Raw genomic sequence first — 72,089 nt, forward strand, 5'->3', positions numbered from 1 at the left:
ATAGTGAACAGCGATGAAAAATAATCCTTTAAAACCTCACCGATGTCCTCAGGCACCTCACACAGATTGCCACTTTGATCCCGAATGGGCCCTACTCTTTCCATGGTTATCCTCTTGCCCTTAATATACTTACAAAACGCCTTAGGAATTTCCTTTATCTTGCCCGCCAATGTTTTTTTCATGTCCCTTCTTCGCTCTCCTAATTATATTTTAAGTACCCCCTCCACTACACTTTCTATACTCCTCCAATGCCTCCGCTGTTTTCAGCGCACCGAATCTACCATAAGCTTCCTTTTTTTCCTGATCCAATAGTCTATATCCCTTGACATCCAGGGTTCCCTGCACTTGATGGTCCTACCCTTCACCTTAACGGGTGCATATTGGATCTGAATCCTCACTATTTCCTCTTTGAATAATTCCTACTGATCTGATGTAGACTTACCGACAAGTAGCTGCTCCCAGTCCGCTTTGGCCAGATCTTGTTTTATCAGATTTAAATCAGCTTTCTCTCAATTCAGTACATTTATTTATGGCCCGTCGTTGTCCTTTTGCATAACTACCTTAAATCTTACAGAGTTATGATCATTATTCCCGAAATGTTCCGCCACTGACACTTCTACCACTTGTCCGGCTTCATTACCGAGGATTAGGTTTAGTACTGCCCCTTCTCTTGTAGAACTTTCTAAGTACTGGCTCAAAAAGATCTCCTGTATGCAGTTGAAGAACTCTGCCCCCTTTAAGCCTTTTGCACAAAGCCTATCGCAGTTGATATTAGGGAAGTTGAAATCCCCTACTACTATTGCCGTATTATTTTTACACATCTCTGAGATTTGCCTACATATCTGCTCCTCTATCTCTCCCTGACCTGTATTACACTCCCAGCCAAGTGATTGCCCCCTTTTTGTTTTTAATTCTTCCCATATGGCCTCTTCCGACGAACCTTCTAGGATATCATCCCTCCTTACTGCAGTATTTGACTCATTGATCAACAGTGCAACACCACCTCTTCGTTTTACCCTTCCCTGTCACGCCTGAAAATTCTATACCCTGGAATATTGAGTTGCCAGTCCTTCCCCTCCCTCAACCATGTCTCCGTGAAAGCAATAATATCAAAATCCCATGTGCTAATCAAAGCCCTTAATACATCTGCCTTATTCGTAAGACTCCTTGCATTGGAATAAATGTCATCCAGCCTTGCTTTTTGTACTTGTGCCTTAACAGGACTGTATTTTCTCTGCCTTCCAGAATGACTCAGTTCGTCTGCTATATTTGACTGCACATCATCCCCAACTATCCGCAGTCACCACTTCAATATCCAAAGAAGATTGGAGGATTATGGTCATTGCCTCTGCTATTCCCATCACTCTTTTCACCAGAAACCCTCATGCATCCTATTTGGATCAGGTGAATGTTCTAAGTTATTCTGGTTCAAAAAGTGTTGGATTGAAAGTGGTTAACTGAACCTGTTTGTTCAGTGACTGTAATTAATGTCAATCTCCATGGGCCGTGATTGTGTCACTGGAGAGTTCCCTTTTTCTATTAATAAGAGACTCCTTTCAATGTGTTATCCTATAATGTCCGAAAGAGCATCACGCCCAGTACTAACAGGGATCTGCGGCTCCAGAGAGAGGTAGAGGACAGATCAGAATCTGTTACAACAATGAGTCAGAATCTGAAAACGATAGAATGGAATGTTACAACAATGAACAAGGGTTTCTCCTATTGGTTTAACCATCTTACCGCAGATGATGATTGGATGCGATTAGAATGGCGGATCGAATACGCATTGAAGATGATTCAAAGCATTTACTATCCAATTCTGGCTATTGTTGGTGTCCCTGGTAAGTTTCTCTGTCCAGGTATTAATTTTAGAAATCATGTTTACCTGTATTGGTGATTTTGTCTTTCACTCAGCCCTCATTGCTAATGTTGTTATTCCTGGTAAATTTCTCTGTCCAGTTATTAGCTCCATAAACTATTGCTAACTGTATTTCTGTTCCTTTAATTTACTGTCTCATCTTTGATTGTGCTGGTAAGTCTATCTCTACAGCCATTACATGCGTAAACTATGATTCAATGCATTACGGCCTTGTTACTTAAGTATTAGAAACATAGAAAATAGGCGCAGGAATTGGTCATTCAGCCCTTCAAGCCTGCTCCACAATTCATTATGATCATGGCTGATCATCCAACTCAGTAACCTGTTCCCAATTTTCCCCAAATCCTTTGATCTCTTTCGACCCAAGAGCCATATATATATATATATATATATTTTTAGAGATACAGCACTGAACACGGCTGATGTCCCTGACTCCTTCACGTGCATGAAGTGTGTCCAGCTGCAGCTCTTGTTAGACTGCATGACGGCTCTGGAGCAGCAGATGGACCCACGTTGGAGCATCCGCGATGCTGAGGAGGTCGTGGAGAGCACGTTTAGTGAATTGGTCACACCGCAGATTAGGATTGCTGAGGGAGAAAGGGAATGGGTGACCAAAAGGCAGAGAAAGAGCAGGAAGTCAGTGCAGGTGTCCCCTGCGGTCATCTCCCTCCAAAACAGGTATACCGTTTTGGATAATGTTGAGGGAGATGGCTCACCAGGGGAATGCAGCAGTAGCCAGTTCATGGCACAGTGGCTGGCTCTGCTGTTCGGAAGGGCGGTAAAAAGAGTGGAAGGGCTATAGTCATAGGGGATTCAATTGTAAGGGGAGTAGATAGGCGGTTCTGTGGACGAAAACGAGACTCCCGAATGGTATGTTGCCTCCCAGGTGCACGGGTCAGGGATGTCTCAGATCGGCTGCAGAACATTCTGAAGGGGGAGGGTGAACAGCCAGTTGTCGTTGTGCACATAGGCACCAATGATATAGGTAAAAACCGGGATGAGGTCCAACAAGCAGAATTTAGGGATTTAGGAGCCAGGTTTAAAAAGTAGGACCTCAGAGGTAGTAATCTCAGGATTGCTACCAGTGCCACGTGATAGTCAGAGTAGGAATGAAAGAATAGTCAGGATGAATGCGTAGCTTGAGAAATGGTGCAGGAGTGAGGGGTTCAGATTTTTGGGAGATTGGGACCGGTACTGGGGGAGGTGGGACGATGACAAATTGAATGGTCTACACCTTGGCCGGACTGGAACCAATGACCATGGGGGTGCTTTTGCTAATGCTGTTGGGGAGGGTTTAAACCAAAGTGGCAGGGGGATGGGAACCAAATGAGGAGGTCAGTGGACAGTAAGGAGGTAGTAAATAAAGCCGGTAAGGAACTAGATAATGAAGTCAGCGTGACTAAGGGGAAGAGTAGGCAGGGAGCAGATGATGTAGGCAAAGGGACTGGTGGTCTGAGGTGCATTTCTTTAATGCAAGGAGTGTAGTAGGTAAGGCAGATGAACTTAGGGCTTGGATTAATACCTGGGAGTATGATGTTATTGCTATTACTAAGACTTGGTTGAGGGAAGGGCATGATTGGCAACTAAATAGCCCAGGATATCGATGCTTCAGGCGGGATAGAGAGGGAGGTAAAAGGGGTGGAGGAGTTGCATTACTGGTCAAAGAGGATATCACAGCTGTGCTGAAGGAGGGCACTATGGCGAACTCGAGCATTGAGGCAATATGGACAGAACTCAGAAATAGGAAGGGTGCGGTAACAATGTTGGGGCTGTACTACAGGCTTCCCAACAGCGAGCGTGAGATTGAGGTTCTTCTTTGGCCTCCTTATCTCGATAGACAATGGATACGCGCCTGGAGCTGGTCAGTGGTTTGTGAAGCAGCGCCTGGCTTGGCTATAAAGACCAATTCTAGAGTGACAGGCTCTTCCACAGGTGCTGCAGAGAAATTTGTTTGTCGGGGCTGTTGCACAGTTGTCTCTCCCCTTGCGCCTCTGTCTTTTTTCCTGCCAACTACTAAGTCTCTTCGACTCGCCACATTTTAGCCCCGTCATTATGGCTGCCCGCCAGCTCTGGCGAACGCTGGCAACTGACTCCCACGACTTGTGATCAATGTCACAGGATTTCATGTCGCGTTTGCAGACGTCTTTCAAGCGGAGACATGGACGGCCGGTGGGTCTGATACCAGTGGCGAGCTCGCTGCACAATGTGTCTTTGGGGATCCTGCCATCTTCCATTCGGCTCACATGGCCAAGCCATCTCAAGCGCCACTGAATCAGTAGTGTACACAAGCTGGGGATGTTGTCCCCCCCCCCCCCCGCCCCCGAGGACTTCTGTGTTGGAGATACGGTCCTGCCACCTGATACCAAGTATTCTCTGGAGGCAGCGAAGATGGAATGAATTGAGACATCGCTCTTGGCTGACATACGTTGTCCAGGCAACGCTGCCATAGAGCAAGGTACTGAGGACACAGGCCTGATACACTCGGACTTTTGTGTTCCGTGTCAGTGCGCCATTTTCCCACACTCTCTTGGCCAGTCTGGACATAGCAGTAGAAGCCTTTCCCATGCACTTGTCGATTTCTGCATCTAGAGACAGGTTACTGGTGAAAGTTGAGCCAAGGTAGGTGAACACTTGAACCACTTCCAGAGCGCGGTCGCCAATATTGATGGATGGAACATTTCTGACGTCCTGCCCCATGATGTTCGTTTTCTTGAGGCTGATGGTTAGGCCAAATTCATTGCAGGCAGCCGCAAACCTGTCGATGAGACTCTGCAGGCACTCTTCAGTGTGAAATGTTAAAGCAGCATCGACAGCAAAGAGCAGTTCCCTGATGAGGGCTTTCCGTACTTTGGACTTCACTCTTAGACGGACAAGGTTGAACAACCTGCCCCCTGATCTTGTGTGGAGGAAAATTCCTTCTTCCGAGGACTTGAACGCATGTGAAAGAAGCAGGGAGAAGAAAATCCCAAAAAGAGTGGGTGCGACAACACAGCCCTGTTTCACGCCACTCAGGATAGGAAAGGGCTCTGATGAGGAGCCACCATGTTGAATTGTGCCTTTCATATTGTCATGGAACGAGGTGATGATACTTAGGAGCTTTGGTGGGCATGTAATCTTTTCTAGTAGTCTGAAGAGACCATGTCTGCTGACGAGGTCAAAGGCTTTAGTGAGATCAATGAAAGCAATGTAGAGGGACATCTGTTGTTCACGGCATTTCTCCTGTGTCTGACGAAGGGAGAACAGCATGTCAACGGTCGATCTCTCTGCACGAAAGCCACACTGTGCCTCGGCCTGCTTCTGGAGCCTGATCTGAGCGACTCGAGCAAAGACTTTCCCCACGATGCTGAGCAGGGAGATTCCACGGTAGATGTTGCAGTCACCGCGGTCACCTTTGTTTTTATAGAGGGTGATGATATTGGCATCGCGCATGTCCTAAAGTACTGCTCCCTCGTCCCAGCACAGGCATAGCAGTTCATGTCGTGCTGAGAGTATAGCAGGCTTGGCACTCTTGATTATTTCATGGGTAATGCTGTCCTTCCCAGGGGCTTCTCCGCAGGCTAGAGAATCTATGGCATCACTGAGTTCCGATTTGGTTGGCTGCATTTCCAGTTCATCCATGACTGGTAGAGGCTGGGCTGCATTGAGGGCAGTCTCAGTGACAACATTCTCCCTGACGTACAGTTCTAAGTAGTGCTCAACCCAGCGGTCCATTTGTTTGTGTTGGTCAATGATTATGTCCCGTTATTTAGATTTGAGGGGGGCGATCTTCTTGATGGTTGGCCCAAGAGCTCTCCTAATGCCATCATACATTCCCCTGATGTTTCCGGTGTCTGAGGCCAGCTGAATATGACTGCATAGGTGTTGCCAGTAGTCGTTTGCGCAGCGCCTGGCTACTCTTTGTGCATTGCTTATGGCTGCTATAAGTGCTGCGGATGTTAAATCGCTGGGGGCTTTTTTGTACTTCAACAGTGCAATGCGATTAGCGGCTATGACAGGTTCCAGCTCTTCATTATGAGATTGAAACCAGTCTGTATTTCTCTTCACACTTTTGCCATAGGTGGTCAAGGCTAACTCATAGATGGCGTCTCTGATGTGGGTCCACTTGGTCTCAGCATCCCCGGTGGGAGTGTTTTGTGGTACAAATATATAAACAGATTATGGAAAGATGTAGGAGCAACAGGGTGGTGGAGATAGGAGATTTTAATTTTCCCAACATTGACTGGGATTCACTTAGTGTTAGAGGTCTAGATGGAGCAGAATTTGTTAAGAGCATCCAGGAGGGTCTTCTAGAGCAGTTTGTAAATAGTCCAACTCGGGAAGGGGCCATACTAGACCTGGTGTTGGGGAATGAGCACGGCCAGGTGGCTGAAGTTTCAGTAGGGGACTACTTTGGGAATAGTGATCACAATTCCGTAAGTTTTAGAATACTCATGGACAAAGATGAGAGTGGCCCTAAAGGAAGAGTGCTAAATTGGGGGAAGGCCAACTATGCCAAAATTCGGCAGGATATGGGGAATGCAGATTGGGAGCAGCTGTTTGAAGGTAGATCCACATTTGATATGTGGGAGGCTTTTAAAGAGAGGTTGATTAGCGTGCAGGAGAGACATGTTCCTGTAAAAATGAGGGGTAGAAATGGCAAGATTAGGGAACCATGGATGACAGGTGAAATTGTGAGATTAGCTAAGAGGAAAAAAGCAGCATACATAAGGTCTAAGCAGCTGAAGAAAGATGAAGCTTTGAAAGAATATCGGGATTGTAGGCGCAATCTGAATCGAGGAATTAAGAGGGCTAAAACGGGTCATGAAATATCTTTAGCAAAAAGGTTAAGGAAAATCCCAAAGCATTTATTCATATATAAGGAGCAAGAGGGGAACTAGAGAAAGGATTGGCCCACTCAAGGACAAAGGAGGAAAGTTATGCGTGGAGTCAGAGAAAATGGGTGAGATTCTAAACGAGTACTTTGCATCGGTATTCACCGAGGAGAGTGACATGACGGATGTTGAGGTTAGGGACAGATGTTTGATTACTCTAGGTCAAGTCGGTATAAGGAGATAGGAAGTGTTGGGTATTCTAAAAGGCATTAAGGTGGACAAGTACCCAGGTCCGGATGGGACCTATCCCAGGTTACTGAGGGAAGCGAGAGAGGAAATAGCTGGGGCTTTAATAGATATCTTTGCAGCATCCTTAAACACGGGTGAGGTCCCGCAGGACTGGGGAATTGCTAATTTTGTCCCCTTGTTTAAGAAGGGTAGCAGGGAAAAACCAGGTAATTGCAGACCGGTGAGCCTGAATTCAGTGATAGGGAAGCTGCTGATGAAGATACTGAGGGATAGGATCTTTTCCCATTTGGAAGAAAATGTGCTTATCAGTGATAGGCAACATGGTTTTGTGCAGGGAAAGTCATGTCTTACCAACTTAATACAATTCTTTGAGGAAGTGACAAAGTTGATTGATGAGGGAAGGGCTGTAGATGTGATATAGATGGACTTCAGAAAAGCTTTTGATAAGGTTCCCCATGGTAGGCTCATGGAGAAAGCGAAGTCGCATGGGGTCCAGGGTGTACTAGCTAGATGGATAAAGAACTGGCTGGGCAACAGGAGACAGAGAGTAGTAGTGGAAGGGAGTTTCTCAAAATGGAGACGTGTGACCAGTGGTGTTCCACAGGGATCCGTGCTGCGACCACTGTTGTTTGTGATATACATAAATGATTTGGAGGAAAGTATAGGTGGTTTGATTAGCAAGTTTGCAGACAACAGTAAGATTGGTGGAGTCGCAGATAGTGACGGGGACTGTCAGAGTATACAGCAGAATATAGATAGATTAGAGAGTTGGGCAGAGAAATGGCAGATGGAGTTCAATCAGGGTAAATGCGAGGTGATCCATTTTGGAAGATCCAATTCAAGAGTGAACTATACAGTAAATGGAAAAGTCCTGGGGAAAATTGATGTTCGAGAGATTTGGGTGTTCAGGTCCATTGTTCCCTGAAGATGGCTACGCAGGTCAGTAGAGTGGTCAAGAAGGCATACGGCATTCTTTCCTTCATCGGACGTGCTATTGAGTACAAGAGTTGGCAGGTCATGTTACAGTTGTATAAGACTTTGGTTCGGCCACATTTGGAATACTGCGTGCAGTTCTGGTCGCCACATTACCAAAATGATGTAGATGCTTTGGAGAGGGTGCAGAGGAGGTTCATCAGGATGTTGTTTGGTATGGAGGGCGCTAGCTATGAAGAGAGGTTGAGTAGATTACGATTATTTTCATCGAACATAGAACATTACAGCGCAGTGCAGGCCCTTCGGCCCTCGATGTTCCGCCGACCTGTGAAACCATCTGACCTACACTATTCCATTTTCATCCATATGTCTATCCAATGACCACTTAAATGCCCTTAAATTTGGCGACTCCACTGCTGTTAATTTTCATTAGAAAGACGGAGATTGAGGGGGGACCTGATTGAGGTGTATCAAATCATGAGAGGTATAGACAGGGTGGATAGCAAGAAGCTTTTTCCCAAAGTGGGGGATTCAATTACTCGGGTCACGAGTTCAAAGTGAGAGGGGAAAAGTTTAGGGGGGATATGCGTGGAAAGTTCTTTACGCAGAGGGTGGTGGGTGCCTGGAATGCGTTGCCAGCGGAGGTGGTAGATGCGGGCACGGTAGCGTCTTTTAAGATGTATCTAGACAGATACATGAATGGGCAGGAAGCAAAGAGATACAGACCCTTAGAAAATAGGCGACATGTTTAGATAGAGGATCTGGATCGGCGCAGGCGTGGAGGGCTGAAGGGCCTGTTCCTGTGCTGTAATTTGTTTTGTTCTTTTGTTCTTTGAAACAGGCCCTTTCGCCCACCGAGTCTGTGCCGACCATCAAACACCCATTTATACTAATCCTACATTAATCCCATATTCCTACCACATCCCCACCTGTCCCTATATTTCCCGACTACCTACCTATATCTAGCTCCTTCTTGAAAACATAAAAAGTTTTGGCCGCAACTGCTTTCTGTGGTATCGAATTCCACAGTGCCACCACTCTCTGGGGAGATTAAAACCATTGTTTTCCAACCACAACATAAATTCTGTTTTCTATCCAACGAATCGTCCAATATATGAGGCTCAAACAGACTGCTCACTTCCTCGCTGATCTTTTTGACTCTGAGCTGAATTCCAATACCATACCACGTCCATCACCAATCCTGTCTACTACTATCCCCTTCTGTCTAAGGCCATCTGCTCCGTAAACTACCGTCTATCTATTTGTTAAATCCAGTGTCAACTATCCTAATGCTTCTCTTTGAAGGGTTTTATTTTGTATCAAAAACTTGGAATTTTGTGTGTTTAAAAAATAAAAATAAAAAGGATTTTTCAGTAGTTATTGACAACTGCAAACAGCTAATTTTGTGGACGTCTTGTAAAGGAAGCTGCAATTGCACAAGAACAAGGTTACAAGCAATTGCAAGGTAAGCAGCCATGGGTTTGACCTCCTCGGAGCAACTTTTTCAATGACAAGGGGGATTCGATGTCTGGACATGCGACCTGTCCAGAAAGGTTTTTGCTTTCATTTTGGACCTTTTAAACAACAGCGACGTGGACAAAGAACAGATATTTGACATTTGGTTTTTGACCTGCCTACATCTCTTGAGATGAAACCCTGCATTTGAAACATGGCCATTTTATATTTTCCCTGACTGTGAATAATCCCTGCATCCAGGGTGGTTCATGTTACCTCCTGTGTTTTAAAAATTTCTGCAATGTGAATAAATCTTCTACTGCTATACTTCTATAGTAAGACGTATGCAGACCTGTTGCTGCACCCCTCCTGAAAGACCAATGTGACACTTGCTGCTGTTGGAGTGCTTTAAATGCTTACCCATCACAGACTGTTCATCAACCTCGCCTGTGGATACTTCGAGTGACGTCCGATTGTTCAACTCTGGGACACCTCACCAAACTGAAGAACCTCCTACATGACTATGACATACTAAGTTATTTTATTCCTTGTATTCCTATTTAAACGAAAATCCTACCCACCACCACCCCCCACTCCCCCACTTCCCCGGCTAACCGTTTTTTCATGTATTTGAGTCTGCATGAGGGCACGGGAAATAAGGTGTTTAGATTGATCTATCTCATTATTGGTTAAGCCTGTTTTTATCATAAATATTCAGTGTTGATGTTGATTAAAGGAACCTAGACAGTGTGCTTTATTCCGGGGGACAACGAGAGTATCTAATTGTCTGTACATCGGTCGGGAGGAACATTCATTGATATGCTGTGGCCCATGGAGAAGTCGGACTCAATTAACAGTGCATTCCTCCACCTTGGTCGTAACACTCAGTTACAAACCTACATAATGCACAGCCCATTGAAATTTCGGCTGCCCGTATCCTAACTCACACCAAATCCCGAATACCCTTCACTGTTGTGCTCACTGACCTACAATGGTGCCTGGTTTAGTAAAACCCCAATTGCATTATTCTTATTCTTGTGTTCAGGTCAACTACGACCCCACTCATCCAATTAGTCCCATTCTCCTATCAGTTTTTCCATATTCATGCAAATTGTTTCCGATTGGGTATTTATCCATTTCACTTTGAAAAGTGTTTTTGTTTTCTCCCTCTGTATAACCGTGGCAGCAGGTCCGACTCTGTCCAGCCACTGGTTCCGAGGCTATGAAACCAAGAAGCTTTAAAATAGTAGGGGATGCACCACCGGCTACTTGTGGCTTCTTTACAGTGGTGTTTCATGATGAGCAGTGTCTTTCAAACTTGGACTCTGCATTTCCATGTCCACTGACGGCCTGTGTTAGTCACTGTCACTGAACATACATTCAGCAGCATGAGGAACCCCCTCTAGTGTTACTTCAAAGGAACAGGCATCTAACTTCCAGGTGAGTCGCTTTTGACTTACTTCTGCGATTGTAAAGTTAGTGGAAGTGCTGTGGATGGTTTTCTGGAGGTTGTGTTGTGAGCTGCTGCAGATATTCAGGGAGGACAGAGGATTTGGTGTCTCAGCTCTGGAAGATGTGCTGGCACCGTAGTTACTGTGTCTCTGAGTCTGTAAAATGACCAAACAATTGAGCACAGGCTGCAGATAGGAAGCTCTGCAAAGAGAAAGGAGGAGGGGGATCTTCCCTCCCAACGCTGGGTTCTCCAAGAGCACTTCTCCTACCTACACCTAACCCAGGAGCAGTGTGTGAGGAGACACTGATTCAATGAAGAGGTGGTCACAGAACAGTGTCATCTCTTGCAACACGACCTGGAGCCTCACACCAGCGTGAGGACAAAGCTGTCAATGGCTTTAATGTCACAGTTTCATTGAATGTCCATGCACCTCGATCTTTCCAGGCAGTAGCGGGTGACACATCCATTATCTCTCTCGATGCTGTCCATTGATGCATCTGCTTGGTGACAGAGGCCTTCTATACCAACTGAGGTGAACACATAATTTTCTCCCCAGCAGGGAGAAGCAGGATTTCAGGTCCGGTGTCTTTGCCAGGTGAGCTGCATTCTTGAATTTGTCGGTGTGTTAGCGGGGCTCCCATGACAAGGTGCAGGAACTGAAAGAACTCTCACTCCATTAATGCACAGTTGGTGTGTGAGCATGCCCAGTATATCATGCTGGTGAATGTCCACTATCCTGGGTGCAACGACGATACCTTCATTCTGAAGCAGTCAGCAGTTCCCAACATCTTCAGGCCGACACGGAGAACCAGAATGTGGCTCCTCAAAAATAAAGGCTACCCCTCTTTACATGACACTTTAACCCCGTCCCTGCACACCTCCCACATTTAACTCCAACCAACCACATGATAATAACCCGTGCATGACGTGAGTAACGGAGCTGCAAGGAACATGGTGTAACAGACCAACGGTGAGATGAAGTAATGCGTCTGATGTCTGAACCGCTCGGGGGAGCCCTCCAGTGCACACAGGAGCAGATGTGCAAGTTCATGGCGTTCGGCTGCAACCTTCATATCATCACCATCATGAGGACATAGACATTGCCACCAAGCATCCGGAACACTCCTGAGGAGTGAAAGGGGAAATAGGAGGCAGGAACTCCTGCAATGATATCCTGGGACAGAGATAATTGATCTCCAACAACCACAAATATTTTCCTTTCGGCTAGTTATGACTTCCAACAGTGGAGAGTTTTCCCCCGATTCCCAATTGACTCCAGTTTTGCTAGGACTCCTTGATGTCACGCTCAGTCAAATACACGATGGGCCTAAAGGCTTCTTTCGGTTCTTTAACATCCTGTGATACTGTGACTTAGTACTTGCAGATTTCGACTCGATACCAACCTCGAAGGTACACGCAGTGTAAGCATTTGAGCTGGAGACTGCGATGATTAGCTCAAGAGATGGGACTTCACCATCAGTGCCATCATCTGTTGCTATCTCATCTCTGTCTCCTGGAGCTGCTGTGATTGGGAAGGTGGCAGTTCTGGGTTATCATTGGAAATTATGAAATCAGAAGGGGAGGGTTGGGGTTAGGGATTGGGTGTGGGATGGAAAGCAGGAGGTCCATGGTCCCACCATCTGCAGCATGTAACTCATCCCAGCCAACAGGATGAGGGGGAGGTGGGAATTCAGAAGGGAGATCAGGCAGAACATAGCATCATCCTGAATGCTCTCGGTGATTCTGGATGCGACGGACTCTGTCACAGCCGGTCCCATGATGTGGAGAACCATCTCCTCGCTCCGGATCAGGGAATGAAGTTATGCCTGGCTGCCGCCGGTTCACTGCTGCTCCATGTGATTATGAAGCACCTTGTCCTGTAAGAGAGAGCAGAATGTCAGTGATTGCGTTGCACTGTGTTTGGGTGACATGCGTTCCATAGCTGAACAGCTGGGGTATGTGGAGGTGGGTGTGAGAGGTGTGTGTGAGGCTGATATCAGTGGAAAGTGTGTGATTTTGAGTGAGGTATATGAGTTTACAAGAATTCATCTGACATGCATGAGAGTGTTATCGACCCAAATATCTTCAGCTGCTTCATCAATGACGTTCCATCCCTCATAAGGTCAGAAATGGAATGGTCGCTAATGACATTCAGTGGCATTCACAACTTCTCAGATACTGAGACAGTCCGTGAGCAACATTCAGGCTTAGCGCATGCGTGACAATTGAAATTTGGGCCACACATGTGCCAGGCAATGACCATCTTCAATAACAGAGAAGAAAACCATCACCCCTTAATATTCAATATAATTACGATTGCTGAATCCCCCACTGTCAACATCCTGGGGGTTACCTTTGACAGAAACCGAACTGGAACCAGCCATGTAAATACCGTGACAACAAGAGCAGGTCAGAGGCGTGGAATCCTGCGGCGACTAACTCACCTCCTGACTCCCGAAATCCTTTCCAGACACAGGTCAGGATGTGATGGAAGACTCTCCTCTTGCGTGGATGAGTGCAGCTGCAACAACACTCAAGAAGCTCGACGTTTTCCAGGACAAAGCAGCCCACGTGATCGACATCCCATCCACAAACATTCACTCCCTCCACCACCGACACGTAGCAGCGGGACTGTGTACCACCTACAAGATGCACTGCGGCACCTCACCAAGGCACTTCTCACAGCACCTTCCAAAGCCGCGTCCTCTACCACTGAGAAAGAGTGACTCAAAGAGTGGTGTCGGAAGAAAGGGTTTTAAGTCTTTGGGCACTGGCATCAGTATTCAGGGAAGAGGCAGCTATTCCGTTGGATGGGCTTCACTTGAAACGGACTGGAAGCAGTGTCCTGGCCAATCGGAAAACTAGTGCTTTGACAGGGCACTAAACTAACCGTGGTGGCGGGGGTGGGGGGGAGGGTGGTGTGGCGGGGGTTGGGTAAAGGCAAATTTAGAGATCCAAAGATGGAAGGCAGGGCATCGGAGCAGAATAGTGATGTGGGCAACTCCCAACATAATGGGGCAGGAAGGGAAAGAGAGTTTAACAAAAACTGGAGATTATCAAATAAGATAATTGCAGGGAATAGAGATAAAAAAATAAATTAAATTTCCGCTGTCAGAATGCATGAAGCATCTGCCATAAGACGAATGAAATATTGGCACGGATGGAGGTACGATATCTAGATCAAAGGGCCATTACCAAAACTTTGTTACACAGAGACCAAGGTTGGGGAATGAGTATGCCAGGGTGCACAATATTTCAGACAGGTAGACAGACAGAATTCTAAAGGAGGAGTGCAAAAAGGGAATGTGGGAATTTAACAACAAAACAAAAGTAATGTTGGAAATACTCAGCGGGTCTGGCAGCATCTGTTGAGAGAAACAAAGTTAACGTTTCAGGCCCATGACCTTATGGTCAGCATGTTCTTTGTGACCTTGTCCGAGCAACACCTTCTCTTCTGTTAACTCTTGCCCCACCCCCGCTTTACTTGTTTAAAACATTTTATATTTCTAATATTTGTCCGTTCTGATGAAGGGTCACTGACCTGAAACGTTAACTCTGCTCCTCTCTCCACAGATGCTGCCAGACCTGCTGAATATTTCCAGCATTTATTGTTTTTATTTAAAATTTCCTGTATCTTTTATTATATTCATCTTTTAATCGTGGTGAACTTTAATTTGAACATAGACTGGGACAATCAGATTGGCAACAGTGGTCTAGAAAATGAATTTGCCGAATATTATCATGGCATGTTCTTGGAGAAATACGTTTTAGAACTGACCAGGTACAGTGCTATCTTATATCTCGTATTGCGTAATAAAGCACGGTTAACAAGCCATGTCATAGTAAAAGATCAACTGGGAAATAGTGATCATAATACCATTTAAATTTATGTCAAGTTTTAAAGTGAGACTTTTCAATCACAAACAAGAATCTTAAACCTAAACGAAGCCAATTATGAAGGTATGAGTGGAAAACTGACTAAGGTTAATTGGGTATATAGAATGGGAGATATGGCAGCAAATGAACAATGGGAAAGAGCTAACAAAACAATTCAAAGCGTTCAACAAAAGTGCATTCCATTCAAAAACATTATCTCGTCAGCAATGACACATCCGTGGCTCACTGACAAGTTAAGGAGGCTATTAGACTAAAAGCAGCAGCTTACTATGCTGTTAAACGATCGTAGCAAGGGCCAGCACTAAGTTGACAAAAATGGAAAAATATGGAATATGAGAGTAAGCTAGCCAGCAATATAAAAACAGATTTTAAGAGCTATTATAAGTACATAAAAAAGAAGCGAGTTGCTAAAGTAGACCCTTACAGACAGAGAAAAGAAAAATCATAATGGGGATGAGGCATTGAACACATATTGCGTCTATCTTCACAGTGGAAGGCATAAATTCCATACCAGAAATAGGCAGTAACATAAGGACGAAAAAGAGAGGGGTCATTAAGGATATCGATATCAGCCAAGATAGGGTATTGCAAAAAAAAACTTGAGGGACTAACATCTGACAAGTCCACGGGACCACATGGTCGACATTCTAGGGTTCTAAAAGAGATAGCTGCAGAGATAGTGGATTCCCTAGCTATGATTTTCCAGAATTCCTTACATTCAGGAATGATCCCGTCAGAGTGGAAGTTAGCAAATGTAACGCTGCTTTACAGGAAAGGAGATTGAGAGAAAACGGGAACTGCAGGCCAGACAGCCAAACATCAGTCATTGGGAAAATGTTGGAAACTGTTATAAAAGTGTTAACGTTGCACTTTCTGCCAATTTGTTATCCATGCTGCTGTTGAAAATAAAAAAAGACCTGTATTTATATAGCGCTGTTCTTTAACACCGGATGTCCCAAAGTACTTCAAGATCAATTAAAGCAGCAGATAATTTGGACGCTGCAGCAAGCGACCCCAAACAGCAAATGAATGTAAACAGATAATATGTAGTTTTGCTGTTGATTGACAGATAAACATTCGGCAGGATACCGGCAGAACAAACCTGCTTTTCTTCAGAATAGTGCCCTGGGATATTTTACATCCACCTGAGAGGGAAGGAGGGGTATCCGAAAGACAGTATCTCTCACAGTGCAGTACATCCTAAGTAGTGTGCTGGAGTATCAGTCTTGACTATTTTCTCGATTCCTGGAGTGGAGCATGAAGCAACAACCTGGATGTCTCTGAACGGACAGGGGGCATTCTGAAGGGGGAGGGTGAACAGCCAGACGTTGTGGCACACATTGGTACCGACGATGTAGGCAGGAAGAGTGACGGGTTCCTGCAGGGGAATCAGGGAGTTAGATAGAAAGTTAATTTCAGGACCTCGAGGGTTGTAATCTCAGGATTACTCCCTGAGCCTCGTGCCAGTGAGGCTAGAAATAGGAAGATAGTGCAGCTAAGCACGTTGTTAAACTGCTGGTGTAGGAGAGAGGGTGTCAGATATCTGGATCATTAGTATCTCTGCCACGACAGGTAAGACCTGTGCAAGAAGGACGGGTTGCATTTAAACTGGAGCGACACAAATATCCTGGCTGCGTGGTTTGCTAGCGTCACTCGGGAGGGTTTACACTAGTGTGGCAGGAGGGTGGGAACCAGAGCAGTAGGTCAGCAGGTGAAAAAACTGAGGGGGAACGAGGGAATAAGGCCAGTAAGAGTGAGGGGAAGAGCAGGCAGGGAGATGTTGGCTGAGCACAGCGGGACTGGTGGTCTGAAGTGCATTTATTTCAATACGAGAAGTATAACAGGTGAGGCAGATTAATTTAGAGCTTGGATTTGTACTTGTGTCTATGATGTTGTTGCGATTACAGAGACTTGGTTGAGCGAGGGACAGGATTGGCAGCTAAATGTTCCGGGATTCAGATGCTTTAGGCGGGAGAGAGGGGGATGTCAAAGGGGTGGGGGAATTGCATTACTGGTTAAGGAGAAATCACAGCTGTAATGCGGGAGGACACCTCGGCGGGATCATGCAGCGAGGCAATATGGGAAGAGCTCAGGAATAGGAAGGGTGCAGTCACAATGTTGGGGGTTTACTACAGGCCTCCCACCAGCCAGCGGGAGATAGAGGAGCAGATATGTAGACAGATTTTGGAAAGATGTAAAAGCAACAGGGGTTGTAGTGGTGGGTAATTTTAACTTCCCCCATACTGACTGGGACTCACGTTGCACTAGCGGCTTGGATGGGACAGAATTTGTAAGGAATATCCAGGAGAGCTTCCTGAAACAATATGTAGATAGTCCAACTAGGGAAGGGACCGCACTGGAGCAGTTGTTGGGGAATGAGCCGGGCAGATGTTTCAGAAGGGGACCATTTCGGGAACAGTGACCATATTTCCGTAAGTTTTAAGGTATTTGTGGAGAAGGATAAGAGTAGTCCTCGGGTGAAGGTGCTAAATTGGGGGAAGGCTAATTATAATAATATTAGGCAGGAACTGAGTGCCCCTGGCGGAACCCAATCTGAACGTCAGTGGGCAGGTTAATGTTGAGCAAGTGCCAGTTGTTCGCATTGTCAATGACACCTTCCATCACTTTATTCATGACTGAGGATGGTCTGATGGGACGATAATTGGCCTGGTTTGATTTGTTCAGCTTTTTGTGCACAGGGCACACCTGGGCAATTTTCCAATTTGGCAGGTGGATGCCAGTGTTGCAGCTGTCCGAGTATTAGCTGATGGCATAAAGAGTAGGGCACACCGATTTAAGGTTGTGCCAAGAGACACAGGGGATGTAAGGAAGAGCTGTTTTCACATAATTATTGCTAATGACCATGAACCCGCTCCCAACACGGGTGGTGGAAGTGGAGACAATCAATTATTTCAATCGGATTTTCGATGGACGGTTGAAAGAATTAAACTTGTGAGCTATGGTGACAGAGCGGGGGAATGAGGCTGATCAGGTTGCTCCACAGGGTGTTGGTATGGATTCAATGGGCTGAATGGCCTCATTCTGTGGCATAATAACTCCATGACTGTGTGCCATGTTACTACAGCTTTTATATACAGGGATGGTTTATAATGGACTGGGCAGTATCACTGGGCTGAACCCCGTGATGTAAGTGAAATGTTTTATGCTCCAGAACATGGTTAACAAATACCCTTCACAAACAGAGTAAATCAGTTCATCACCACTCACAATTCTGGGGTAATTCACAATGGGGAGTAGTTTCTCCTGGTTATCTCTACATAGGGCAGCAGCCAGGATTTTCACTGTGCCCCCACCTCCATGTGCAAAGTCTTATCAAGGTTAGGTGAGATAAGACACGTTGCCTGGTCGACAGCTTTCTTCAATTGTGTTCCTGCATCCGTGCTCTCTTCAGGCCAACCGGGATAAAGCTGGTCATCATCACCATAGGTAGTTCACAATGAGGAGCCACAGACTCTGCAAATCGAGGGATCTGGGTCCACTGATACACCACGAGCCTAAGGATTGGACACAGGGCTGTCTTTGAGGTGGACAGGGGTAGACACTAGATGAGGGTCCACTGATACCCCACCAGCCTGAGGATAGGATACAGGGCAGTCTTTGAGGTGGGCAGGGGTAGACACTGGATGGTCTCTACCTGATGTTGGTCTGGGCTGATGCTGGATGATCCAATCTGGATACCTCAGAAGGTGATACGATATTGCATCAGCTGGGCCTTATATGAGTCGACCTTTGCTCCAGCTCCCAAAGTAGTTGCAATAGTTCCTATGAAAGTGTTTAATGCGTGCACAGGGTCTGTGGAGAGAGCATCAACATATTGCAGCATGCAAGAAGATTGCGAACATCCCATATGGCACTGGCCAGAGGTTTGTGTGAGGATGAATGGGGTTATTTTGGTATCCCTGTGGCAGACATGTCGAAGGGTATCTGTGGTCCTCAGAAGCCAATGCAAATTTAAATTATTTCTCCAGTTTTATGGGGATGCTTCAACTAACCATTCGAGATAAATAAGGAGAAGAAGACAACATTGCTTCTGGGAATTCCCGACAGGAGGGTGGATATCTCTCAGACAACCAGGTTCATATACAGATGACTAAGTTCTGTTTGTGGTCGTCAATAGTCATTCATCAACTCCCATCCAGTTTTCTAACCGACCAGATCAGGGAGGATAGCGGGAATCACTGTTAATATCACCCTCAACAATGTGCCTATTGCAAAAGTGACAGGGACACCGGCCAGCCTGGAGAATAGCGGGAATCACTGTGAATGTCAGCCTCACCAAAGTCCATATTGCAGCATTCACAGGTTCAGTGGTCCATACTGGATGGTAGCGGGGATCAATGTTACTGCCAGCCTTACCAACATGCCTATTGCAGCATTCGCAATCACAATGAAACAGGTGGTAGCAACTGAAACTCTTTCTGGCTCATTTTTTGTATGCAGGTGTTCAGACCATCAGAATGTCTGAATGGCTGGTGGTCTCGACAGCCACTACCTTAAATTTGGTGGGTTTCTGGGGAATAATAGCATGTGTCTGCACCCAAGCCTTTCAGCAATGGGTATGCAGTTGGACAGAGGGTATGTTTTTGGTGATGCAAATGCCACAACTAAATGGATTATGGTTGGACTCCATTCAAGATGAGGGGTTTCAAACCTGGGGTATTAAAATAGTTTACACCATCCTCTCTGGTGTGCCTCAAGAATTCATCGAGACTATCTGTGAAGACTCCATGACTCTCGGTAAGTCCTGCTTGTCATTGGCCAGAACCTGATAGACGTCAATGTTCCCTGTGCCAATGCTCCCAACAGGTCAGTCTCTATATCCTCTATCGTGTCCTCGACCAGAATTATCAGATTCACCTGTTGCTTTAACTTCTTAGAACACGTGGGCAGGCAAACCTGTTGAAGATCGATCCCTTCTAATTCAGAATAAGTGACTTTAAAAATTTTCACCTTGGTATGCAATCGAGGGAACGGCTGCTCTTATCCACTGTTCCCAGTTTCTTTTTTGGAGCTCTGGCCTCAACGGGGGTAGAGGCCCCGTTGCATCAGCTGGGCCTTATATGAGTCGACCTTAGCTCCAGCTCCCAAAGTAGCTGCAGTAGTTCCTGTGAAAGTGTTTAATGTGTGTACAGGGTCTGTGGGGAGATCATCAACATATTGCAACAACCAACGGTGGTTATTGGGATGACATGTCCCTCACCGTCAGTGACCGTGGATGATTGTTCACAGATCTTGTTCTTAGTCTGGTCTGCAGCTTCGGCCCAGGATACCACACCCTGGCATTTTCCCAATTAACTTAGCGACCTTGGATGGAGGAGGCGGAGCAGAGAGTGTGAGGTGCATAAATACGTTGTCCCGACAGAAATTGGGAAATCCGGCTTTGGGTTGGGGATTACAGCCGCCACGACTGCCCACTGTTCACTAATTGTGTCTAAAGCTGTTGTGTTGTAGGTAAAGATAGAGTTTGGTCAGATTCAGGGGAGTCATATTTCTGGCACTGGTCTAATTACCGCAAATTACCTCCTCACATCTTCTAACCAATCACCTAGTCTGGTATTTTCTGTCAGTAACTCAATATTTTGGTTCACTGTTTGTTCCATTTTGCTCTGAATATAATATAGTCCGTCATGAGCCTCCTGTTCCCAGATTGTTCGGGATGGAAACTGCACTTTCCTTCTGTAACTTGTCCACCTATTCCTTTAATTGGTCGTTTTTTTAATTTATGCAACTGTCAGGTGCACAGGTATGCCCCATTGTCCAAATTATGCCCTCCCTTTATCAGTTTAAATTTGCAATTCAGGATGTTCTCAGAGGTTCTACCGAGAATGTAATTGGAATCCCCATTTCACTCCCCTAAAAACCTTAGGATGTGTATCTACCCAGGTGTGACTGTTTCTCTCTGTTAGGCCATCTATCAGTTATTCCCTGTGATATGTTAATGACATTGCACTTCTGGCTTTAATTATTCAAAAAATTCCCACGGTTCCCGACTTGTTCTTACCGATGATTACACGTGTTTGACCGAGTGTAAACACTATATCTTTGTCTCAAAATTTCCTACCCAATCTTAGCGATGGTCATATGTATTTGATAGAGTGTCAAGTCTCTTTCACAAAAGTTACTACCTGATTCCAGCGATGATCACACATGTTTGAGCGAGAGTAAACTCTCTCTCTCGGTCCCGAAATGTCTTATCCCGCCCCAGTGATGATCACAAATGGTCAACTGAGTTTGTCCTTTCTCACAAACCAAGGAAATCAAGGCAATAATCCCAGCCTCTGTGATTCCACTCCCGAAACCACTGTAAGACCTGATTAATAGTCACAGATTATCCAAAGGGAGATCGAGGAGTATCAAGCAGTTTATTGAGGGGTGACAGTTCAAATGCAACACAAGATCGGAATAGACAGTGCAGATAGGTTTAAAAAAAGACTTTCTGGGCCTGGGTCGCATGGATAAAATGGTTTGGCCTCTTCTGTCTGTTGTATTGATCTTTGTGTTGCCTTTATGCCGATCAAGATGTTAAGTGGAAGTGAGCACAGATCCAACCTGATGAGCATCCCACTCTTGACCATGTTTTTCTCTTCTCCGCTTTCCGTTTATGTACTTTAATATGGGGGGTGATGCCAATCACTCGTTCAGTAACATCTTTCCATTCAATTGTCCAGTTGCCAAGGGACAGGTACCTAGGGGGGACAACTCCTATTCCACGACCGCCTACACATAAGACCATCCCTTTGCTTATCTCTTGTAAGGACCTCTCGTCATCTCCAGTCCGGCAGTGCAAGAAGTACTAATATTACTTGAATCAAAATTTGTGGTTGAGAATTTTGGGACTATTCAACCCAGCAGAATCGATAGTTTAACTGAAAAAGAGGAAGCTATGCTTTAACATAATTTTTCATGAGATGTGAGTGTCACTGACAAGGCCAGCATTTGTTCCCCATCACAAAACCCTTTGTTGTCTCCAGATGTACAGAAAACTGATTGAACCTGACCAGCATGCATTGCGAAGGGCAAAAAGGCTTTTACGAGCTGACGTCCCCTGTCAACAGATGCAAGCTTTTTTAAAAATTGCATATCAAGAGTCACGAGCGAAGGAAAACATTTAAGTCTATGGTATAGAAATATGGAAACATAGAAAGTAGGAGCAGGAGCAGGCCATTCGGCACTTAGAGCCTATTCCACCATTCATTGTGATCATGACCGATCATCCAACTCAATAAACTGCTCTCGCTTTACCCACATATCCTTTGATCCCTTTAAAGCCAAAAGCTATATCTAACTCCTTCTTGCAAACAGACAATGTTTTGGCCCCAACTACTTCCTGTGGTAGCGAATTCCACAGGCTCACCACTCTCTGGGTGAAGACATTTCTGCACATCTCATTCCTGAAAGGTTTACCCCGTACTGTTAGCCTATGACCCCTGGTTCTGGACTCCCCCACCATCGGGAACATTCTTCCTGCATCTTGCCTGTGAAGTCCTGTTGGAATTTTAAGGGTTTCTATGAGATCTCCCCTCATTCTTCTGAACTCCAGCGAACATAATCCTAACCGACTCAATTTCTCCTCGTATGTCCGTCCCGCCATCCCAGGAATGAGTCTGGTAAACCTTCGCTGCACTTCCTCTATAGCAAGAACATCCTTCCTCAGTTAAGGGGACCAAAACTGCACACAATATTCCAGGTGTGGCCTCAGAATAATTACAGCAAGACATCCCTGTTCCTCTACTCGAATCATCTCGCCATGAAGGCCAACATACCATTTGCCGTTTATTACCACCTGTTGCACCTGTTAAACCTTCAGCGACTGGTGTACGAGAACACTCAGGTCTCATTGCATATTCCACTCTCTCAGTTTATTTGCGTTCAGATAATAATCTGCCTTCCTGTTTTTGCTACCAATGTGGATAACAAAACATTTATTATGCATCTGCCATGTATTTACCCATTCACTCAACTTGTCCAAATCATCCTGAAGCCGTTCTGCGCCTCCTCATAACTCACCCTCCCACCCAGTTTTGTGTCATCTGAAAATTTGGAGATATTGCATTTAGTTCCCTCATCTAAATCATTAATATGTATTGTGAATAGCTGGGGTCCTAGCACCGATCCCTGCAGTACCCCACTAGTCACTGCCTGCTATTTGTGGGAAAAAAGACCCGTTTATTCAGACTCTTTGTTTCCTGTCTGCCGACCAATTTTCTATCCATCGCAATACATTACCCCCAATCCCATGTGCTTGAATTTAACATGCTAATCTCTTGTGTGGGACTTTGTCGAAAGCCTTCTGAAAGTCCAGATAAACCACATCCACTGGCTTCCCTCATCAACTCTATCAGTTACGTCCTCAAATAATTCCAGTAGATTTGTCAAGCATAATTTCATTTTCGTAATTCCATGCTGACTTTGTCCCACTCTACTACTGTTCTCCAAGTGCTCTGCTATGACATCTTTGATAATGGGCTCCAGAATTTTCCCCACCACAGACATCAGGCTGACCAGACGATTTCCTTTAGTACTCTGGGATGCATACCATCAGGCCCTGGGAATTTATCGGCCTTCAACCCCATCAACCTCCCCAACACTATTTCTCTACGAACACTGATTTTCCTCAGTTCCTCCCTCCCACTAAACCCTGCTTTCCCCAACATTTCTGGTATGATATTTGTGTCCTCTTTTGTGAAGACAGAACCAAAGTATGCATTCAGTTGGTCAGCCAGTTCTTTATTCCCCATAATAAATTCCACAGTTTTTGTCTGTAAGGGAACTACATTTGTCTTCACCAATCTTTTTCTTTTCACATACCTATAGAAACGTTGGCAGTCAGTTTTTATATTCCCCACAAGCTTACTCTCGTACTTCATTTTCCCTTACGTAATAAGTCCCTTAGAACATCGAACATAGAACATTAAAGCGCAGTACAGGCCCTTCGGCCCTCGATGTTGCGCCGACCTACCATCTGACCTACACTATTCCATTTTCATCCATATGTCTATCCAATGACCACTTAAATGCTCTTAAAGTTGGCGAGTCTACTACTGTTGCAGGCAGGGCGTTCCACGCCCCTACTACTCTCTGTGTAAAGAAACTACCTCTGACATCTGTCCGATATCTATCACCCCTCAACTTAAAGCTATGTCCCCTCGTGTTTGCCATCACCATCCGAGGAAAAAGGCTCTCACTATCCACCCTGTCCAACCCTCTGATTATCTTATATGTCTCTATTAAGTCACCTCTTCTCCTCCTTCTCTCCAACGAAAACAACCTCAAGTCCCTCAGCCTTTCCTCGGAAGACCTTCCCTCCATACCAGGCAACATCCTAGTAAATCTCCTCTGCACCTTTTCCAAAGCTTCCACATCCTTCCCATAATGCGGTGACCAGAACTGCACGCAATACTCCAGGTGCGGCTGCACCAGAGTTTTGTACAGCTGCAGCATGACCTCGTGGCTCCTAAACTCGATCCCCCTACTAATAAAAGCTAACACACCATATGCCTTCTTAACAGCTCTATTAACCTGGGTGGCAACTTTCTGGGATTTATGTACCTGGACACCAAGATCTCTCTGCGCATCTACACTACCAAGAATCTTCCCATTAGCCCAGTATTCTGCAATCCTGTTACTCCTTCCGAAGTGAATCACCTCACACTTTTCCGCATTAAACTCCATTTGCCATTTCTCATCCCAGCTCTGCAGCCTATCTATGTCCCTCTGTAACCTACAACATCCTTCGGCACTATCCACAACTCCACCGACCTTCGTGTCATCCGCAAATTTATTAATCCACCCTTCTACACCCTCATCCAGGTCATTTATAAAAATGACAAACAGCAGTGGCCCCAAAACAGATCCTTGCGGTACACCACTAGAAACTGTACTCCAGGATGAACATTTACCATCAAACACCACCCTCTGTCTTCTTTCAGCTCGCCAATTTCTGATCCAAAGCACTAATTCACCTTCAATCCCATACTTCTGTATTTTCTGCAATAGCCTACCGTGGGGAACTTTAGCAAACCCCTTACTGAAATCCATATAGACAACATCCACGGCTTTACCCTCATCCACCTGTTTGGCCACTTTGTCAAAAAACTCAATAAGGTTTGTGAGGCACGACCTACCCTTCACAAAACCGTGCTGACTATCTCTAATGAACTTATTCTTTTCAAGATGATTATAAATTCGATCTCTTATAACCTTTTCCAACATTTTACCCACAACCGAAGTAAGGCTCACAGGTCTATAATTACCAGGGCTGTCTCTACTCCCCTTCTTGAACAAGGGGACAACATTTGCTATCTTCCCTCTTCCGGCACTATTCTTGTCGACAATGACGACATAAACATCAAGGACAAAGGCTCTGCAATCTCCTCCCTGGCTTCCCAGAGAATCCTCGGATAAATCCCATCTGGCCCAGGGGACTTATCTATTTTCACACTTTCCAAAATTGCTAACACCTCCTCCTGGTGAACCTCAATCCCATCTAGCCTGGTAGGCTGTATCCCAGTTTTCTCCTCGACAACATTTTCTTTCTCCACTGTAAATACTGACGAAAAATATTCATTTAACACTTCCCCTATCTTCTCCGATTCCACACACAACTTCCCACTACTGTCCTTGATTGGCCCTAACCTATCTCTAGTCATTCTTTTATTCCTGATATACCTAGAGAAAGCCTTAGGGTTTTCTTTGATCCTATCCGCCAATGACTTCTCGTGTCCTCTCCTTGCTCTTCTTATCTCTCCCTTTAGATCATTCCTGGCTAGCTTGTAACTCTCAAGCGCCCTAACTGAGCCTTCACGTCTCATCCTAACATAAGCCTTCTTCTTCCTCTTCACAAGCTCTTCAACTTCTTTAGTAAACCACGGCTCCCTCGCTCGACAACTTCCTCCCTGCCTGACAGGTACATCCTTCTCAAGGACACGCAGTTGCTGCTCCCTGAATAAGCTCCACATTTCGATTGTTCCCATCCCCTGCAGTTTCCTTCCCCATCCTACGCATCCTAAATCTTGCCTAATCGCATCATAATTTCCTTTCCCCCAGCTATAATTCTTACCCTGCGGTATATGCCTGTCCCTGCCCATCGCTAAGGTAAACCTGACCGAATTGTGATCACTATCACCAACGTGCTCACCAACTTCTAAATCTAACACCTGGTCGGGTTCATTACCCTGTCCCAAATCCAATGTGGCATCGCCCCTGGTTGGCCTGTCTACATTCTGTGTCAGAAAACCCTCCTGCACACACTGGACAAAAACAGACTAAAGTACTCGAACTATAGTATTTCCAGTCAATATTTGGAAAGTTAAAGTCCCCCATAACCAGTACCCTGCTACTCTCGCTCCTGTCAAGAATCACCTTTGCTATCCTTTCCTCTACATCTCTCGAAATATTTGAAGGTCTATAGAAAACTCCCAACAGGGTGACCTCTCCTCTCCTGTTTCTAACCTCGGCCCAGACTACCTCAGTAGACGAGTCCTCAAACGTCCTTTCTGCCGCTGTAATACTTTCCTTGATTAACAATGCCACACCCCCCCCCCCTCTCTTTTACCATCTTCTCTGTTCTTCGTGAAACATCTAAATCCCGGAACCCGCAACATCCATTCCTGTCCCTGCTCGACCCATGTCTTTGAAATGGCCACAACATCGAGATCCCAGGTACCAACCCATGCTGCAAGCTCACCCACCTTATTCTGGATGCTCCTGGCGTTGAAGTAGACCCATTTTAAACCAAGCTCTTGCTTGCCAGTGCCCTCTTGTGTCCTTATAACCTTATCCCTGACCTCACTACTCTCAACATCCTGCACACTGGAACTACAATTTAGGTTCCCTTGGTCTTCCTTTGCTGAATTCAAAACTGCTCCCAGTTTTCAGGTTGTTTTTTTATAATTTCTATTATGGCGAATTTGTATACCTCTTACTGGGATCTGATGCTATCTATAATTTCCCTTGTAAGCTATGGTTTAACAAAAAGCAGAGCAGCCGTACAAATCATGTCAAAAGAATTTTGGAGACATACTTAAAAATTGTTTCCTTTTAATGCCGAGTCTGAACTTTGGAGAAGTTATACCTGCACAAAACCTATCAATCACTGTGTCTTGGTATGACTTAAAATGTTTTAAAATGCTAATGCAGATGCTCTAAGAGGTCCAATGTGTTTTGAAAGGTTACCAGTGAGTGACACAAACTAAAACGAATTAATTATGTCAGAGTTTGTCTTCTTTTAAAATGCAAAGAAGCTAGAAATTCTCCAAGCAACAGTCTGTATGACATAAGGCATTTAAGGGACTTGGATTTCTTAATTGTCTCGTGTTTTTAAAATGTGTGTGTGTGCCTATGGCCAGGAGGCGAAGCTGCTATTGTGTGTGCTGATATCTGGCTTGAAGGCATCTGAAACATCCACGAGGAGTGATGAAATTACTGATTGCCAACCGTCAAGGCAGCCTTTCCTATCATAGTCTGAACAACAAATTAGACCCCTGAACGGACAATTGAAACAGGATGGTCTTCACCTGAACCAGAGGGGTACCAATATCCTGGGGGGGAGGTTTGCTAGTGCTCTTCGGGGGGGTTTAAACTAATTCAGCAGGGGAATGGGAACCTAAATTGTGGTGCCAGTGTACAGGATGTTGAGAGTAGTGAGGTCAGGGATATGGTTACAAGGACGCAAGAGGGCACTGGCAAGCAAGAACCTGGTTTAAAGTGTGTCTATTTCAACGCCAGGAGCATCCGGAATAAGGTGGGCGAGCTTGCAGCATGGGTTGGTACCTGGGATCTCGATGTAGTGGCCATTTCGGAGACATGGGTAGAGCAGGGGCAGGAATGGATGTTGCAGATTCCGGGATTTAGATGTTTCAGTAAGAACAGAGAAGATGGTAAAAGAGGGGGGGGGGTGTGGCATTGTTAATCAAGGAGAGTATTACAGCGACAGAGAGGACGTTTGAGGACTCGGCTACTGAGGTAGTATGGGCTGAGGTTAGAAACAGGAGAGGTGAGGTTACCCTGTTGGGAGTCTTTTATAGACCTCCGAATAGTTCCAGAGATGTTGAGGAAAGGATAGCGAAGATGATTCTCGACAGGGGTGAGAGTAACAGGGTAGTTGTTATGGGGGACTTTAACTTTCCAAATATCGACTGGAAGTACTATAGTTCGAGTACTTTAGATGGGTCAGTTTTTGTCCAGTGTGTGCAGGAGGGTTTTCTGACACAGTATGTAGACAGGCCAACCAGGGGCGATGCCACATTGGATTTGGTACTGGGAAATGAACCCGGCCAGGTGTTAGATTTAGATGTAGGTGAGCACTTTGGTGATAGTGATTGCAATTCGGTTAGGTTTACCTTAGCGATGGGCAGGGACAGGTATATACCGCAGGGCAAGAATTATAACTGGGGGAAAGGAAATTATGATGCGATTAGGCAAGATTTAGGATGCGTAGGATGGGGAAGGAAACTGCAGGGGATGGGAACAATCGAAATGTGGAGCTTATTCAAGGAGCAGCTACTGCGTGTCCTTGATAAGTATGTACCTGTGAGGCAGGGAGGAAGTTGTCGTGCGAGGGAGCCGTGGTTTACTAAAGAAGTTGAAGCGCTTGTCAAGAGGAAGAAGAAGGCTTTTGTTAGGATGAGACGTGAAGGCTCAGTTAGGGCGCTTGAGAGCTACAAGCTAGCCAGGAAGGATCTAAAGGGAGAGCTAAGAAGAGCAAGGAGAGGACACGAGACGTCATTGGTGGATCGGATCAGGGAAAACCCTAAGGCTTTCTATAGGTATATCAGGAATAAAAGAATGACTAGAGTTAGATTAGGGCTAATCAAGGATAGTAGTGGGAAGTTGTGTGTGGAATCAGAGGAGATAGGGGAAGTGTTAAATGAATATTTTGCGTCAGTATTTACAGTAGAGAAAGAAAATGTAGTTGAGAATACTGAGATTCAGGCTACGAGGCTAGATGGGATTGAGGTTTACAAGGAGGAGGTGTTAGCAATTTTGGAAAGTGTGAAAATAGATAAGTCCCCTGGGCCAGATGGGATTTATCCTAGGATTCTCTGGGAAGCTAGGGAGGAGATTGCAGAGCCTTTGTCCTTGATCTTTATGTCGTCATTGTCGACAGGAATAGTGCCGGAAGACTGGAGGATTGCAAATGTTGTCCCCTTGTTCAAGAAGGGGAGTAGAGACAGCCCTGGTAATTATAGACCTGTGAGCCTTACTTCGGTTGTGGGTAAAATGTTGGAAAAGTTTATAAGAGACAGGATTTATAATCATCTTGAAAAGAATAAGTACATTAGAGATAGTCAGCACGGTTTTGTGACGGGTAGGTCGTGCCTCACAAACCTTATTGAGTTTTTCGAGAAGGTGACCAAACAGGTGGATGAGGGTAAAGCAGTGGATGTGGTGCATATGGATTTCAGTAAGGCGTTTGATAAGGTTCCCCACGGTAGGCTATTGCAGAAAATACGCAAGTATGGGGTTTAAGGTGATTTCGAGCTTTGGATCAGAAATTGGCTAGCTGAAAGAAGACAGAGGGTGGTGGTTGATGGCAAATGTTCATCCTGGAGTTTAGTTACTAGTGGTGTACTGCAAGGATCTGTTTTGGGGCCACTGCTGTTTGTCATTTTTATAAATGACCTGGAAGAGTGTGTAGAAGGGTGGGTTAGTAAATTTGCAGATGACACTAAGGTCGGTGGAGTTGTGGATAGTGCCGAAGGATGTTGTCGGGTACAGAGAGACATAGATAGGCTGCAGAGCTGGGCTGAGAGATGGCAAATGGAGTTTAATGCGGAAAAGTGTGAGGTGATTCACTTTGGAAGGAGTAACAGGAATGCAGAGTACTGGGCTAATGGGAGGATTCTTGGTACTGTAGATGAACAGAGAGATCTTGGTGTCCAGGTGCATAAATCCCTGAAGGTTGCTAACCAGGTTAATAGGGCTGTTAAGAAGGCATATGGTGTGTTAGCTTTTATTAGTAGGGGGGTCGAGTTTCGGAGCCACGATGTCATGCTGCAGCTGTACAAAACTCTGGTGAGACCGCACCTGGAGTATTGCGTGCAGTTCTGGTCACCGCATTATAGGAAGGATGTGGAAGCTATGGAAAGGGTGCAGAGGAGATTTACTAGGATGTTGCCTGGTATGGAGGGAAGGTCTTACGAGGAAAGGCTGAGGGACTTGAGGTTGTTTTCGTTGGAGAGAAGGAGGAGGAGAGGTGACTTAATAGAGACATATAAGATAATCAGAGGGTTAGATAGGGTGGATAGTGAGCGTCTTTTTCCTCGGATGGTGATGGCAAACACGAGGGGACATAGCTTCAAGTTGAGGGGTGATAGATATCGGACAGATGTGAGAGGTAGTTTCTTTACTCAGAGAGTAGTAAGGGCGTGGAACGCCCTGCCTGCAGCAGTAGTAGATTCGCCAACTTTAAGGGCATTTAAGTGGACATTGGATAGACATATGGATGAAAATGGAATAGTGTAGGTCAGATGGTTTCACAGGGCGGCGCAACATCGAGGGCCGAAGGGCCTGTACTGCGCTGTAATGTTCTAAATTCTAAATTCTAAATTCTAAGGTGGATTTTGACAGGGTAGTGAGATCTTGTGAATGAAACATCCCGCAACCTTGGAAAGAACGTTGTGCTAATCATCGCAAATAGTGATTCGGTGCTTGAGTCGGGTAGTTATGTCAGCAACTGAACAGAACGATCGGCAGGGAAGTGACTGCTCACTGGACAATTATGTCTGTTGACTGCTTGTAACGTGCTTGTGAGTAATGGGTGTATTGATAACAGGTGTATGGCTAATGGGTGTTTTGTACTGTTGTTAACTAGTAGTATTCCGACAGAAACTCTTAAAGTCTGTCCCTATTTATATTCTATGTAAGTTATTAGAGAAGGGGGAAGAGCGAGAAAAGGTACTGTGATAGAGTGAACGTGTGCAACAGGGTGTGGAGAAAGAAAGCAAGACAGACAGAGTAATGGGGACAAACAGAGACAAATGTACTGATAGAGGCAGGGATGCAGAGATAAGAAGACAGAGAGAGCTGGAGAAGGGCAGATAGATAGACCATGTGAGAGCCATAGGCAGAGTGAAAAAGATAAGTATGGTAAAATAAACATTCTTTGGGACAGAGAAAGTGAGGGACATAAAGAAACAGAGAGACACAGAGAGACAAAGTTCATCTGATGAAACCCTCATCCATGCCTTTGTTACCTCGAGACTTGACTATTCCAACAAACTCCTAGCTGGTCTCCCACATTCTATTCTCTGTAACCTTGTGGTCATGCAAATCCCTTCCAGCCTAATCTAATTGGCAAAAAGAAAAAATCTGTTCACCCGACATTCCTGTGCTTGGTGACCTCCGTTGCCTCCTGGGCCAGTAACAACTGAATTTTAAAATTCACACTCGTGTGATCAAATCCCTTCATGGCCTCACCCAGTGATTATCCCAATCCCCTGTCCGTTTCCAATATTCCTGCAACTTGTTTACCTTAATGTATTTTTTCTAACTACCTTTTTAAAGAGAATTTATTGCCGTCTGTATCTATCCTTGCATTTGCACTTCAGCTGTCCAGCTACGCTGGTGTTGTGGAAGTTTGAATCCATGAAATCGAGTGAGATGCACTGCCAGTCACAGCCAGCACATAGTGCAGGACAGCCAGACTGCCTGATGCACTAGCATGGGCATACCATGTGTGCCTGTAACGTGAGGAGGGGTCTGAATATAGTGTCAATCAGCCATTCCGACTGCATTTATGTACGTCTTTGAAACTTGGTCTGTTCATGTCCACTGACCGCCTGTGTTATTCACTCTCAGCTAAGCATTCATTCAGCAGCACGAGGAACCCCCTCTAGTGTTATTTTAAAGAATCAGGCATACAACGTTTGACTTACTATCGCTATTGGAAAATGAGTGGAGGTGCTGTGGATGGTTTTCTGGAGGTTGTGTTGTGAGCTGCTGCAGACATTCGGGTGGACAGTGGATTTGGTGATCCAACTCTGGATGAGGTATGGGGACTGTAGTTACTGTGTCTCTGTGTCTGTAACGTGAACAACAAACGGAGCAGAGTCTGCAGAGAGCGCAGCTCTGTAAAGAGGGAGGAAGAGGGGGCTCTGCCCTCCCCACTCCGGGTTTTACAAGTGCACTTTTCCTACCTGCACCGAACGCAAAAGCAGTGTGTGAGGCGACTTTGATTCAATAAGGAGGTGGTCACAGACTGCTTCACCTCCTGTAACACGACCTTGATCCTCACACCAGGGTAAGGACGCAACTGCAATTGGCCGTTGATGTCCTGCTTTCTTTGAATTTCTATGCATCCAGATCTTTCCAGCCAGGAGCGGGTGGCGCATCCATCATAGAGTCATAAATAGTGATAGGGTCATAAAGACACAGAAAGAAATGATTCAGCTCAACTCAGTGCCGGTTCTCTGACGAACAGTACAGTCAGTCTCGCGCCCCCGCTCGATCCCCGTAAACCTGCCAGTTCATTTCCTTGATGTACCTATCACTTTTGGTTTTGAAATAATTGATTGCCTCTGCTTCCACCACCCTCGTGGGCAGCCAGATCCAGATCATTCGATGCGCTGCAAAAATTTGCTCTTCCTCATATTTCCCTTGCATCTCTTGCCCAAAACCCTCTGTCTGTGTCACCAAGTCCTTCATTGATCAATTAATGGAAACATGTTTCCTTGTCTTCCTTAACCAAGCCTGTCAGAATCTTATACACCGCGATCAAATCTCCCTTCAAATTCTTTTGCTCCAGGGAGAATAAACCCAGCCTCGCCAACCTAAATTTGTAACCACAATTCTCCATCCTGGGAGCCGTTATGATAAATCTCCTATTCAAACTCACTATGACCTTCCTAAAGTGTGGTGGCCAGAACTGGACATAGTAATCGAGTTGGGGCCTAACCAGAGATTTATCAAGGTTCAGCATATCTTATTTTATTTTATACTCTATGTCTGTATTTATGAATCCCAAGATCTCATATGCTTTGCTAACTATTCTCAATATGACCCGCTAATATGACCTCACATTTGTCAGTATTAAATTCCAATTGCTATTTGACTGTGCAATCTGCTAGCCTATCTATTTCCTGTTGCAGGCAGTTAGTATCATCCTCACTGTTTCCCACACCGCCATGTTTGGTAACAGAGACATATTTTGAAATTCTACTCTGTATTCCAAGATCCAATTCATTTCTATGTAGCAAAAAAGTGTTCCTAGCACTGACCCTTCACGAACAACACATTCCCCCAGTCTGAAAAGCAACCATTTACTATCACACGCCTTTTTCTGTCCTTCAATAATGTTTTATCCAATTGGTCACTGACCGTCCTATTCCATGAGCCTCTCATTTTCTGAACATTCTTTTGTGTTGTACTTTATCAAACACCGTCTTAAAAGCCATTGAAACAACATCCACCGCATTTCCTTCTTCGACATTCTCTGTTGCTTCGTCAAAGCATTCTTTTCGATTAGTCAAGTCTTTTACAATTCCATGACGTTTATCCTTAAGTAAGTCAAACCTCTCCAAGTACCTGTTGATTTTTACCCGATTATTGTTTTTAAAACCTTATTCACCAGTGATGTTAAATTAACTGGCCAGTAGTTGCTAGGCGTGTGTGTTGTCAATTGATAACTCTGAGAGGTGAGGGTGACCAGCTATGTCATTATTTTCTCCCTCAGCAGAGAGAAGCAGGATGAGAGATCCCGTGGCTTTGTCAGGATAGCGGGATTCCTGATGGTGCAGGTGGCTCTGCGTGCCTCCATGTCAACGGGGAGAGGTTCAGAAACTGAACGAACTCTCACTCCATTAATGTTGGTGTGTGAGCATGCCCAGTCCATCATGTTGGTGAATGTGCACTATCCTGACAGCAGCCACCATACCTTCATGCTGAAGCAGTCAGCCATTAGCTACATTTTCGGCCTCCACAGAGAACAGAATCTGTCTCTTCGGATGCAATGGATACCCCCTCTATGCATGGCTCATGTTTCTTCGCGCACGAATAGCCGGAACAACCCCGCTACTGACCAATGACACGCATATACCTCGTATAGAACGTGAGCAATGGAGCCACCAGGAACATCACGGAGCAGCCCAACAGCTTTCGATTCCTGAAAAACCCGGAGTGAGCCCTTCAGTACACATTGGAGCTGGTGGCCAAGTTTAAGGTGTTCTGCTGCACCCTTCATATCATCACCATCATGAGGACACAGAAATTGGCACCATGAATCTGGTGGCCACCTCAGTAGGAAGAGGAGGAGGAGGCAGGGAGCATATTTCCAGGATTTCTTCGACCAGTACAGGTGGCTGAAGAGTGTCTGGTAAGATTCTGGTTCCCATAGGACAACTTCCCATTCCCACCATGGATCCCCCATTCTCCATCATTACACCCATCAGACACGCCCCATCACAGCGTCCCTTTGGTCACCATACTGCAATAAAAACCACGAACAAAACCTTTTCATTAACATCTTTATCCAACAAAACATCCAATTATACAAACAAAACTAACATCTTCGCCCTTTTGTATTCCCTTCGTGCCTGTCTTGCGGATTCCCTCAACTTGCGAAGTGTTCCTACACAGTGTTTCCACAGGGGCTGCAGCTTGACTGGTGGAAAGCTGCTGACTTTAACTGGGGGAGACTGCCAATAGCCTTGTAGGACGCCCTGGAGTAGTTCTTGACCCTGAGGGCTCGGAATCAGTCTGCACCACCTCGACATGAGCAGCAGTCTGGTCCGGGTGATGAGCAACAGCAAGGAAACTGGTTGACTGGCAGTGAAGGGAAAACAGATACTGTCATCCTGAGAGATGACAGCAGGTTCATGTTCCACAGAGACACTGCCACTCCTACAGGGCACCACCTCAGAAATCCTAGTAATCTACTGGATCAGAGATCGCTGGACTGCTGTGAGAGCCTGCAAACCCCTTTAAGCACTGAGATGCACAGCCATGATGGCAACATTATTATCCTGCATGGCAGCACGCATGGATCTCATGACCTCAGTCTGACATTCACTGCAGCACTGAGACGTTGGGTGTCTGCCGCCTGTGCTGTAGTGTAAGCTGAGGGGGCAGCACAGTGGCGCAGTGGTTAGTACCGCAGCCTCACAGCTCCAGCAACTCGGGTTTGGTTCCGGGTACTGCCTGTGTGGAGCTTGCAATCTTTCCCTGTGACCACGTGAGTTTCGTCCAGATACTCCAGTTTCCTCCCATATGCCAAGGACATGCGGGTTGATAGGTAAATTGGCCATTGTAAATTGCCCCTAGTGTAGGCAGGTGGTATGAGAATTGAGGGACGGTGGGGATGGGAGAGGGCAATGGGATTAATGTAGGATTAGTATAAATGGGTGGTTGATGGTCAGCACGGGCTCGTTAGACCGAAGGGCCTGTTTTGGTGCTGTATCTCTCTGTCTGACTCTATGACAATGGTCACCAGACACTGCATCACGGCTGGGTCCGCTAGTGCTGTCATGGAGTTAGTGATCACTTCACAGTGGAAAGAATGCAAGCTGTCTGCAATGGCCTGTGCCATGTTGGAGCCACACTCCTCCATGTTCCGTGGTAGTGACAACAGACTGTCTGACAGGCCTGTCAATGAGCAAATTATCTCAGAGTGCATGCCAATTCGCATTTTCCTGTATGCTGCTCCAGCAATGTTCTCATCTGAGCCCCATGCAACATAACGTAGCAGTAACCTCAACCCTCTGGGTGCAGTCCACTCGTGTCCAGTACTTCAAGGATAACATTAACAGTCACTTGGACAAATCTGAACTAATTAAGGAAATCCAGAACGGATTTGTTAAAGACAAATTATATTTAAGTAGCTTGATTGACCTTTTGGTGTGTTAACACAGAGCTTTGATGTAGTGTACATGGACTTCCAAAATGTATTTGATGACGTGCCACTTAACAGACCTGTTTGTTAAGTTATAGCTTAAGGAATAAAAGTGACCGCAGCAACATGGATGCGAAATTGGCTTAGTGACAGGAAACATAGACTATTGGTGAATGGTTATTTCTCAGGAGGCAGGTTTATAGTGGAGCTCCCCAGGGGTAGGTGATAGTGCATTGCTTTGATTGATCGATATTATTGACCTGTACTTTGGTCTGCAGGGCTCTATTTCAACATTTGCAAATGACACAAACTTTGACGAGGATAGTGATCAGTCTCCAAAGGGCATACGCAGGCTTATGGAATGGGGGGACACGTGGCAGATGAAATGTAATGTAGAGAAGTGTGAAGTCATTCTATTTTCTAGAAGGATCGCAGAGATACAACAGGAAATAATGGAGCATTGGAGGTGGCAGGACTTGTTAAAACGCAATTGAAACAGATACGGTATCCTGGGTTCTATTAAAGTCGACACAGTGTAAAAGAAGCAACGAAGTTATCATGAAGCTTAATGAAGCACTGTTTGGACCGCAAATGGAATGTTGCATCCTGTCCTTGGCACACACTTTAGGAAGGTTGTGAAAGCATTAGGGTGGGTGCATAAAAGATTTATGAAAACAGTTACATGAAAAATACACTTCAGTCATTTGGATGGATTGGAGAAGCCGTGTCTTTTCGCTGTGGAGAAGGGAAGGTCAAGAGGAGAGTCGATAGAAACATTTAAAACTATGAGGTGTCTGGACAGGGGAGATAAGGAGAAACTGCTTCCATCAACGTAACGATCAGATGCCACCGATTTTACCCCCAATTCCAAGTGCTCTAACTTAATTTATTAACCTCCTGTGCGGGACCTTATCAAATGCCTTCTTTAAATCCACATACACCACATCCACTGGTTCTCCTTTATCATTCTTACAAGTGACAATCTTTAAACACTTCAAAAGGTTTGTTAAACACGATTTCGTCTTCATAAATTCATGTTGACTCCGTCAATTTTGCCAGTATTTTTAAGCATCCGGTTATCACATCCTTTATAATAGATTCTAACATTTTCCCTACTACTAATGTCAAACTAACAGGTCTGTACTTTTCCATTCTCCCTCTCCCAATCCTTAGGCTTCGACCTTTTTCTGGAATCCTTATAATCACTTCCTTTGATCTAATGCAATATTTTACTTCGTTTGTTAGCCACTGTCGGTTCAAATTTCCCATTGGGTGTTTGCGCCTCAGAGGAATTATATCTGTTGTAGACCATGCAGTATTCCTTAAATATAAGCCATTTCCTGCCTACTGCCAAAGGTTTTGGTGCATTTCCCAATCTACAACAACCAACTTTCCCCTCATATCCTCATCTATTCTCTTGTTCAGATTTAAGACGCCAGTTTCAGAATTATCACATTCAGACGCAATGTGAAATTCTAGCATATTATGGTCACTATTTCCCCAACGCTCCTTTCCAGCAAGGTTATTAATTAGCCTTTTCTCCTTGTATATTACTAAATCTAAAATAGCCGGACCCCTTGTTGGTTCTTCAACGAACTACCACAGGAACCCATTTCGTACATATTGAAGTAAAGTTGGATCACACCTGACTTATCTAATTGCATATGTTGATGAAGTAACAGATAAGGTTGATTAAATAAATGCGGTGGATGTTGCTGATGTGGATTTTAAGAAAATGTTTGATAAGGTACCACATAAAAGGCTGGTTAACAAAGCTGAGGCTCATGGAATAAGTGAGCCATTGTCAAATTGCACTAAAATTGCTTAAGGGCAGAAAACGGCGAGTCGTAGGAAATGGTTGTCGTTAAGATTGGAGGATGGTCGACAGTGGTGTTCCCTGAAGGTAAGTGTTGGGACCGCAGCTTTGTTGCGATATACAAATGACTTGGATCTTGCAATTACAGAATAGAATCTCAAAAGTGGCCTAGAATACCAACTTCAAGATGTCGCAAACTGTATGGCTGATGTGATCAGTCTGCAACATGTCACGACATATATCAGCTAGCAGAATGGGCAGACACGTGGCTGGTGGAATGCAACACTGGCAAGTGTGAGGTGAGACATTTTGGCAGAAGGAATAGCAGAAAGCAATGGCACAGTTTTAAGGAGTGTGCAGGAACAGAAGGACCTGTGGGTGCAAGCGCATCTAGCTTTGAAGGTGGCCGGACATATAGAGAGAGTGGTTAGTAAAGCATACGGGATCTGGGCTTTATCCATACAAGCAGAGAGTAAATAGCAAGGGAAGTTACATTGGACATTTATGAAGCACTAATTAGTCCCCAACTGGACTCGTGCATCCAGTTCAGATTGCCACACTTTAGAAATCATGTGAGGGTCCTTGAGTGGGTGCAGAGGAGATGTGCCAGAGTGGTTCCAGAGATGGGAGATTTTAGTTACAAGGTTAGGTTGGAAAATGTTCTTTTGCTTTCCTTAACACAAAGGAAGTTGAGTGGAGACTTAATCAAGGTGGACAAGAAAATGCCAGGCTTAGATAAGTTAGACAGGGAAAAACTGTTCCCATTAACTGATAGTAAAAGGACTAGGGGACACAGATGGAAGATTTTGGGCAAGAGATGCAGGGGGAATATGAGGAAGAACTTTTGTTTTCACAGCGGCTGATAATGACCTGGTACTCGCTTCCCCACAAGGGTGGTAGAATCTACGATAATCAATGACTTCAAAAGGAAAGCCTATGGCCACTTGAAGGAAATAAACCTTCAGGGATATGCGGATTGAGGGGGGATTCGGAGTGACTGGTTCGCTCAGTGGAGAGCGGGCATGGACTCGATGGGCTGAATGCCTTCCTTGTGTACCATAGGTGACTTTATAACTCCACCGAACGTTTTGACATGGGAAATCCTTTCTCCTTGATTACCCTAACAAAGCTATTAATGATATTGAAGTTCTTATATGAATTCTCCTCTTAACTTCACTGTTCTAAAAAGAATAATCCCAGATTTTTCCATCTATCCACACAACTGAACTGCCAGATCCCTGGTACCATTCCAGTAATTCACTTCTGTATTTTCACGAAGTCCTTGACATCCTTACCAAAGAACTCTAAAATGATGATGGAAACTGCCAGCAATGCTCAGCAGGTCTGTCAGCATCTATGGAGAGATAAACAGTGTTAGTGTTTCAGGTCTGTGACTCTTCATCAGAACAGTTGAACGTTAGAAATGTAACAGTCTGTCATTTAATCTCTCCCCTCTCGGTCGCATCATAGTCTTTCCTTCTTGTGCTTCTTCCCGCTTCCCCTCTTTCATTTGTTCAAAGACTGTTACATTTCTAAGATGTGCCAGTTTTGATGAATGGTTAAACATTAAACACCCCAAAACTAAACAGGAACGCTCACCAAATTTCTAGGTACGATTGGATTGGCACTAGCAAACCCACCACACTTACCTGGAGACTGGGAATTCAAGGTTGCTCCTGATACCATTCCTGGTTTCGTTCCCGCAGTGGCATCTGCTCCCTAACTGGCATCACTTGCCCCACCTAACTTACCTGGGGTCCAGCGCTCCAGCGATTGCCCTGCTCCCAGGACTGGTGCACTGCCAGAAGTTGTAACTCCTCTGTGACTAGTCGCAACTACCATGTCACAAATACCTGACGACTGGATCTCCAGGATGGTCACGGTCCCAGACCTGGTTTTGTCCTGACTGTGGCTCCTACTTCTTTACAGTCTCATATGGCAGTGCCACACTTATCTTGGGTATGGGTGTCCTGGTCATAGGCCAGCTGTTGCACTGGCACTGGCCACCGTTCCTTGACTGATCCTGGCTATCCATTACATCTATCTGGGCTCCGACCTACAGTGAAGCTCCTGATCCAAGATCATGTGTAATATAGGCAGTGCACGAGAGTTTCTGACTGGCCCTGAAACCCCACAACACTTACCTAGAGTTTGGAACTCCAAAATGCATCTGTTTCCAGGTCTGGTGTAGCACTGGCAGTGAGCCCCAAACTCTTACTGGCTCCCACAAATCCCTACACTTATCAGGCGTCTGGGACACCAGTGATGGCCAGGTTCCAGTATTACAGTAGCCCCCGCTCCCATGCCAGCCCCAGTGACCTCAAAATACTTATCTGGGTTGCACGCACCACAGCAGTGGGTTTGGGCTCGGGGTTGCTGTAGTTCCAGCAGAGATCCCGGTACCTGACGGGCCGTGGCGACCCTGCCACACTTACAGGGGCTCCGGAGCTCCGGAGATAGTCCTGGTCCCAGGCCTGGTGCGGTATGGGCAGTCGCCCCACTATTCGACTGGTTGCAGTGTCCCTGTCACACTTATCTGGGCTCTTTGTCTCCAGTCTTGGTCCTGTTTCCAGGCCAGGTGTATTACCGGCAGTGATTCCGACTACCTGCCTGGCCCTGATGTCCTCACCACAATTACCTAAGGTCCAGGGCTCCACTGAACGTCTTGCACACAGACCAAGTGTCGTATTTGCAGTTCCACTGCTCCCGGTGATTTTGCCAATACTGCTGAGCTACCAGCCCTCTGATTGCTCAGAAACATTGGGAGAGTGGGGTACTCATCCTTAAAGGGATGTCGACCGTAGTGCCAGGCAGTTAGCTTCCTAAACGTCATTGAATTGCGCTGGATGTGGGCTCCAAATTGCCTAGACGGAGATCCCACACATTCTTGACCCACCATCAGGACCGCAGCTGCCTCCAGTAAATTCGGCTCCGAGTCTCCAGTCGAAATCTCCGTCACTGGTACCAGAATTATATACATATCGAATGTGGTAACAGATGAACAAATATCACCCCAAAATCCTTCAAACCGTTGCTTTTACTCAAATACTGATGAATTATTTCTTCATAATTTCCCTTGTTTACAGTTTACTTAGTGATGATTGAAATTATTGGTTTCATTAATTTTTCAGTGGACTCATTTCCAATTATTGCTTTAAAGTAATTGAATTCCATGCTGCCTGTCACACCTGAGGGAATCTCTTCGTCAATCCAACATTTAACTTATCAGACAAGAGAAAAGTGCGGCAGATGCTGAAAATCTGAAAGAAAACAGAACATGCTGGAAATGTTCAGCAGGTCTGGCAGCCTCTGTGGAGAGAGAAACTGAGTCACTGCTTGAGGTTGGTGACCCGTCATCAGAACTGGGAGAGATTAGAGATGAGACATTTTTTTGAATCATACGGGAAAGACGGATGGGCGGAGTATGATCAACATTGAACTTACCAATTTCAATATCATCCTTTTGTTATTTAATTTCTCCTGTCTTCCACCAAATCACAGACTTTCCCGTTTGTTCTTTCAGGCCTAATCATTTCACTGCTTCACTGGATACAGGAAAACATTTCTAAATCTCAGTATGTCCTCAATCAACCTGGTCACGTTGCTCCAGCCTGATGTATAATTTCTCTGTTTATTTCCCTTCCTCATAGTTAACTTGCTCACGATTGGGATCCTGTCTCGGGGAAAGTGCGGTCTCTCCAAATGTGTCAATCTCTACCTGGTGGCCATGTCAGCGGCAGATCTACTGGTCGTAATCCTCGACCTGATATTGAGGCACATTCCCATTGTTTATAAGGAACAGTTTCAGTTCCTGGAGTTAATCCCCGTCTGTAATATCCACGCCGTCCTGGTTTACATAGTCACAGACTCTGCTGTCTGGTTCACCGTCACTTTCACCTTTGATCGATTTGTGGCAATTTGTTGCCAGAAGCTGAAAAGTAAATATTGCAGTGAGAAAACGTCGGCTGTGGTTCTGGGAACAGTGACTGCGCTGAGCTGTTTTAAGAACGTTTTCTGGTATTTTATGTTAACAGGTTGGTATTTGCTGGGGAACGAACCCTGGTTTTGTGATGTAACAGAGGATGTTTATTTCTCTCTCGCCTGGACAACAGGTGAGTTCCTCCATTTCATTATAACGCCGGGGCTTCCATTTGTGGTGATTCTACTGCTCAATGCTCTCACGGTCAGACACATTTTAGTGAGCAACAGAGGACGCAGGAGACTCCGGGCTCATAGCAGTGGCGAGAGTCACAGAGACCCCGAGATTGAGAGCCGAAGGAAATCTATGATTTTACTGTTAGTTATCTCGGCCAATTTCATCCTCTTATGGGCACTGTTAATGCTGTATTCAATATGGAGGCGGATATGGGATTTGGGATATGAATTTGTATGGTTACCTGATTTTCTGCTGGAATTAGCCTTCATGCTGCAGCTCCTGAGTTGCTGCACAAACACTGCGATTTACGCCGTGACCCAGACTCAGTTCAGAGAACAGTTGAAGAATGTGCTGAAATATCCCTTTACTACAATTGTTAAATTCATTCAATGATGAGAAGAACGGAATCATTGACGATTTCCAGAAGCTGGGGGGCGGTGTCTGTGTTATGATGTCAGAGCGGGAGCGGGGCCTGTTGCAATAGTGCTCGACTTGGGACGAGGCCTGTCACTATGGTTACAGAGTGGGGGTGGGGCCTGTGTCCCATGGTGACCAGAGATTGGGGGCGGATCCTCTTCATCAGGCTGACGGTGAAGTGGGGGCGGAGCCTGTTTTCTTTGTTGAGAGTTAGAGTGGGTGAGGGGCCTGTTGCGCATGGTGACGGTGGAGCGGGAGGGGGCTGTTACCTATGGTTACGAGGGGGCAAGAAGGACCTGTTTTACGGTGTCAGGGAGTGGCCTGTCTGTGGTGAACGGCGGTGGGAGTGCGGCCTGTAACCATGGTGAGGAGGATTGCGGGAAGGGCCTGTTTCCCATAGTGACAGGTAAGTGTGGGAGGGGCCTGTTCCAGCTGACAGGGGAATGGGAGAGAGGCCTGGTTCCCAGGAGCGCTGGCAGAGCCTCTTCTGTACAATCATATATCACCTTTACAATACTTAATATACTTTATAAATCTTCAAAGCCATTTGTAAGCATTTATGCAGCTCTACATCTCTTTATAAACTGTATCGTACTTGATCATCATTTCTATCCCATTTCAATCCTTCATAACCTTTTATGATACTTCATAACTCTCTTGAATCAACCATAATCCTTTGTAACAATTTATAAAGCTTTATAACCCTTGATAAACCGTTCTCACGTTTTATGAGACTTTATATTTATTTATTCATACTTTCAATGCCGTGAAGAGAAAACACCGAACATGATCACCATGGATGGCTCTCAAATCCAACAGACCACCGTGCATATCATTTAAAATCGCCGCACAGCGTGTCTGTTAATATCGACACAGTGCATGCAATTTGAAATGGCCGCACTGCAAATCATTAAAAATGGCCGAACTGCAGATCATTTAAAATGGTTGCCGAGCATGTCCTTCAAATACGCTGCAGTGCCTAACACTTAAAATGGCCACAGCGCATGCCACTTAAAATGTTCAAATGGCAGCGCATATCACTTTAAATTGTGGCAGTACATGTCACTTCAAATGGCCACAATGCATATCACTTAAAATGGCCGTTGTGCATAGCACTTGAAGTAGTCACAGTGCATCTCACTTGAACTGGCTGCAGGGCATGTCACTTCAAACGGCCATGGAACATGTCACAACAAATGGCCACAATGCATATCACTTAAAATTGCGGTAGTGTGCATTATTTCAAACGGCTGCCGTGCTTAACTGACTGTGGTGCAGGTCAGTTTACACGACCACACAGCATGTCACTTGAAACAGTCGCATTACAGGTCGCTTAAAATCTTTACGGGGCATAGCAGTTGAAATGGCTGCAGTGCATGTCAGTTCAAACGGCCATAGAGCATATCTCTTAACATAATCGCACTGCAGATCATCACAAATGTTCGGACGGCATATCACTTAAAATGGCCACAGTGCATTTCAGATAAAATGGTCGCACTGTGAGTCACGCCAAATGGACACAATGCATGTCATTTAAAATGGTCGCAGTGCATATCTCTTAAAATTGTCATTTAAAAGGACCACAAAGCACATCATTAAAAATGACAATACCAAATATCACTTAAAATGGTCGCACTGCATATCATACATACACCCAGAAAGGGCCAACTTCAACCAGACCTTTGTTAATCCCAACTATAGTGGTACTGGGCCCCATTTACATATAAGCAAAGAGCCAACTCAAACCATATCTGTGTTAATATCAGCTGGAGTCGTTTCGAGTCCATCTCACACTCCAGGAAAGGGCAAATTCAAGCCAGGCCTCTGTCAATCCCATCTGGAGTGGTACTGAGTGACACTCGTAGATTAGCAAAGAACGATTTCAAACAAGGCCTGTGTTAATTCCATCTGGAATGGTACTGAGTTCAACTCTCATAACAGGAACGGGCCAGTTCAATCCAGGCCTGTATTAATCCAAGTTTGAATGGCACATAAGCCTACGCATGCATCAGGAAAGGGCCAATACCAACCAGGACTGTTCTAATACCAGCTAGAATGGTACAGAGCCCCACTCACACACAGAAAAGGGCCCATTCAATATAGTCCTCTATTAATCGCGGTTGGAGTGGAAAGTAGTCACACACACAGGCTTAGAAAGGGCGAATTGAAACCAGACCTGTTTTAATCCCAGCCAGAGTGGTACTGAGTCCAACTCAGAAATTTAGGAAACAGCAAATTTCAACCAATCCTGTGTTAATTCCATCGGGATAGGTACTGAGTCCCACTCACATTCCAGGAACTGCACAATTCAAACCAGGGATGTGCTAATCCCAAATAAATGGTAGAAGTGCTGGAAATACTCAGAAGGTCTGGCACCAAATGTGGAGAGAGTAGCAGAGTTAACGTTTCAAGTCCATGACCTTTCATAGAACTGGGCGGTGCTTCTGGAGAGAGAGGTCCAGTGTGTACATGTGGCAGTGCATGGCACTGAGTGTGGCTATCAGGATGCGGCGATAACAACAGTCTGAGGAACATTGCATTTCTCGAAGATACCTATAATCCTGGATGGATTCAAAACACGAGGGATGGAACTTCAGTTGGAATCCACATGGAATAAGTCGGAGCTGGAAACAGTCATTGAGGAAGGAGATGTGGCGGTGAAAACGACTAATGGTAGCAACTTTATCAAACACCAGCAAGGAAATTGAAAGCAATGAAGGTGAGCAAGATAAATGAGACAAACGAAAATCCTGTCGGAAAGAAGAGCAGAACTTCTTCAAGGTGGGCATTCCTGGAAGAGACGTGGCAGTGAAGTAAACACTAAAATAAAATAAAAAATACTGGAAATCTGAGATAAAAACAAGAACTTGTGGAAATACTCAGCAGGTTTAGCAGCATCTCTGACGTTTCAGATCAATGACCTTTCGTCAGAAACGTTAATCCCATCTGTAGTGGTACTGTGCTCAACCTACACACCGGGAAAGGGCACATTCAATGCAGGGTTGTGCTAATCCCATTTGGTGTTGTACTGGGCCCCACGCACAAACTGGTATATGGCTAATGTTAACCAGGACTGTGTTAATTCCATCAGGAGATATACTGAACGCCATGTACAGTCCAGGAAATGGCCAATGTAAACCAGGCCTGTTATAAAGACATCAGGGAAGTGGCTAGTCATAGCAGACCGCTTTCAACCCAGCTGCAGTGCTTCTGAGTACCGCTCACACACCACGATTGGGCCACTCAAACAAGTCCTGTGTTAACCACAGTGGTACTGTGTGCCGCTCACAATCCAGGAAAGGACAAATTTGTACCAAGCCTGTGTTAATCCCATCTGGACTGATACTGAGTCCCAATCACACAGCAGTAAATGGCCAATGCAAAAAAGGCTTGTTAAAAGCCAAGCTGTTGTGGTGCTGAGCCCACCTCGCATTCCAGGAAAGCGCCAGTCAAGCCAGGCCTGTGTTGATCCCAACTCGAGTGGAATTAAGTCTCACTCATACACTATGAATAGCCAATTCAAACAAAACCTATATTAATCCCAGCTGGAGTAGTACTGAGTCCAACTCTCACACTAGAAAAGGGCCAATTCAATCGAGGTTTGTGTTAAACCCAGTTGGATTGGTACTGAGTCCAACTCACTCACCAGGAGAGGGCCAATTCTACCTGGCCTGTGTTAATCCCAGCTGGAGTGCTTGTGAATCCCAGGCACACATCAGAAAAGGGCCAATTCAAACAGGCCTTTGCTGATACCAGCAGCCGTGGTACTGAATGCCACCCACATGCCAGGAAACAGCCAACACAAACAAAGCCTTTATTAATCCCAGCTGTAGTGGTACTGAGTCCCACTCACACACTACGCAAGGGCCTATTCAAACCAGGGCTGTGATATTCCTATCTTTAGTGATACGGATACCAGTCACACAGCAGGAAATAACCAATTAAAACAAGGCTGTGTTAATTACAGCTGGTGTGCTTCAGACTCCCACTCAAAAACCAGAAAAGGGTCAATTGCACCAGGCCTGTGTTAATCCGAATTGGAGTGGCACTGACTCCGAAACACACCACGGAAGGGCCAATATAGAACCAGGACATTGTTAATCCCAATTTGAGTGGCACAGAAGCCCACACACACACCAGGAATCTGAAAACTCTAAACACGTCTGTGCTGATCCCATCTGGAATTGTTGAATCTTACTTGCACTGCAGGAAAGGGCCAATATAAGCCAAGCTCGTATTCATCCCAACTGGAGAGGTACTGATACCCATGCACATACACCTCTCAAGCTAATGCGGTCCCGACAATCGATACCAACCCTCCAACCGATATAGTCGCTCCAAATAATAGAGCCCTTCAAACGAATGCTCTGCCCCAGACCATGCACAGCCTGTAGCCTGGGCAGGCCCTTCAGTGGATACAGCCTCTCCAACAGACGTAGACCATCGAAACAATATGGACACTCGAACCATATTGAACAAATTCTCCTTCAACTCCACTCACTTCCTTCAAGTAAAAGGTGTTGCTATTGCTACCCGCATGGGTCCTAGTTATGCCTGACTCTTTGTGGGATATGTCGAGCATTCTCTGTTCCAATCCTACTCAGAACCCTTCCCTCAACTTGTTTTCCAGAACATTGATGACTATATCGGTGCCGTTTGCTGCTCCCGCCCAAAACTGGAAAACTTTATCAACTTTGCTTCCAATTTCCACCCTTCTCTCATATTTACACGGTCCATCTCTGACACTTCCCTTCCCTTCCTCGACTTCTCTGTCTCCGTCTCTGGGGGCAGGTTGTCTGCACATATCCATTACAAGCCCACCGATTCCCACAGCTACCTCGACTACACTTCTTCACACCCTCCCTCCTGTAAGGACTCTATTCCATTCTCCCAGTTTCTCCCTCTCCGACGCATCTGCTCTGATGATGCTACCTTCCAAGAAGGTGATTCTGCAATGACCTCCTTTTTCCTCAACAGAAGATTCCCCCCTCCCCCCCCCCCCCCACTGTTGTTGACAGGGCCCTCAACCATGGCTGGCCCATTTCCGGCACCTCTACCGTCACCCCTTCCCCTCCCTCCCAGAACCGTAACAGAGTTCTCCTAATCCTCACTTTCCACCCCACCAGCCTTCATATCCAAAAGATCATCCTCTGCCATTTCCCCCTTCAATCCTTCAGTCCTGAGAACTCATATAGGTAACCTGAAAGTTTTGAAAGCTAGGCAAGCAGCAGAGATTGCTGATGATTTTGAGATAGTGAATAAGCCAAACTGTTTTGTCTATCACCACCATAAACCCGAGAAGGATAGAAAGTGGGAGAGTGAAAGGAAGGCTGGGGGCCACGCAGAACAGTTGGGAATGGCCCAGGTTCACCTTCTCAGGTCAGAACGGAAGGTGCTGAGGGTAGAAATGAGGTTTGCAAGCCAAAGTGTTATCAGTGCAACAAAACAGGTCATCTTCATTCGGAGTGCTGGAAATTGTGAAGTAAGCCCAAAGGACTTGGTATAGGCAAAGTTAGGGCATAGGAGAAGACTCTGACTGAGAGTATAACAGACCAGGTTATGGCTTTAGCGGCAGCTGTGCATGAGAAACCAGCGACTAAAACTAAAAGGAGTGTAAAGGTTAAGACTAAAGTACCTGATAGTTGTAATGAATTTCCATTCGTATCCTGTAAGTGAGGCAGAAAAACCTAACCTTATACTCAGTGACACAGGAGCAATCCAAAATCCCTTGCTGGGGAAATGTATGAAGTTTCCACCAGAGAGCACCTTGAACGCTAAAGTTTTAGTTAATTGAATTGGCGGGTGTGTATACTGGTACCTTTATATAAAGTACGCCTAGAGAGTGAATTAATATCTGGGATAGTAACTGTAGGCGTTGTCCACAGTTTACCAGTGAATGGAATTGATCTACTCCTAGGAAATGATTTGGCTGGATCAAAATATCAGTTTCTCCTCTGGTGACAAAGGAATCAAGTGAATTTAAGGAAATGGAGCAATTACAGGAACAAGTGCCAGGAATACTTTTTGCATGTGTTTTTACCCGAGCAATGGCTAAACATGATCCATTGTCGGAGGTAAAAGGGGAATCACACACAGATAATCAGGCATCTGAAACATTATTTGGGGGATTTAGATAATCTAAATGAGATGTTTAACAGATCATCTATCATTGCAGCAGAGCAAGCTGATCCAGAGATATACTGAGTAGCACAGATGGCTCTGTCAGAAGCTGAGGTGAAAGGATTTCCAGAAGGCTATTATATAGCAAACGGGATTTTGAGGAAAAAATGGAAACCACCTTATATACCTGCTGATGAATACTGGACAGTTGTTGAACAGATAGTGGTACCACCTAAATATCAATAATGATTATTAAGGTTAACACCTGACATTCCTTTTGCAGGATTTAGGGGAATGCGGAGAAGCAAATCACACACAAGCAAACAATCGTACTGGCCAGGTCTTACAAAGGACATGAGACAATTTTGTACAACATGCCACACCTATCAAATGATGGGAAAACGACAACCTACCATAAAACTAGGGGATGAGGTATTAGTGTGGTTACATCACAGGGAGAACCAGTGAAAGCACGGTTCAATAGCTCACATTGAGGGATAAAAAGAGTGGTTAAAGGAGATTACTTGATTGACACCCCTGATTGCTGGATGAAGAAATGGTTGTGTCACATTAATTTGCTCAAACAATATTACCGCAGGGAGGAGGATAAGCCCATACACGTATGTCATGTAGTCTGGACTGTGGAGAAGGAAAAGGATAGTGAGAATGAGGCAGAAGCAGGCCGAAGAAATTCTCAGATTGAAACTCGGTGGGCCGAAGGGCCTGTTTCAGTGCTGTATCTCTAATCTAGAAAAAACATCCAACTATCAGATTAGCGAATACAGAATGGTTAGGAAAATTAACGAATAGGATTTTACACTTAGAGGCAAAACAGCATGAAGTCCTAACCAGGGTTTTCACAATGGTTCAAACGTTTTGTATGGATAAGCCAGGATGTACAACCTCAGCCACACATGATATGGGTATAGGGGGAGCCATTCTTTTAAAACAACATCCTTGTTGCTTAGGTCCAGACAGACAGCCCAAGTGAAAGCTGAAGGGCAGCTTAGATGAACATAGTCAGGACAGCTGGAATTCGAAGGTGGTCTTGATGACTAAACCTGGTGGGACGGCTCAAACTTTCATAGCCTCTAGAAAGGTCACTGTGGCAAAGAAGACAGACCCCTAAACAAATTTTCATTTAAAGGACTGTATGGGCAGACTGGGCAACACAATGTGTCTTAAAGGGACAGATTAGTTGTCGGGAACCTGTCAAATTCCTTTGACACCCCAGGATAAGAGAAAATCAGCTTCTGTTACACCAGACAGGCTTTTCCAGTGTCAAACGATTCCACATAGGTTAAGGGCACCTTGAGAAACTTCTCAGAGAATAGTGCACGCAGTAGTGGTCAGTGCTCCGAGCTCCGCAGCTCATGATGAGATGATGGACAATAGGGACACTTGGAAGGAAAACACCAAACAATTGAAGACTGTGCTTGGAAATTTGAAATGGGTTAATTGGGGCAACCTTTTGAAAATTTAAACACGAAATGTTCGGTTGGAACGTATTACTGTCGTCTTAATATGTTCGAACATTGTATGCTTGTAAATGCGAAAAAGGTGAGCAATATTTTTCAATTTTGCATTTTTAGCACATTGCAACGAAACACATTTCAGTAATGGCATTTTGTTCCACTACATACTGGAGGTATTATGATCCTGTGTTTTTTTCCAGCAAGAATGTGGTGTGCCCTTAAGACTGGAAAAGGAGCAGTACTGCTTTAAGGCAACAAGCTTCAGGGACTGAGTAAATGAAAGCATTATCATTGCCCTGGGATACAGCCATTCAGAGGCTGAGGATCGAGAGATGCAGTGTTGCCGATTGACATTTGAAACTAGCTGAAAAAATGGCTTTTGACAGAAACACAGACAGCTGGACCAGCATATACTGAAGGAAAGGAGAACTCTCTATCGGTTTATTTAAACCGTAATTTTTATACTCCCTTCATTCTGAACTTGAATCCAGGTTAATTTCTTATGGGAAAACAACCAATTCCTTCAACGACTGGACTGTAATTGTTGAAATTCGTTGCATGAACAGAAGAGCATCAATTCAACTACTGAACCAGACTATGGACTGTTCGACTGTTGAAGAACCTTTTTTCCCCTCCATCGGACGGCAGTGAGGACTTTAAGAAACCTTGGTCTGTTCTGCATTGAAATATTTCACCTTGTCAAGAGTGTAAATATGCAATGACTCTAGTTTCTTTCTGGAATGTGATTGGGACTCAGTACCTCTCTTACTGGGATTAACAAACGCCTGGTAAAATAAGCTCATTCCTGGTGTGTGAGTAGGACTCAGGACCATTCCAACGGGCTTTAAAACAGTCTTGGTTGAATTCGCCCATTCCTGGTGTGTGAGTGGGACTCAGTATCACACCAGCTGGGAATAACAGAGGTCTGATTTGAAATGGCACTTTAGTCATCTGTCAGTGGGACTCAGTACCACTCCAGCTGGGATTAACACAGGCATCTTTAAAATAGGCCCTTTGCTGGTGTGTGAGTTGCATGCAGTATCATTGGAACTGGGAATAACACAAGCCTCGTTGCGTTGGATCTTTCACAGTGTTTGAGTGGGACTCAGTACCAATCCAGCTGGGGTTAGTAGAGGTCTAGTTTGAATTGTGTTCCTGGTGTGTGACTGGGACTCAGTATCACTCCAATGGGTTTAACACAGGCCATGGTTGAATTGGTCATTTTCTGGTGTGTGAGTTGGACTCAGTATCATTCAAACTGGGATTAACACAAGCCTGGTTTGAATTGGGACTTTCAGTGTGTGAGTGGGATTCTGTACCAGTTCAGCTGGGATTAAAAGAGACCTTGAATTCTTTGGCATTCTGGTGTGTGTGTGGGTCTCAGTACCACTCCAATTGGAATTAATAAAGGCCTGTATTGAATTGACTCTTTCCAGGTGTGGGAGTGGGTCTCAGCACCACCCCAACTGGGATTAACGGAGGTCTGTATTGAATTGACTCTTTCCTTGTGTGGGAGTGGGACTTAGTACTATTCCAGCTGGGATTAACGCTGGCCTGGTTGGAATTGACCCTTTCCTGGTGCGTGAGTGGGTCTCAGTACCACTTTATCTGGGATTAAAATATGCCTTGTTTTCTTTGGCTCTTGCCTGGTCTGTGAGTGGGACTCAGTATCACTCCAACTGGGTTTATAACGGGCTTTGTTTGAACTGGACATTTCGTGGTGTGTGAGTGGGGTTCAGTACCACTCCAGTTGGGATTATCAATAGCTGGCATTGAATTGCCCCATTCCTGGTGTGTGAGTGTGACTCAGTACCAGACCAACCGAGATTAACAAAGGCCTGTGTTAAATTGGCTATTTCTTCGTTTGTGAGTGGGACTCCACTGGGGTTAAAAAGGACCTGGATTACATTGGCTGCCTCCTGGAGCGTGAGTGGGGCTCAGTACCAATCCCGCTGGGATTAACAAACTTCTGTTTTGAATTGCCCTTTCCTTGCATGTGAGTGGGACTCAGTACCATTCCAAATGTGATTAAACTAGGACTGGTTCGAAATGCACCTTTCCTGGTATGTGAGTGTGACTCAGAACAATTCCAAATGGGCTTAGCAAAGATCAGGTTTAATATGGATCTTTCCAAGTATGTGAGTGGGACTCAGCACCATTCCAATTGGGATTGACACAGGCCTGGTTGAATTGGCCCTTTCCTGGATTTGAGTTGGAGTCAGTACCGCACCAGCTGGGATTAAACCATGCCTGGTTCGAATTGGACTTTTCCTGGTATGTGAGTGTGACTCAGAACAATTCCAAATGGGGTTAGCAAAGACATAGTTTAAATTGGCTCTTTCCTGGTGTGTGGGTGGGACTCAGTACTATTCCAACTGGGATCAAGACAGGTCTGGGTGAATTTGCCCTTACCTGGTGTGTGAGTGGGACTGAGTACCACTCCAAACGGTATTAATGGAGGCCTGGATTGAATAGGCCCTCTTCTGGTGTGTGAGTGGGTCTCCGTACCATGCCAAGTGGTATTGTTAGAGGCCTGGATTGAATTGGTTATTTCCTGGTGTGTGAGTGGGACTCAGTTCCACTCCAGCTGGAAATAATAGAGGCCTGGATTGAATTGGCACTTTCCTGGCGTATGAGTGGGGCTCAGTACCTCTTCAACTGGGATTATAACTGGCTTTGTTTGAACAGGACCTTCCGTGGTGTGTGAGTTGGGTTCAGTACTACTCCAGCTGGGATTAGCAATGGCCTGATTTAAATTGGCTCTTTACTGGTCTGTCAGTGCAACTCAGTACCACTCCAGCTGGGGTTATCAAACTCTTGATTTATATTGACTCTTTACGAGTTTGTGAGTGGGACTCAGTACCAATTCAACTGGGATTAATAAAGGCCTGGATTACATTGGCCATTTCCTGTTGTGTGGGTGGGTTTCAGTACCACTCCAGCAGGGAATAAAACAGGCCTCGTTTTCTTTGGCTCCATCCTGGATTGTGAGAGGGACTCAGTACCAGTCCCACTGGGATTGATACACTTCAGTTTTGAATCGGCCGTTTCCTTGCGTGTGAGTGGGACATAGTGCCAGTCCAACTGGGATTGAAACAGGCTTTGTTTGATTGGACGTTTCCTGTTGTATGAGTTGGACTCAGCATCACTCCAGCAGGGATTAACAAGGGCCTGGCTTGAACTGGCCATTTTATGGTTTGTGCGTGGTATTGAAATGCACTCCAAATGGGATAAACACAGATCTGATTATACTTGACACTTTGCTGGTGAGTGAGTTGGACTCAGTAACACTCCATTTGGTATTCACACAGCTCTGGTATGAATTGGAACATTCCTGGTGTTTGAGTGGGTCTCAGTACCACTTCAACTAGGATTGAAACAGGCCTGGTATTATTTGGCTCTATGCAGGAGCGTAAGTGGAACACAGTATCACTCTAACTGGGATTAATAAAGGCCTGGTTAGACTGGAACTACATTTTTATTTGTGCGGCTCTCAGGACCACTGCCCTTGGGATTAACAGAGGCCTGGTTCGGACTGTCCCTTTCTTTCTCTTTGAAGTGGGCTCAGTACCACTCCACATGGGGTTAACAGAGGCCTGATTAGAATTGGCACTTTGCTGGTGTGTGAGTAGGGCTCAGTACCGTTCAAGCTGGGGTTGCCGCAGGCCAGGCTCTGCAGGCCCTTTCCTGGTTGTGATTAGGACTCAGTACCAATCCAGCTGTTTTTATCAAAGGCTTGGTTTGAATTGGCCATTTCCTGGTGTGTGATTGAGTCTCTGTACCACTCCAACTGCGATTATCACAGGCCTGCTTCGAACTGTCTCTTGCACATCGGGCATTTTAAGTGATGCGTATTGTGGCCATTGTAAGTGATATGTATTGTGGCCATTGTCAGTGACTTGCAATGAAAACATTTTAAGTGATCTGTTGTGCGACCATTTTAAGTGATATTCGGTGTGGCTGTTTCATGGCACTTGCACAGCGGCCATTTTAAGTGATATGTCCTGTGGCCATTTTGAATGACGTGCACTGTGATCTGTTTGAAATGAGAGCAATCCGCGGCGATCATTTTCAATGTTTTCAGTGTACGGCAGTGAATGTAACAGGTTATAAATAAGAATAAAGCTCAAAAGATAATTAATCATAAACAATCATAAAGGATTATAAAGATTTACAAAGTGTTAGGAAGAATTCTAAACAGTTTATAAAAGTTACAAAAGTCTGTAAATGTTTATAAATGATTATAAAGAGTTACAAATAATTATCATGATTATAAAGATAAGAAAAGAATCAGAAAGATTCTGACTGCAGCTTCCTGTCACCATGGAAACAGGCCCCGACCCAATCCTCCGTCATATGGGAAACAGGCCACGTCCCCACTCCACCGTCACCATGGGAAACAGGCTCCGCCCCAGTTCTCCATCACAAAATGAAACAGGCGCCGCCCTCACACCTTCGTCACCGGGGAAATAGGCCGGCCCCCACTCGTCCGTCACCGGGAAACAGGACGCGCCCCCGCAGTGATCATGGTGGCAGGCCCCACCCCGTTCAGTCTGCATGGTGAAAAGCCCCGTTCCGCTCTGTCACCATGGTGACAGGCCCCGCCCCCGCTCTGCCTCCATTTTGAAAGGCCACACCCCCGCTCTGTCTCCATGATGACTGGTTCTGCCCCCGCTCTGTCTCCATGGTGACAGGCCCCGTTCCCTCCTCTGATCATTGAATAAATTTAACAATTGCAGTGAAGGGATATTTCAGCACATTCTTCAACTGCTCTCTGAACAGAGTCTGGGTCACTGCGTAAATCGCAGTGTTTGTGCAGCAACGTAGGAGCTGTAGCATGAAGCCCAATTCCATCTGAAAATCAGGTAGATGAACAGACCGAAACCCCAAATATCGCATCCGGTACCATATAGAATACACCATTAACATTGCCCACAACAGGATGAAATTCCCCGAGATAACTAACAGTAAAATGATGGATTTCCTTCGACTCTCCATCTCTGGGTCTCTGCGACTCTCCCCACTGTTGTGAGCCCGGAGTCTCCTGCGCCCTCTGCTGCTCACTAAAATATGCCTGATGGTGAGTGCGTTGAGCAGCAGAATCAGCACAAATGGGATACACGGGGTTAGAATGTTGTGGAGGTACTCGATTGTTCCCCAGACCCTAGAGAACTCTACACCCATTATTGGCAAACAAAACCAGGGGACGTTCGCCAGCGAATACCACCTGTGAACATAAAATACCAGAGGATGTTCTTTAAACAGCTCAGCACAGTCACTGTTCCCACAACCACAGCAGCCGTTTTCTCACTGCAATATTTACTTTTCAGCTTCTGGCAACAAATGGCCACAAATCGATCAAAGGTGAAAGTGACGGTGAACCAGACAGAACAGTCTGTGGCTGCGTTCAGCAGGACAGCGTGGATATTACACACGTGGATGTAATACACGAACCGGAACAGAAATTGTTCCTGATAAACAATGGGAATGTGCCTCAATATCAGGTCCAGGATAATGACCAGTAGATCCGCCGCTGACATGGCCACCAGGTAGAGAGTGACACATTTGGAGAGACCGCACTTTCCCCTAGACAGGATCCCAATCGTCAGCAAGTTAACTGTGAGGAAGGGAAATAAACAGAGAAATTATACATCAGGCTGGAGCAAAGTTATCAGTTTGATTGAGGACGTATTGAGATTTATAAATGTGTTCCTGTATCCAGTGATGTATTAAACTGATTGGACCCGAATGAACAAATGAGAAGTTCTGTGATACGGTGGAATACAGGAGAGATTAAATAATAAAAGGGTGATATTGAAATTGATAAACTGAATGTTGATCATAATCCTCCCCCTCCCTCCTTTCCCCGTCTGGATTAAAAACGGTTCCATCCCTAATCTCTCCCAGTTCTGATGAAGGGTCACCGAACTGAAACATTAAACTCTGTTTCTCTTTCCACAAATGCTGCCAGACATGCTTAATATTTCCAACATTTCCTGTTTTATTATTAGATTTCCAGCATAGCAAATGGGAAACACGGGGTTAGAATGTTGTGGAGGAACTCGATTGTTCCCCAGATCCGAGAGAACCCTACACCCATTATTACCAAACAAAACCAGGGCACGTTCGCCAGCGGACCTGTGAACATAAAATACCAGAAGATGTTCTTTAAACAGTTCAGCACAGTCACTGTTCCCACAACCACAGCCGAAGTTTTCTCACTGCAATATTTACTTTTCAGCTTCTGGCAACAAATCGATCAAAGGTTCTCTTGCATAGAAAGATTAATGTTGAAGTGACTGCGAGATTCCGTCTCAATGCTGGGGTGTGACGTGTATGTTTGTGTGTGTGTGTGAGAGAGAGAGAGAGAGGGAAAGAGAGAGGGATAGAGAGTGTGTGTGTGTGAGGGAGAGGCCATGTGTGTGCGAAACAAAGTCTGCGTGAGTGAGAGAGAGAGCATGTGTGTGCCTGAGACAGTGCGTGTGTGTATGCCAGAGAGAGGGCATGTGTGTGTGAGAGAGAGAGCGAGAGCGTGTGTGTGTGTGTGAGAGAGAGAGAGAGAGAGATTGAGAGACTGTGTATGTGAAAGAGATTGAGTGTGTGTGTGTGTGTGAGAGATAGAGAGAGTGTGTGTCTGTGTTAGAGAGAGAGAGAGTGTATGCGTGTGAGAGAGAGAGTGTGTGTGTATGTGAGAGAGAGAGTGTGAGTGAGAGAGAAAGAGGGAGCACATGTTTGTGTGTGTGAGAGAGAGTGTGTGTGTGTTTGTGTGTGTCTGTGTGTGTTTGTATGTGTGAAAGAGAGAGAGGGAGCGCGTGTGTGCGTTTGTGTGACAGGTAGAGTATGTATGCAGGAGAGAAAGAGCGTGTGTGTGCGTGAGAGAGAGATTGTGTGTGATAGAGTGCGTGTGTTAGTGTTTGTGTGTGTGAGAGAGTGCGTGTGTGAGAGAGAGAGCATGCGTGTGTGTAAAACAGAGAGTGTGTGTTGGAAACAGAGAGTGTGTGTGCTTGTGAAAGAGAGTGTGTGTGAGCGAAACAGAGAGTCTGTGTGTGCGAGAGAGAGAGCATGTGTGAGTGTGTCTGAGAGACTGCGTGTGTGTGGCGGAGAGAGAATGTGTGTGTGTGAGATTGAGAGTGTGTGTGTGTGAGAGAGAACGTGTGAGTGTGAAGGAGAGCGTGTGTTTGTGCTTGTGCTTGTGCTTGAGGGAGAGTGCGTGTGTGTATGTGTGTGTGAGAGAGAGAGCTTGAGAGACTGTGTGTGTGTGAGAGTGAGAAGGAGCGTGTGTGTGTGAGTGTGTGTGTGTGTGTGCGTGTGTGTGAGACATAGTGTGTGCCTGAGAGAGTTTATGTGTGTGTGTGACAGACTGACAGCGAGGGGGAGAGAGAGAGAGAGAGTGCGTGTGTGTGAGAGAGAGACAGAGATAGAGAGCGTGTTTGTGAGAGAGAGAGCGTGTGTATTGGTATGTGTGTCTGTGTGTGCATGTCTGTGTGTGAGAAAGAGAGAGTGTGTTTGAGAGAGAGAGTGTGTGTGTCTGACACAGAGAGAAAGAGCGAGCACATGCGTGTGTCTGAGAGAGAGAGCATGTGTGTGTATCAGAGAGAGTGTGTGTGTGAGAGAGAGAGGGAGAGAGAGCGTGTGTGTGTATCTGAGAGCGCGTGTGTGTGTTTGTGTGTGAAGAACAGAGGATGTGTGTGTGTGTTTGAGAGAGAGAGATTGAGAGACTGTGTGTATGTAAAATAGATTGAGAGCGTGTTTGTGTGTGAGAGGGAGAGCGCGTGTGTGTGTGCGTCTGAGAGAGAAGGTGCGTGTGTGTGAGAGAGAGTGTGTGCATGTGTTTGCGTCTGAGAGAGAGTGTATGTGTGAGTGAGAGAGTGTGGGAGAGAGTGAGCGTGTGTGTGCGTGTGTGTGTCTGAGAGACAGTGTGCGTCTGAGAGACTGTGTCTGTCTGAGAGAATGAATGTGTGTATATGTGCCAGAGAAAGAGGGTGTATATGATGGCGAGCGTGAGTGTGTCTTTGGGAGAGCATGTGTGTGTCTGTGTCTGCGTGTGTGTCTGCGCGCATGCATGTGTTTCTGAGTGAGAGCGTGTGTGTATGTGTGAGTGAGAGTAAGACATCGAGTGTCTGTGTCTGTGAGAGCGAGAGCGTGTGTGTGTGAGAGAGAGCCTGTGTCTATGGGGGAGAGAGTGTGTGTGTTTGAGAGAAAAGGTATGTGTGTGTGTGAGAGAGAGAGAGAGAAAGAGCATGTGTGTGTTAGCGTGTGAGAGAGTGTATGTGTCTCTGAGAGAGCGCGTGTGTGTGAGAGAGACAGTGTGTGTGTGTGTGTGAGAGTGAGAGAGAGAGAGAGAGAGAGAGGAACAGAGAGAGAGCGAGAGGGATAGAGAGACAGTGTGTGCGTGAGAGAAAGTGAGTGTGCTTGAGAGAGAGTGAGTGCTTTTGAGAGAGAGAGAGAGTTTGTGAGAGAGAGGCAGCGTGTGTGTCTGCATGTGTGTATATGTCTGTCTGAGAGAGAGAATGAATGTGTGTGTGTGAGAGAGAGAGCGCGTGTGTGCGTTTGTTTGTGTTAGAGAGTGAAAGAGAGCTTGTGTGTGCGTACGTGTGTTTGTGAGAGAGAAGGAGAGAGTATGCGAGTGAGACACAGAAAGAGCGTTTGTGTGTATATCTGAGAGAGAGTGCGTGTGTGTGTGAGAGAGTATGTGTGTCTGCGTATGTGTCTGAGAGAGTGTGTGTGAGGGAGAGTGAGTGCGTGTGTGAGAGAGAGAAAAAGAGAACATGTGTCTGTGTGTGTGAGAGAGAGACAGCGTGTGTGTGTTGGGGTTAGAGAGAGCGTGTGTGCGGGAGAGAGTGTGTATGAGAGAGAGTGCGTGTGTGTGTGTGAGAGAGATACAGAGAGCGTGTGTGTGTGAGAGAGAGAGCGTGTGTGTGTATGTGTGCGAGAGAGAGAGAGAGGGTGTGTGTCTGTGTGAGAGCGTGTGTGTGAGAGAGAGAGAGAGAAACAGTATGCGTTCGAGAGACTGAAAGAGCGTTTGTATGTCAGCGTGCGTGTGTGAGAGACACCTTGTGTTTGCGCTTGAGACAGAAAATGTGTTGTTGTGTCTGAGAGAGCGTGCGTGTGTGTCTGTGTCTGAGAGAGCGTGTGTGTGGGTGAGAGTGTGTGTGTGTGAGCTACAGCACGTGTGTGTGCGTGAGAGCATGTGTGTCTGCGTGTGAGAGAGAGAGAGAACGTGCGTGTGTTAGAGATAGAGAGCGTGAGTGTGAGAGAGCGTGTGTCTGTGAGAGATAGCGTGTGTGTGTGAGAGATATCGTGTGTGTGTGTGAGAGTGTGTCTGTGAGGGAGAGAGCGCGTGTGTGTGTGAGAGAGAGAGTGTGTGTGAGAGAGAGAGTGTGTGTGGGTGAGAGAATGTATGTTTGCCTGTGTCTGAGATGGACAATGTTTGAGAGAGAGACAGCGTGTATGTATGTCTGTGAAGGAGCGTGTGTGTGAAAGAGAGCATGTGTGTGCATATGTGTGTGTGCGAGAAAGAGCACGTGTGTGTCTGTGGGAGAGTGTGTGTGTGTGCGAGCGAGCGTGTGTGTGTGTGAGAGAGAGAGAGCGTGTGTGTGTTGGGGGTAGAGAGAACGTGTGCGCGTGAGAGAGTGTGCGTGTGAGAGAGAGTGCGTGTGTGTGAGAGAGACAGAGAGCTTGTGTGTGTGTGAGAGAGAGAGCGAGAGAGAGAGAGGGTTGTGTGTGAGAGAGAAATACAAGGTGTGTGTGACTGACAGAGAGAGAGCATGTGTGTGTGTGTGTGTGAGAGAGAGATAGAAAGAACATGTGTGTGCTTGCGTGTGCAAGAGTGTGTGCTACTGACAGAGCACGTGTGTGTGAAACATGGATTATGTGTGTTTGTACAACAGTGAGTGTGTGTGTGTGAGAGAGACAGTGTGTGTGTGTGTGTGTTTGAGAGAGAGTGTGTGTGAGAGAGAGACAGCACATATGTGTGTGTGTGTGTGTATGTGTGTGAGAGAGAGCGTGTGTGTGAGAGAGAGCATGTGTGTGCGTGTGTGTGTGTGTGAGAGAGCATGTGTGTGTATGTGTGTGTGACAGAGAGAAAGACAGCGTGTGTGTATGTGTGAGAGCGTGTGTGTGAGTGAGAGAAAGATAGAGAGAGATACAGTATGCGTATGAGAGACAGAAAGAGCGTTTGTGTGTCAGCGTGTGTGTGTGAGAGAGAGAGCGTGTGTGCGTGTGAGAGAGTGTGTGTTCGAGGGAGAGAGAGTGTGTGTGCTTGAAAGTGAGCGTGTGTGTGTGAGAGAGAGAGATAGTGTGTGTGAGAGAGAGAGCGTGAATGTGTGTGAGAGAGAGAGTGTGTGCGTGAGAGAGAGAGGGAAGGTTTGTGTGTTTGAGAGAAGGAGAGAGAGTATGTTTGAGAGAGAAAGACAGTGTGTGTGTCTGAGAGAGCGTGTGTGTGTATGTGTGTGTGTGAGAGAGAGAGGCAGAGACAGAGACAGAGACAGAGCGTGTGTGTGAGAGAGAGCGCGCTTGTGTGTGGGATAGCGTGTGTGTCTGAGAGAGTACGTGTGTGCGTGTGTGTCTGTGTGTGTGTGTGCACGAGAGAGAGCTTGTATGTGTGTGAGAGAGAGAGGGTGCGTGTGTGTCTGTGTGAGAGTGTATGTGTGTGTGTGTGTGTGTTTGTTTGTGTGAGTGAGAGAATGCGCGTGTGTGTGAGGGAGAGAGAGAAAGATAGTGTGTGTGTGTGTCAGAGAGCGTGCGTATGTGTCAGAGAGCGTGTGTGTGTGTCAGAGGGAATCTGTGGTTGTGGGGCGAGTGTATGTATGTGTGTGAGAGAGTGTGTGTGTGAGTGTGTGTGTTTGTGTGCGTCAGAGAGCGTATTTGTGCGTTGAAGAGCATGTGTGTGAGAGAGAGTGTGTGTACGTGTGGGTGTCTGTGGGAGGGAGGCTGTGTGTGTGAGAGAGAGCGTGTGTGTGAGCATTTGTGTGCGTGTGAGCGTCTGTGTGCGTGTGAGAGGCAGCGTGCGTGTGTGTGAGGGAGCATGTGTGTGTATGAGGGAGAGTGCGTGTGAGAGAGAGAGCGGGTGAGAGAGTGAGAGAGATAATGTGTGTGTAAGAGAGCGTGGGTGTGGGAGAGAGAGCATGCGTGTGTGAGAGAGAGTGCGTGTGTGGGAGTGAAGGACAGTGCGTGTGTGGGAGTGAAGGAGAGTATGTGCTCGAGAGAGAATGCGTGTGTGTGAGGAAGAGTGCCTGTGTGTTTGTGTGTGTGTGTGTGTGAGGGAGAGAGATGTGTGTGTGACTATGAGAGAGAGAGAATGTCTGTGTGTGTGTGAGAGAGTGTGTGTGAGAGAGCAAGAGCATGTGTGTGTATGTGTGTGTGAGAGAGCGTTTATGTCTGTGTTTGTGTGTGGGAGTGAGCGCGTGCGTGTGTGTGTGAGGGAGAGATATTATGTGCGTGTTTGGTAGACCGAGCATCTGTGTATCTGAAAGAAACAGTTTGTATGTAAGAGAGAGGGAGCATGTGAGTTGTAGCTTCACCAGGTTGACACCTGATTTTGAGGTATGCCTAGTGCTGCTCCAGGCACGCCCTCCTGCACTCTTCATGAAACCAGGGTTGGTCTCCTGGCTTGATGATAATGGTAGAGTGGGAGTTATGCCGGGCCATGAGGTTGTCGATTGTGTTTGAGTACAATTCTGCTGCTGCTGATGGCCCACAGCGCCTCATGGATGTCCAGTTGTGCATTGCTAGATCTGGTCGAAATCTATCCCATTTAGCAAGGTGGTAGTGCCACACAAAACGATGGGCGTTATCCTCAATGTGAAGGCGGGACTTCGTCTCCACAAGTACTGTGCAGTGGTCACTCCTACCAATACTGTCATGGACAGACGCATCTGTGGCTGGCAGATTGGTGAGGACTATGTCAAACATGTTTTTCCCTCGTGTTGCTTGCTCCACCACCTGCCGCAGAACCAGTCTAGCAGCTATGTCCTTTAGGACTCGGCCAGCGCGGTCAGTAGTGGTGCAACCGAGCCACTCTTGGTGATGGACATTGAAGTTCCCCACCCAGAGTACATTTTGCGCCCTTGCCACCCTCAGTGCTTCCTCCAAGTGGTGTTCAACATGGAGGAGTACTGAATCATCAGCTGTGGGAGGGCGCTAGATGGTAACCAGTAGGAGGTTACCTTGCCCATGTTTGACCTGATGCCATGAGACTTCATGGGGTCCAGAGTCGATGTTGAGGACTCCCAGGGCAACTCCCTCCCTAATGTATACCACTGTGCCACCACCTCAGGTGGGTCTGTCCTGCCGGTGGGACAGGACAAACCCGGGCATGGTGATGGCAGCAGCTGGGACATTGTCTGTAAGGTATGATTCCGTGCGTATGACTATGTCAGGTTGTTGCCTGACCAGTCTGTGGGACAGCTCTCCAAATTTTGGCACAAGCCCCCAGATGTTAATAAGCAGGACTTTGCAGGGTCGACAGGGCTGGGTTTGCCATTGTCGTTTCCAGTGCCTAGGTCGATGCTGGGTGGTCCGTCCAGTTGCATTCCTTTTTCTACACGTTATTGCGGTTAGATACAACTGAGTGGCTTGCTAGGCCATTTCAGAGTGCATGTAAGAGTTAACCACATTGCTGTGGGTCTGGAGTCTCATGTAGGCCAGACCAGGTAGGGACAGCAGATTTCCTTCCCTGAAGGACATTAGTGAACCAGATGGGTTTTTACAACAATTAAAATGGTTTTATGGCCATCATTAGACTGGCTTTTATTTATTCCATATTTATTAATTAAATTCAAATTCCACCTTTTGCTGTGGTGCGATTTGAAACCATGTGCGCAGAGAAGTATCCTGGGTCTCTCGGTTACTAGTCCAGTGATAATACCACTACGCCACCGCCTTCCCAGTCTGTTTGTCTGTATGTGTCTGTTTTTGTGTCTGTATGTTGGTATATCTGTCTGGCTCAGTGCCTGGGATCTGATCGGAGTATGTTTGTGCTTGTATGTGTGCTTGCACGCGCGTACGCGTACGTGTGTGCTTGTGTTTCGTTTTGTCTCTGCGTGTTTGTGCATCTGTCTGGCTCAGTACCTGGGATCTGATCGGAGCGTGTGTGTGTGTGTGTGTGTGTGTGTGTGTGTGTGTTTGTGTGTGTGTGTTTCTGTGTTTGCAAATAGATTAGATTAGAACATTAGAACATTGCAGCGCATTACGGCCCTCGATGTTGCTCTGTCTATCTCAGGGCTTTGGGTCTGATCAATGTCCGTGTTTGTGTATGTGTATGTGTGTGTCTGTCTGTGTCTGTCTGTCTGCTTGTTTGTATATCTGTCTGGCTCAGTGACTGAGGACGAATCGGTGTGCCTGTCTGTGTGTGTTTGCGTGTTTGAGTTTGTATAGCTGTCTGGCTAGGTGAATGGGGTCTGATTGCTCTGTGTTTCTCTCTGTCTGTCTCTCTTTGTGTGTATGAGTTTGTATATCTGTCTGGCTCAGCGCCTGGCGTCTGATCGGGGTACGTGTGTTGGTGTGTCTGTGTTTGGGTCTCTATTTCTCTGTCTGTTTCTGTGTTTGTGTATGAGTGTTTGTATATTACTGTGTCTCAGCGCCTGGGGTGTGATTGGTGTGTGTGCGTGTGTGTGTGTGTGTATGTATGTGTCTTGTGTCTGTGTGCATGAGTTTGTAAATCTGTCTGACTCAGTGCCTGGGGAATGATCGCTGTGTGTTTCTGTCTGTCTGATTCTGTTTGTGCATATGAGTCTGTATATCTGATGTAGATAGTCCAAACATGGAAGGGGCCGTACTGGACCTGATATTGGGGAATGAGCCCGGCCAGGTGGTCGAAGATACAGTAGGGGAGCATTTTGGGGACAGTGACCATAATTTTGTAAGTTTTAAGTGACTTGTGGATAAGGATAAGAGTAATCCTGGGGTGAAGGTGCTAAGTTGGTGGAAGGCTAATTATTACAATATTAGACAGGAACGGAAGAATTTAGGTAGGGGCGGCTGTTTGAGGGTAAATCAACATCGGACGTGTGGGAGACGTTCAAACGTCAGTTAATTAGAATCCAGGAATGTCATGTTCCTGTGAGGAAGAAGGATAAGTTTGGCAGTTTTCTGGAACCTTGGATAACGAGGGATATTGTGAGACCAGTTGAAACGCAAAAGGAAGCATTCGTAAGGGCTTAGAAGGCTGGGAACAGACGAAGCCCTTGAGGAATATAAAGAAAGTAGGAAGAAACTTAAGCAAGGAATCAGCAGGGCTAAAAAGGGTCATGAAAAGTCATTGGCAAACAGGATTAAGGAAAATCCCAAGGCTTCTTATACGTATATAAAGAGCAAGAGGGTAGCCAGGTAAAGGGTTGGCCCACTCAAGGACAGAGGAGATAATTTATGTGTGGATCCAGAGGAAATGGGCGAGGTACTAAATGAGTACTTTGCACCAAGGAATGATGAGTCGAGGGACGGGAGTGTACATAGTCTGGGTCATGTCGTTATCAAAAAGGAGGAGGTGTTGGGTGTCTTGAAAAACATTAAGGTAGATAAGTCCTCAACGCCTGATGGGAACTACCACAGAATACTGAGGGAGGCAAGAGAGGAAATTGCTGGGGCCTTGACATAAATCTTTGTATCCTCATTTGCTATAGGTGAGGTCCCAGAGGACTGGAGATTAGCCAATGATGTTCCTTTGTTCAAGAAGGGTAGCAAGGATAATCCAGGAAATTACAGGCCGATGAGCCTGACGTCAGTGGTCGGGGCATTATTGGAGAGGATTTTCCGGGACAGGATTTAATCCCATTTGGAAACAAATGAACTTATTAGCGAGAGGCAGCATGGTTTGGTAAAGGGGAGGTCGTGTCTCACTAATTTGATTAAGTTTTTTGAGGAAGTGACGAAGATGATTGATGAAGGAAAGGCAGTAGATGTTGTGTACATGGACTTCAATAAAGCCTTTGACAAGATCCCTCATGACAGACTAGTGCAAAATTTGAAGTCACACGGGATCAGAAGTGAGCTGGCAAGATGGATACAGAACTGGCTCGGTCATAGAAGACAGAGGGTAGAAGTGGAAGGGTGCTTTTCTGAATGGAGGGCTGTGACTAGTGGTGTTCCGCAGGGATCAATGCTGCGACCTTTTCTCTTTGTAGCACATATAAATGATTTGGAGGAAAATGTAGCTGGTCTGATTAGTAAGTTTGTGGATGGCACAATGGTTGGTGGAGTTGTGGATAATGATGAGGATTGTCAGAGGATGCAGCAGGATATAGATTGGTTGGAGTCTTGGGCGGAGAAATGGCAGCTGAAGGTTAATTCGGACAGATGAGAGGTAATGCATTTTGGAAGGTCTAAGTCAGGTGGGAAGTGTACAGTAAATGGCAGTACCCTGAGGAGCATTGACAGGCAGAGAGATCTGGGCATACAGGTCCACAGGTCACTGAAAGTGGCAACGAAGTGGAGAAGACATACAAAGAACAAAGAACAAAGAACAGTACAGCACAGGAAAAGGCCATTCGGCCCTCCAAGCCTGCGCCGATCATGATGCCTGCCTAAACTTAAACCTTCTGCATTTCCAGGGACCATATCCCTCTATTCCCATCCTTTTCATGTATTTGGCATGATGCATCTTAAACGTCATTATCGTACCTGCTTCCACCACCCCCCACCCAGCAGCAAGTTCCAGGTACTCACCACTCTCTGTGTAAAGAAATTGCCTCGCACATACCCTCTAAACTTTGCCCCTCTCACCTTAAACCAATGTCTCCTAGCAACTGACTCTTTCTCCCTGGGAAAAAGATTCTAACCATCCAGACTGTCCAGCATGCGAATCTGTGCTGACCACACTAGAGCCCTGTCCAGCATGGGGCAGTGCGCTGGCGACACACTGTCCCTGCCCAGCATGGGGCACGTGCTGACCACACTGGAAACATACATAGCATGGACCACTGTGCTGACTACTCTAGAGCCCTGCCCAGCATGGGACATGTGAGAACGACACTACAGACCTGCCCAGAATGGGACAATGTGGTGACCACACTGGAGCCTTGTCCAGCATGGGGCATTGTGCTGACCACACTAGAGCCCTGCCCAGCATGGGGCATTGGACTGGCCACACTAGCGCCCTGTCTAGCATGGGGCACTGTGCTGACTACACTGGAACCCTGCCCAGTTTGGGGTACTGTGCAGACCGTACTAGAGCACTGTCCAGCATGCAGCACTGTACAGACAGTACTAGAGTCCTTTCCAGCATGGGGCACAGTGCTGACCACACTAGAGACCTGCCCAGAGTGGGACACTGTACTGACCACACAAGAGCCCAGCCCAGTAGGGGGCACTGCGCTGACTACACGAGAACCCTACCCAGTTTGGGGCAATGTTCTGACCATATTAGATCCCTGCCCAGCATGGGATACTGTGCAGACCGTACTGGAGCACTGTCCAGCATGGAGCACTGTGCAGACCGTACTAGAGCCCTTCCCAGCGTGGGGCTCTGTGCTGATCACACGAAAGACCTGCCCAGCATGGGGCATTGTGCTGACCACGAAAGAACCCTGTCCAGTTTCGGGGCAATGTTCTGACGACACGAGAGGCCTGCCAAGCATGGGACACTGTGCTGACCACACAAGAACACAGTCCAGTTTGGGCCAATGTTCTGACCATACTAGACCCCTGCCCAGCAGGGGGAACTGTGATGACGACACGAGACTCGTGCCCAGCGTGTGGCACTGTGCTGACCACACCAGAGACCTGCCCAGAATGGGAAACTGGACTGACCACAGTAGAGCCCCGCCCAGCATGGGGCACTGTGCTAACTACAATTGAACCCTGCCCAGTTTGGGGCAATGTTCTGAACACAGTTCAGCCCTGTTCAGCATGGGGCATTGTGCTGACCACACTAGAACCTTTCCAGCATGGGGCACTGTGCTGAACACACCAGAGCCCTGTCGAGCATGGGCACTGTACAGCGCACTCTAAAGCCCTGTCCAGCATGGGACAGTGTGTTGACCACACTGGATCGCTGCCGAACACGGGGCACTGTACTGAGCGCCCTAGAGGTGTACGCAGCATGGGTCACTATACTGGCCGCACTAGAGCCCTGTCTAGCATGGGGCCCAGTGCTGACTGCACAAGCGCCTTGTCAAGCATGGGGCACTGTGCTGACCACATTTGAGCCCTGCCCAGCATGGAAAACTGTGCTGACCACACTGGAGCCCATTCCAGCATGGGGCACTGTGCTGACCACACCAGATCCCGATCAAGAATGGAAAACTGTGCTGACCACACGAGAGCCCTGCCCAGCAAGGTACACTGTGCTGACGACAGTAGAACCGTGCCCAGCAGGTGGCACTGTACTGACCGCACAAGTACCGTGCCCAGCATGGGGCACTGTGCTGACCCCAGTGGAGCCATGTCCAGCATGGGGCACTGTGCTGTCCATAATAAACCTTGCCCCATGTGCGGCACTGTGCTGACCACACTAGAGCACTGACCAGCATGGGGCACTGTGCTGACCACACTGGTGCCCTGTCCAGTTTGGGACAATGTACTGACCATACCAGAACCCTGCCCAGCATGCAGCACATTGCTGACCACACTAGATCGCTGCCCAGAATGGGGCCCTGTGCTGACCACACTGGAGCCTTGTCCAGCGTGGGGCACTGTGCTGACCACACTAGAACCCTGCCCAGATGGGGCACTATGCTGAGCACACCAGAGCCATCTCCTAAGTGGGGCACTGTGCTGGTCACACTAGAGCCCAAAACAGCATGGGCCACGGTGCTGACGGCACTCGAGCCTTGCCAGCATGGGGCACTGCGCTGACCACACGAGAGACCTGCAGAGCATGGGGCACAGTCCTGAACACATTAGCACCCAGTCCAGCATGGGGCACTGTGCTGACTACAATAGAACCCTGCCCAGCATGAGGCACTGTGCTGACCGCACTAGATCCATGCCCAGCATGGGGCCCTTTGCTGACCATACGAGATCCCTGCCCAACATGGGGCACAGTGCTGAAAACACTAGATCCCTGCCCAGCATGGGACGCTGTGCTGACCACACTAGATCCCTGCCCAGCATGCGACACTTTGCTGACCACACTAAAGCCCTGCCCAGCAAGGGATAGTGCGCTGACTACAGTAGAGCCCTGTCCAGCATGGGGCACTCTGGAGACCACACTAAAGCCCTGCCCAGCAAGGGATAGTGCGCTGACCACAGTAGAGCTCTGTCCAGCATAGATTATTGTGCTGACCACACTAGAGCCCTGCCAAGCATGTGGCACTTTGCTGACCCCTGGAGCCCTGCCCAGCATGGGGCTCTGTGCTGACCACAGTAGAGCCCAGCGCCGCATTGGGCACTGTGCTGACCACACTGACCTCATCTCCTCTGGAGATCTTCCCTCTACAGCTTCCAACCTCATAGTCCCGCAACCCCAGACAGCCCGCTTCTACCTCCTTCCCAAAATCCACAAACGGGACTGTCCCGGCAGACCCATTGTGTCAGCCTGCTCCTGCCCAACTGAACTTATTTCTTCCTATCTAGACTCTATCTTTTCTCCGCTGGTCCAGTCTCTTCCCACCTACATCCGAGACTCTTCTGATGCCCTACGTCATTTTGACAATTTCCAGTTTCCTGGTCCCAACCGCCTCCTCTTCACTATGGACGTCCAATCGCTCTACACCTCCATCCCCCACCAGGATGGTTTGAGGGCTCTCCGCTTCTTCCTGGAACAGAGGCCCAACCAGTCCCCATCCACCAACACCCTCCTCCGCCTGGCTGAACTTGTTCTCACATTGAACAACTTCTCCTTCAACTCCACGCACTTCCTTCAAGTAAAAGGTGTCGCTATGGGTACCCGCATGGGTCCTAGTTATGCCTGTATTTTTGTGGGATATGTCGAGCATTCTTTGTTCCAGTCCTACTCAGGCCCCCTCCCCCAACTCTTTTTCCGGTACATTGATGACTGTATCGGTGCCGTTTCCTGCTCCCGCCCCGAACTAGAAAACTTTATCAACTTTGCTTCCAATTTCCACCCTTCTCTCACCTTTACATGGTCCATCTCTGACACTTCCCTTCCCTTCCTCGACTTCTCTGTCTCCATCTCTGGGGATAGGTTGTCTACCAATATCCATTATAAGCCCACTGACTCCCACAGCTACCTCGACTACACTTCTTCACACCCTACCTCCTGTAAGGACTCCATTCCATTCTCCCAGTTTCTCCGTCTCCGACGCATCTGCTCTGATGATACTACCTTCCATGACGGTGCTTCTGATATGACCTCCTTTTTCCTCAACCGAGGATTTCCCCCCACTGTGGTTGACAGGGCCCTCAACCGCGTCCGACCCATTCCCCGCACCTCTACCCTCACCCCTTCCCCTCCCTCCCAGAACCGTGACAGGGTTCCCCTTGTCCTCACTTTTCATCCCACCAGCCTCCATATCCAAAGGATCATCCTCCGCCATTTTCGCCACCTCCAGCGTGATGCCACTACCAGTCGCATCTTCCCCTCCCTTCCCCTGTCAGCATTCCGAAGGGATCGTTCCCTCCGCGACACCCTGGTCCAGTCCTCCATTACCCCCACCACCTCGTCCCCGTCCCAGGGCACCTTCCCTTGCAATCGCAGGAGGTGTAATACCTGCCCATTTACCTCCTCTCTCCTCACTATCCCAGGCCCCAAACACTCCTTTCAGGTGAAGCAGCAATTTACTTGTACTTCTTTCAATGTAGTATACTGTATTCGCTGCTCACAGTGTGGTCTCCTCGACATTGGGGAGACCAAGCGCAGACTGGGTGACCGCTTTGCGGAACATCTCCGCTCAGTCCGCAAGCAGGACCCTGAGCTTCCGGTTGCTTGCCATTTCAACACTCCCCCCTGCTCTCATGCTCACATCTCTGTCCTGGGATTGCTGCAGTGTTCCAGTGAACATCAACGCAAGCTCGAGGAACAGCATCTCATCTACTGATTAGGCACACTACAGCCTGCCGGACTGAACATTGAGTTCAATAATTTCAGAGCATGACAGCCCCCCACTTTACTTTCATTTTTAGTCATTTTTAGTTATTTTTTCTTCCTTTTTTTTTTACATTCCTTTTTACATTTTTTACAATCTTTTTTTGCATTTATTTCATTTCATCTTAGTTTGTTCAGTTTGCTTACCCACTGTTTTTTTCAGGTTGCTTTTCTCCAGGTTTGCACTTGCTGATGTTCAATATTCAGTATATTCACACCTAATCTGTACTAATGCTTTGTCTTTCAACACACCATTAACATATTGTTTGCCTTTGCTCCGTGACCTTTTGGTCAGCTATGTGGCCTGGTCCAATCTGCACCTTCTCCTTTGTTATCTCTTGCCCAACCCCCACCTCACTTGTTTATAATCTGTGACTTTTCTAATATTTGTCAGTTCCGAAGAAGGGTCACTGACCCGAAACGTTAACTCTGCTTCTCTTTCCACAGATGCTGCCAGACCTGCTGAGTGAATCCAGCATTTCTTGTTTTTGTTTCAGATTTCCAGCATCCGCAGTATTTTGCTTTTATTACACTAGAGCCCTGCCTGGCAAGGGACACTGTGCTGGCCACACTAGCGCCCTGCCAGCATGTGGTACTGTGCTACCACAGTAGAGCCCTGTCACGCATGGGACACTGTGCTGACCACACTGGAGCCCTGTCACACATGGGACACTGTGCTGACCACACTGGAGCCCTGTCACGCATGGGACACTGTGCTGACCACAGTAGTGCCCTGTCACGCATGGGGCACTGCGATGATTTCCCACGAGACCTGCCCAGCATGTGGTTCTGTGCTGACCACACTGGAGGCAGACCACCATGGGGTACTGTGGTGACCACACTGGAGCCCTGTGCAGCATGGGGTACAGTGCTGACAGCACTAGAGCCCTGCCCAGCATGGGGCACTGTGCTGACCAGACTGGAGCCCTGTCCAGCATGGGGTACTGTGCTGACCACACTCGAGCCCTGTGCAGCATGGGGTACTGTGCTGATCACACTCGAGCCCTGCCCCACTTGCAGCACTGTGCTGACAGCACTGACCCCTGCCCAGCATGGCGTACTGTGCTGGCCACACTGGAAGTGCCTGGCTCTGTGGTTCATATCATTTTATTGATCGCAGTTTCCATAAGATCAGCACCAGTTGGGCTGTTGAACCGAAATTCGCAGCCACGAAGAGATATGCACGGAAAGAAATTCAGTTTAGAAGGTGATTTGGGAAAAGATTGAAGGTGCAAGATTTTCCGGAATATGGTAATGTGTAGGGGAACGGGATTAATTGGAGGGGTGAGGCCATGGAGGGATTCAAACACAAGAATGAGAATATTAAAGTTAAGGTGCTGCCAGAGCGGGAGCCAATGCAGATCAGTGAGCAAAGGGATGATGTGTGATCGGGATTTGTTGTGAGTTAGGATACAGGCAGCAGAGTTCTGGATGGACTGTGGTTTATGGAGGTTTATAACTCGAAGGGTGACCAGGAAAGAATTGGAATAGTCAAGTGTGGTTTAACAAAGGCACGGATGATTGTTTTTGCAGCAGATGGGCTGAGGCAGAGGTGGAGATGGGTGATATTACAAAGGTGGTAGTAGGCAGGTTTGATGATGGAGAGAATGTGGAGATGAACTCAGCTCAGGTCAAAATAGAACACAGAAGTTGCAAGCAGTCTGGTTCAGCCTCAGACATTGGCCAGGGTAGGGTATGTGTTTCACAGATAGCGGATGTAGTTTTTGATGGTGGCCAATGACACTGGCTTACGTCTTCCCAAAACTTACATTGCAGGAAAATATTTCAATGAAACAGGGTTTACAGATCTCCGAGCTGGAAATAGAGACAGCAGCAACAGCGAGGCATAGGGAGAAAATGACAATAACTGTAATACCATTGGCAATGGTTTATAGAGCTAACAGCTGGAGATATTCACCAGGAATAACAACAGCAGCAAGGAAGGTGGAGTACATTGCAAGAGCAGTAATGCATTTAACCATGATTTATAGAATTAATAGCTGGATAGAGAGACTTACACTGGGCACCAATAATAGACAGGATGGGATAGTAAATATATTGAACAATCTGAAGTGCGCGATAGTTCCGAAAGTCTAATGAGAACTAATCATAATATGTAGAAAGATCATGAAGATCTGAGGATAAAGTCCTTCCCATTGTTGTAACATTCAAATCTATTGTTCTCAGATTCTGACCCATTGTTGTAACATTCCAATCTATCGTTTAACCATAAGGTTAAAACCACAGATGGGGAGATGTTTGTCACGTGACAGTCACCCACTGATTCAAACATGGTAGCAGTGTTTCTCTCATTGCTAAACCTCCATGTCTTGGTTCTTGCTGGGATGAGCAGCCATTTCATCTCCACCTCACATGCCTTGCAATGCAGGATGCAATGTTGCAAATTTGATGGCCACCCGAAGCTGCTAGCAAAGTCATCCTTCATCTTTCCCCTCTTAAATTTCTTCCAAAAATTTTAATTCAGATCTGCATTCAATGGATTGAAGAAAATTAATTCATCAAAACAGTTGCCATGACAATAACCAATTTGCCCCTCATCCCTTCATAGTTTCCTTTGCTGAGATTTAAGACTCTA

General features: G+C 46.4%; 1 protein-coding gene across 1 annotated transcript; it reads left to right on the forward strand.

Moving 5' to 3' along the window:
- The first annotated feature begins 1,660 nt into the window (after positions 1 to 1,660).
- On the forward strand, positions 1,661 to 41,890 carry LOC137381196 (probable G-protein coupled receptor 139). Its single transcript, XM_068053576.1, has 2 exons — positions 1,661 to 1,841; positions 40,992 to 41,890. The coding sequence occupies exons 1-2, from the start codon at positions 1,661 to 1,663 to the stop codon at positions 41,888 to 41,890; spliced, it is 1,080 nt and encodes a 359-aa protein (XP_067909677.1).
- Positions 41,891 to 72,089: the final 30,199 nt, after the last annotated feature.

This window comes from Heterodontus francisci, chromosome 21 (assembly GCF_036365525.1).
Source record: "Heterodontus francisci isolate sHetFra1 chromosome 21, sHetFra1.hap1, whole genome shotgun sequence".
NCBI classification, from domain to species: Eukaryota; Metazoa; Chordata; class Chondrichthyes; order Heterodontiformes; family Heterodontidae; genus Heterodontus; species Heterodontus francisci.

Bases quoted from the DNA above. Each gene is read 5' to 3' on its own strand.
- LOC137381196 (XM_068053576.1), top strand. From the start codon at position 1,661: ATGAGTCAGAATCTGAAAACGATAGAATGGAATGTTACAACAATGAAC. The intron at 1,842-40,991 runs GTAAGTTTCTCT...CCTTCCTCATAG, and splicing joins GGCTATTGTTGGTGTCCCTG to TTAACTTGCTCACGATTGGG.